This window comes from Aulonocara sp. 'chitande type north' Nkhata Bay, linkage group LG10 (genome assembly GCF_057382095.1).
Source record: "Aulonocara sp. 'chitande type north' Nkhata Bay isolate Kocher_YH1m ecotype deep benthic linkage group LG10, A_spYH_male_GT1.1, whole genome shotgun sequence".
NCBI lineage: Eukaryota > Metazoa > Chordata > Actinopteri > Cichliformes > Cichlidae > Aulonocara > Aulonocara sp. 'chitande type north' Nkhata Bay.
Genome location: NC_141353.1, coordinates 26443066 through 26515154, shown reverse-complemented (window position 1 = coordinate 26515154; position 72089 = coordinate 26443066). Strand labels below are relative to the sequence as shown.

Below are 72089 nucleotides of genomic sequence, written 5' to 3'. Positions count from 1 at the left end.
CCCCCGTGAGACCAGCATTAGCAAGGGAGCCTGAGCCTGTCAATTACCCCCAGGAGTCACTAAACCCAAGCACATCGATGCTCTAACACAGACCTGCGCGCAGCCTTTCTTTCATGTTAGGTAGAGGAGAGGTGGCATCATGGATATGTATGACATGTACATACACACAATCACACACCCAGACAGCTGTGATTTCCCCAGGTAGCCTATCTAAGCCTGCAGAGAAAGGACTTGTCAGAGGCCTTGTTTAACAAAGATGTCAAAATGAGTGCAGTGCGGTGCAGCTGACGGGGGGTGAATTTGATTTTGACAGAGATGTTTCATCCTGTACTGCTTTGATTGACAAGCAGACAAGCTCCCAGTTTAACCCAGCACACTGACAGAGCACCTCCTGAATGATCAAGTGGTAACACAACTCAATTTAAGCAGCTGTTCACATTCAAGAGGTTTTGTGGGGTCAAAAAGGGTTTTGCATTTGAATCGACCGCAATTTTTGGTGTGTGCGTGTGCGAGAAAGACCGGTACATATGCTGGGCAATTTCAACTAAGCTAGCAAATGAAAGAATGGACATATCGGCCAGTCTAACAGTTTGGTTAAGACTAGAATATCTCAGAGCAACTAGATAAATTTGCTTTAAATTTTGCACATATATTCAAAGTCTTAAGAGCGTGAACATGCTGACTTTTCTCTATTGCCAAGAGCAGTAGATCAAATGGCTCACTTATCCTAAGAAATAAATCCAAATCTCTGGATCCATCTATTCTGCATCATTTGCCAAACAGCAGCAGGGTTGGCATTATCTTTTCATATGGTGCAGGCTGTGTACAGACACCCTTCCTGACTGAAAACGTATTGCCTCGCAGTCTTGGGCTGACGAGTTTGTGAAACCTTCTATTAAGCAGCTATGCTGTAATTTAAATCAAAAGAGCAGAACTTATTGGCTTCAATGATTCACTATATATAAAAAATGGTCATAGTCACCATGACTTCTGCTGTCTGCATTTTAAAAACCTCTATGTTAGCATTTTTGTCACTAAGTAACGAAATAAAAGAAATCCTACAATTGAACTAACAATAAGCACTAAGAATACTGAACTGATGTTTCAACCTGGAAAGGGGTTAAACCAGGGATGGGCAATCTCAGTCCACGAGGGCCGGTGTCCCTGCAGGTTTTAGATGTGTCCTCGAACCAACACAGCTGATTTAAATGGCTAAATTAGCTCCTCAACATGTCCTGAAGTTCTCCAGAGGCCTGGTAACGAACTAATCATGTGATTCAGGTGTGTTGACCCAAGGTGAGATCTAAAACCTGCAGGGACACGTGGACTGAGATTGCCCACCCCTGGGTTAAACAGCAAACATGCCTGAAATACAGATCAATAGATCAATTGCAACTTAACAATTTGCAAGCCCAGATGCCAAGCATAAACAGCCAAGAGGAAGACAAAAAGCTTCGCTATAAACACCCTGAAATAACTCGCCTGGAAATGTGATATGATGATATAAGGTAAGAGACGTTTACAGAAAATAAGAGACAAAGCAGCCAAGTGAAAAAGCGTGCGGCATCAAGTACCAGAACCAACACTGCAGAGCATTTCTTTGAGTGTCCAGTATGTGGTAAACTATATGTGTCAGACTTTGGCCCACAAGGTACACTAATGAATGGTACTAGGTTGTACTATACTGACCACAATAATCGATCATATACACCAGCGGTCCCCAACCTTTTTTGCGCCACGGACCGGTTTATGCCCGACAATATTTTCATGGACCGGCCTTTAAGGTGTCGCGGATAAATACAACAAAATAAAACTATTACCGGTACCGAAAAAAAGAAAATTTATTCATAACACACGTGAAAAGACCCAGGAAAACCGAGTAAATGATAAAAACGATAACAAAATCACACTGAAAACCGATAAAAACTCTGAAAACTATACATTTCACACCTGAGCCTCAACTCTCGCATTTTGAAACCTCAACTTTAGCGTATTGATCACGTAACAGAATAAAGAACATCAAAAGTGGAGCATCAACTTCTTAGATGGTCTGTACCTTACAGTACGCTGTGTTATTTGTCAGAAAATGCAATTAAAATGATCATAAAGCCACCAACTCTACCAACACGGTGGAAGGGTCTAGCTTGAGGTACAAGAGTTTTGTCCCAGCAGAAAGCGCCGGGCTCCTGCTTAATGTGTTTGGATACCAGTGAATCAAAGTAGCTTCCTTTTAAGCCTTAATACAGTGAGTTTAGAGAGAAATCAGTTTTTAGGAAGGAGGGGATTTGCTAAAGAGGCTGTGACCATGTTGATTTCGCTTTTTGAGTTTCACATTTTTAATCGATATAGAAATGCCTCAGTCAGTTTTTCCACTTTCATCTTGGATGAAATTAGTTTTCACATACAAGAAGTATGACTTCCATAACCTGAACTTAGATAACAAAAAGAAGTAAAAAGATTTTTGACTTTGTTAAAAAAAAAGGATGCTGCCTAAGAGAAACATTTTGACCTGTTTCCTATCAGACCCCAAGTACTGCTAAAAAGGACTCCACCTTAATGAACTCCTGTGACTGTCTGGAGCGTGGGACGCATGAGAAATATCAAAAAGATGGGAAAAAACCACTAGAGATGTAATCCCCTCTCCTGAACCTGCCTGCAGCCTTTTGGTTACACTTGCAAACAAACGGTGTGTGGAAGAAAAAACCTCGCTCCTGTGGGAGGTGAAGACAACCCAGACAATGATTGGCAGCAGCTTAACAAAGCACCTGTCTGACAGACAACACGCACACACATGCACAGATACACAAACATGCAAACAAACACTAGAACATGCGCCACTACAAATGAGGCAGAAAGAGAAATGGTCTTTAACTCACTGCTGCCCTTCCAAATTGGTGTGAGAGGAGGAAAGGCGAGAAAGTAGCATTACAGCATAACAAAATGAGTGTGGGACATTATGCAGAGGCAAACAGTGAGCGTTCCTAGAAGAGGAGGAGAAGATGTGGTGACATCAGACTTAAAGCCCAGAGATGGGGCTTGTTAGCAGGAAGCTCTATTAGGTTCGCCTCATGCCCTTTTCTCCATTCTCCTTTGTGCTCCTCACCTCTCCCAGCAGACCTAAATTGGACTCCAGGACTCCACCTGACTCCCCTCCCAACCTGCACCGCTCATGTATATGCATCTCAAATCCCCTCTAGACACGGGCAGATAGGCAGGCCAGGCATAGCACTAGCCTCACCTAACAAAAGCAATTTACTGCGATAGACCGTTTGGGTCAAGTATCCTGTGTGTTCCCCTTCAATTGTTTTAATCAGGCCAAGGTAGCAGGAGAAAAAGGGCTCGGAGGCACCTAAAGGCACCTTTCCACTTGGCCATTATCCTCTAGTGGGTGAATCGTGGATGTGGCTGTTAAGAGAAACCGATATGACAGCCCATCTGTTAGACAAGTCAATTAAAAAAGATAGGAACTTTTTTAAGGGTGAAAAATGCATATAGACATATATGTTTTCTGGAAATTAAAGGACAAGTTTGACACCAGACAGGTGGGAGCGAATGCCAAGAGGAGAAAAACACTTGTTAAATGGAGACTTTGACATTTGTTATAAGAGTTGTTAAAGCTCTCTGGAGCAGACAAATGATCACACTGCAGAGTGAAAACTTTTTACAGTTGCCCTTTGGCTCCTTTAAAGTCCCATTACAAGTTGCTTTTCTATTTAAAGCATTTTCCAGCAAAGTGGTAGATTTACCAATACTGCCAATTTATAAGTTATTATAACTTATACAAAAATAATGCAGCTATTCTTCAGTGACATTTATAGTGAAAGTTTAGTATTCGCCTGCTTGATGCAAGGATTTAAACACACTTGCAAACTGAGTTTTAAACAATTCATATATAGATATATATGTGTGTGTGTGTGTGTGTGTGTGTGTGTGTGTGTGTGTGTGTGTGTGTGTGTGTGTGTGTGTGTGTGTGTGTGTGTGTGTGTGAATAAAATATTTACAAGCCAAAGAATTTAACAGATTGCAGAGAAAAAAAACAGAACTACTATCTGAATTGTTCTTGTTGTCAAGTTTGATCCTGACTTGCATGTAGTGCTGATTAGCAGGCGTAGTGGAAGCTTCAGATCTAAGCAGCAGTTCAAAATGCTGGAAAGTGAAGTGATGCGTTGGAACTGAAGTGATGATTCTTTAGTGTGATATGTGTCATTAGCTCAGCTAAATCAGCTCTCATCCTGATTCAGGTCACAAGAGAACAAACAACAGCTGCAGAGACAAAAGACGAAAAATGCAGATAGATTCCACTGATCAAAAACAAACGTTCATATCCTCAGGCAGTCATGCCTTTACATGATCCACCTTTACAAAGACTCTAAATGTTTTAATATCTGAAAATCCACAGGTGTTGATTCTTCTTGGTGTGAGCTGTCACAGCCCAGTGTCTTTGATATCTCTTTGGCCCGAGGCAGCTTTACTTGAAATACAACCGACAGACACCCTCACGTGAATTGATTAGAATTCTGTTTGACAAGCTCAGCGTGGTTCAGTAATAACATGGCATTCACCTGACAATCAATTCAGCTTTCTGCAAAATTTCAATGTTGATAATACCTTTTTTTTGCCTAGTTATTCTAATGGAGGTCATCTAAATCTACATCAGCAATTTAGGAATTCAGGAAAATCCAACACTCCACTCCATGTATGCAGGAATCTTTTAGTATCCTTTACACCAACCTATAATTGGTATCTATAGAGCACTACTGGATCAGTGTTACTCTAGATGTCACTGTAAGGTGAGGTATTTCTAACAAAAACCACATAACCTGTCACTCACTGAAAATTGTATTATAACACTCAAGAGTTCAGACTACTTGAAACCAGCAAGTCACAACAAATACCTTGAAAATACAGTAAGAACCACATGGGATGTTGTGAACTGACCTTTACAAAGTTGGCGCTGGTTGTTAACGTGCTACAGTGTACTGACAGATGCATGACTCACAAAAGAGTTTTGACAGACTGACTTCAGCCATGCACGTCTGAATCTAACAAAGCTCACGGAACTTACACAAACCATTTGTATAAAACAGCGTGGGAGGAATTTCGTGGTAGCTATGCGCTGTACCAACTCCACACCCATATCTGAATGTGTTATATTTAACTATGACTGCAATCTGTTTATGTTTATCCCCTGATGTTTCCTCGGAGATTCACGTCTAAGCTCTTTGACGAAATCTCAATAGCCGCTGCCTTGATAACCGTGAAATTGAAATTACAATCAGTAATGCTGATTCCATGACTTGGCATCCAGTGGAAGCATAAGACAAAAATGCCACTTTGTCCCTCACAAAACTACTTGCCTGGCTGTACGCTTCTTTTTCAAATGTGACAAAAGATTGGGAAAAAACCCTGAGAGGTAGGTATGTTCCTCCAGTGAGGATGAAATATGACAAGCCCTTAGTTTCACTGTGCTTTTTTATAGTTGCAGAAAGCATGAACACTTTCCATAAACTGTCAAAATGTTTAGAGCTACACATCTCACACCTTCAAACGATGGCGTGCGTAAAATGGAGGATGATATTTGAAAGGAGTTATTACTAGAAACTCTGACTGGCAAATTCTGCTTCTTCGAATACTTGCAAGGCAATTGTCCATGTCACAGGCAGAATCAGGTTAAACCTGTAGACAAACCTACAGGAGCAAGAAGAATGTGTTGATCAAAAGCCACAAAGACTAAGGTTTCATCTTTTAATATTAGAAGTAACACAAGATGAGGCTTTCTGGAAATCATGACTTATAAAATGATGATCAAATATAAGCTATTCTGTATATATCTCCCTTAATGTTATAATGGAAAGCAGGAAAGCGCTTTGAAAACAGCTCTGCACTCCAAAACACAACATCCAAGAAGTGACAGTAATATCGCAAACCTTCAGTAGCGTTATGAAAAGGATAGCCATCACAAATGACAATAACTGCCTCTAATCTAACATGCTGAACTAAATGCAAAAATGCATCAAGACGATAATGCAAAAAATAATGAACTTTATCTGCACACAAACTATGACTCCTTAGATGAAGGCAACCAATCAAAAACATTTGGCATGTTTGTGAAACTTGAAGTGAAAAGTACTGAGAATGAGTGATTTCGATAATACGTGCACTGAATAGTTTTTTCAAAATTCTCATGCCTATCAAAAACAGGCTCTCCAAAGGTGACTTCATGCCTTTCTTTGTCTTCGAGGTACCTCATTGGTTTAAACTTTCCATGCTCTGACACACCCAAACATTGTAGTCTTCTCCCTTATTACATCATGCAATCTTGCTCATTTGTCTGATTTACATAGTACACGGGTGGAGCATGGCAGACATCCTGAAACCGTTGAACTTCAGCCCAGCCTTAGAGGCTTTCCGCTTTTTAAAAAAATTGTAACTTTCAAACACAGTTGCGATTCTGTCAGGCAGCAGCCGGCGGATAAAAGATAATTTGATCGCTCTCTCATTTTCATTTAATGTCATGATGAGTCATTTGGGAGTGTTAATCATGAGCCACAGTTTACGCATGCACATGCATGCTCTTGCAATTGTCCAGCTGACTGCGTGCATACTAAAAAAATAACAAAAAACAAAGCAGAATCAAAAACTTCTTCACATAATGTAAATCTATTTATTTGTGCACTAATGCCCGCACACTGTATGTGCATGATTATGTTTGTTTTGACTGTTCAATTCAAAGCCAGACATTAAGAGTAATAGTCTCCCAGGGTGTGCTCTAAACTAGACTTCCTGAATCTTTACTTGTTACTGCAGCTACTCACGTGTGCAGGCTCCTTTGTTTTTGTTTGTGAGCCAATTCTTTTAACAGCAGTAACTGACAGGTCACGCTTCGGGGAATTCTGTCATGCTAAGGAAAGGAAAGCAGACAGCGAGAGAGACAGTGCAAAGGACTCGAGGGAAAATCTGCACGGTGATAATTACACTCTCCTTCACCTCCTCTACTTAACCTCAAGATCATGTAGACCAAAATCGTTCTTGTCACTCTACAGGAAGCACTATCTGTGAGGTAATGATAGTCAAGCACTAAAGGGGGACTGACCTCTATAAGGAATATCAAAGATAGCCACAATAAAGTGTAAAAGTCCACTGATCTTGTTCTGCTCACTGTAAAATATGATAATGTTAATATGTACAACATATGCATGCACTTTATTAATTTAATCATCTTCATTTTAGTATCACTGCATGCTGCAGGGAGCAACTGCTTGTGATTAGGCTGTTCTTCTGAGGTAAAGATTTAAATCTGGACTTCGGGTTAATCAAGCGTGGCAAGAAATCCTCCAAAGTTCTTCAGCATCTCCCGCACACGTGCTAATTTTAATGGTGTCTTTGGACGAAGCTTTCTCAACCTTTATTCTCAACCCTTATTCTATACTCAACCATCCTTCAACCATGTAATTCACCACGTGCAGCTCTATGAAGGGATACAGATTCATAAACCAACATGCTACATTTACACGTGTTTGTTGCCTAATGTAAACACCGTTGGTGTAAAATCTCTCTCAATCTTTCAGAGTGGAAATTATGTGGGCTGTCTGTAAGGCAGATTGTTTTTCAAGGGCTTATTTTTCGTCACAGGTTAAAAATAATTTAGTCATAACTCCTCCAGGGTAAAAAAAACACCATAGCTGATTGAGGCAAACCACAAGCAAGAGTTTTAATGATGACCAGAGGCACGATTAGAAAGAGCGATGAAAAGATTAAACCTCAGACTATTTCAACAATTTCCCTTGTGTATCTATCTGAACCTTCTTGTTACTAAAAAAAATAAAATAAAATAAACTCTGCAGCAACTTTTTGAGGAATTTCAGAATTTCTGTTTCAATTCTGAATGTAAGTAGTTAATGTGGATATCTGTATAATCTGAATGCGGTCACATTCTGTGACTGTATTTTCGCACATTGTACACTTCCTGTCAAATTTTGGTCCTGGAAAGCTACTACTTGACAAAAGACAGTGGAGGCATAACTCTGATTTTACAGCATGACACTTCATCCATTAATTTGTGCACGTAAGAAGATCCTAAAGTGCTTTCTTGGGATCATCCTGCCAAAAATCTTTTATATCAGTTTCCCAAGATTGACTCAGAAAGCTAAATTTAATTATCTCTAGGCCTTAACAGATTAGTAAAAAGACTGTTGTACTCTACCATGAATTTACAAACTATAAAGACTATCTTTTCAATATTAGGTTGCAGCCTGTCCATAGTAATCCAAATCTTCTTAGGAATTGAAAATCCTTTTGTAAACTTCATTTTTTCTTCATGCTTGAAGTGGATTTAACAGGTGAAATCAATAGGAAATGAGGGCTTTCACCTGGATTCAGGGGCTCTTTTGAGTTTATGAGAACAGCATGTTGTTTTTTGTGCTCTTTATGTGTGTGAATACAACAAATAAGCATTGTGTGTAGAAGAGAGAAGCTTTCTGGCCAATGCAAAGTGTGTGAACACCTTGTTTTGACTAGAGCCGTGAGAGAATTGCCACTCTGCCATTGAAGCAGTTCGTGCGTGTTGATAGAGGCAGGTTAAGAGTGTCAGTCTTGCATCACGCGGTCGCCCTGCCTTCAATGTTGTTGCTACAGCTATTCAAATGCTCCTCTGTCACTTTGACACACCGACTGTGCCAGAACAAGAGGGAGAACGGTAAACGGGAAGAGCGTCTGTATGTTTGCGCACATGTGTATGCCAGCTTTCTTTGTAATCACATGCCTCTTTAGCTGAGTTATTGTGACGTTTCATTGCAGGATCTCTGCGCATCTGTGCATTTCAAAGCCCATCCTCACCGAAGTGACTTTGTGACAAACAGGCAAAACATTTAACTCGAGGCTGTAATGTCGCTGATTGAAGCCTCCATCGTTTTTTTGTGACTCGGATTTACCTGCTATTCAAAGCCACTGAACTTCTGCTAAATAGTTTGGGAAGTTATTACTGCCCTGAGCCAGGCTGTTGTTGTTGGAGTCCAAATGAGACAAACAAGAATCAAGAGGATTTATCTGATGCTGCCTTTACTTCATTGAAAATCTGCTTATTTTAACTGAGACTCGTTAGTTCAATCAGGTTAAGAAACATCAATCTGATTATAAAAGCCAGTCAAACAACTTAGTTTCTATCGTCCGTAAAGTAAGTGACCATGTTGAGTTTATAAATTAAGAACAGGGTGGAAAAAAGAAGAAAGAAAAGAAAAAGTTCTTTAGATCATCACCAGAAGTGATTCAATTAAATGTATAAAAACATTTACTCTTAAGGTGAGACGAATAACCATCATCCTGTTACATAGAAAGAGTCACCATCACAACGTCACTCTTTAGTTTGTGAAGCTTTAAAGACTTCGACTAACTAAAGAAGAATGCTTTTTGGTCATTTCCATCAGTTTTTTCGAGCGAGAAATGACCATTTGGACCAAGCAGACTGCGGAAGGGTAAGCTATCAGTTAATGCTAGGTTGCTTAGTTAGCAAGGTAGAACAACAGACTGTACGGGTGCATCTGAAATACATAAATGCCTGAACCGTTGATACAATTCAGGATGGATCAAGGCTTTCATGTTGCTTATGACATATTCTAAACACCGCAGCAGAAATCAAGACTCATCAGATCACAGATTTTCCACAGATTCCTGTTCTTAGCCCATCTGCTTCTCCTGCATTTGGTTGTAAAAGTGATTTTTTTGAGTTATCAGTGCAAAGCAGTCTGGCCATTCTCCTCTCACCTCTGACATCAAAAGATCATTTTTACTGACTTGGCTACTTTCTCCTTTTCTGACTGTAAACCATTGACATGATTATGATAAGTCCCCGCAGATCAGAAGTTTCTGAAATACTCAGACCAGCACACTTGGCACCAACAGCCATATCACGTTCCGATGCTCGATTGAACTTCAGCAGGCTGACACGAGCAGTAAAAGAAACTCAGTGCATTTAGACATGTAAGTAAGTAAGTAAGTAAAATTTATTTATATAGCACATTTCACAGATAAAAATCACAAAGTGCTTTACAATAAGATCAGACATACAAGTTAAAATTAATTAAAAGCCTGTTTGTATAAAAATGTCTTCAGCTGCTTTTTAAAGGAGTCAGTAGAGTCTAGACAGCGTAAAGACAACGGCAGAGAGTTCCACAGCCTAGGTGCCAGTGCCTGAAAAGCTCGATCCCCACGTGTTTTAAACCTAGTACGTGGGACCACCAGTAGCCTCTGACTTGAAGACCTAAGTGCTCGGGATGAAGCATGAGGTTTCAACAGGTCAGAGATATACTGGGGAGCATGTAGGCACATGTCTTAATGCCATGTGATTGGTTGATTAGATATTTGTGTTACCAAGCAGTTGAACATGTGTACCTAACAAAGTGCCTAGTGAGTGCATACTAGTTAGCGTTAAGTAACATAAAACAAAAATTCTAGAATTTCAACCTCCACAACTTGATCACAGACCCCTTATGCAGGTTGTTACTACAAATAATCACATAGCAATCACACAGGCCTTGATATTTGTCAAATAGCTGGATTTTAAAAAAATGCTCCACAATGCAAAAGGCGAGGTTAGTGACTCTAATTAGCCGAGGTGATGCTGAGCAGGCAGATAGCAGCAGTAGCAACAATGTACATCTACCTGTCAGTCAACATAGCCACACTTCTAATAATCTATTTTACTCTATTCCAAGACATGGTTTGTTATAGAAAAGTTTGCAATTTCTTAAATAATCTTTTAATTCACCACACCATCTCTGATGGCAGGAATCTTACAGTTTACGGTAAGACTATATAAGACACTTGACATCTGTGACTTTAATAACAGTTCTGCCATAACATATATTTTGAAAAGCTTTGAGACATGATCGGCAGGTATTACAGTGAAATACTGGCATCATTACTTAACCTTTTAAGTATGCAGATTTTGTAGAACATCATCATCTTAATGACGCTGCATGATAGAGTGAACAAAACAATTTAGGCTAAACATTTATTATTCGTTAAGCAGCTGAAATCTACACAAACAACCATAATCACAACGTAGTTTCATCCAACGATTGATCTAGAAATCCATCATCTAATTACAAACTAAAGAGCAGCTCAGTGTTGGTACAGTTGCATCTAGGAAAACAGTGTTAATATATAATCTCAGGCACTTCTAAGGGTGGGCCGTATTTACTATACTGCAATAATACCCTATCATCAATTCTCTTTGTACGGGCGGATTGTGGCGGCTCACAGGATTACAGCAGGTAGTCTGAGTGAGGCACATTTACAGGTGTAAGCTCAGACTTTTGTCTGCACTTTGTCTGTGAAGCCTGTGTGAAGACTACTAAGACAGTGAAGCACTGTGTTCTCTGCTGCTGCCTTAAGCACACAGCCAGGACCTCAAGCTGAACAGTGCAGAATCCAAAATGACCGGTTATCTCCCCAGAGGGGGTTAGAAGGATTGCGCAGGTATACAGATGTAAACTCTCTCTTCCGCATATTCTGTCACTGTCCTGTAGCAAATTGGCTGCACAGTTTTGTGATACAAATTCAAAGATGCAGTATCTCCAGGCCCGGGAGCAAATCTCAACACATGGCCTCGTCAACAGAGATCGAAACTCAAGCAGCGGAGAGACAGGATTACATCTGCGCTGCACCATATCCAGTCAATCCCTACCTTAACCTGCACATCCTGTCCTCTTCTGCGTCTGCTTCCACCTCACTTACATGTGCTGACCGGGGTGGCTCCTAACAGACTAAATGAGGGCCACTTAGGTGTCGGCATTAGGCTTAGATATCAGAGTGACACACTGAGGACTTACAGTAAGTCCACAGTAAGTCCTTACTCTCTCAGTGTCTCTTCCTCGCTCTGTCTTTCCAGCTCTTTCTTTTCTGTTTCATGACTTTTCCAGTCACGCTTACCATCTTTGTCTTTTTCTTTCTTGGCATTTTTCATGCATTCGTCTACGATTTTAGTTTTTATTGTTCTCTGTTTTCCATCTCTCCAATCACGGCTTATCAAAGGCTCACATGGGGTTTGTGTGCAATGACTTCAGTTGCCATGTTTGAATAGTTCAGGTGGGACTTCACCTTAACATGCTGTCAAAACAACAGTATCACTGTCACACCTGAATCCCCCTGGATTTTTACCACAATCATTCAGTCACAACACTCCAAAATTTGTTAATAAATAGGGAAGCAAAGAAAGTTTGTCTCGTAGAATGTCTGCATATGGACAAAACCCCCACAAACGATAAACATGAAAATAAAAATACACACAATAAAACTTTTCATTTTCATGCACTCTTTATGCAGAATGGCACTACTTTTTGGTAACTCTTAGTTCTCAACAGTAGAATTAATCTCTACAGTTCAATGTTCTTCATCATGAAGGAGAATGCACAACGGAAAAAACATTTTGTTTGTCTGCTTTCAGATTATTTCGTCACTTCGGCTGAAGAGTATTCTTCATAATTTCTGTTTTTATTAGAGAAGCTATGCAGTGCAGGGTTACAAGTTGTCGGAAAATGTTGACATTTCTCTTTAATCACATGCAATTTTCTCTTAGGAAAAGAAAAGCAACCTAAGGAGGATCAAGTCCCACACTCATGGTTTTCAACAGCTTGCGCAGAATATCTAAAAGAAAACAAGGACTCGCTGAGAAAGGCAAAGCTAGTGATACAGATATATAATCAGTTTTAATTATATGTATGGTGGGGAATACCTGGCTTCCGGCCCTCCTGAAAGCCGTAAACTGCCACTGCGGTCACGTTTTTTGACAGAGGTAATCACGTGGGCCGTAAAATCTCTTTCGCTTTTTTTGTTTGTTTCTTTTATAGCTGTGAAAAAAGCAAATGATTTGTTCTTCACACGGTTCAGTGCTGAGGTCGCTTAAAACGGTTGATGATTAAGATATCCCCCTTTGTTATATATTGATTACAAACCCAAATCTGTCACACACTACATGATGGCTCATTAGGTTAAAACACATACAGGAAATAAAGGTCTTTTCTTTTCTACTTTTGATTGTTTACACCAAATGGTTCAACAAAAATCCTGCCAAGTGTGTACAAATAGATATTAATGTTACAACCAGGCCCATGCACAAAGGGCAGAAAGATTTCACACGCACACTTCCACAATTAACTCTTTTTTTGTATGATGCAAATAAACAGCTTTCTTGTATATATTAATGATCTATCTGGTTCCACTCTGGCCTCTGCTCCTTTCAGGTTTTACTTAAAACACCACTAAACATCTAGTTTAGGGTATGGCTTATGGAAATGGGTGTTGAAACAACATGTGAAGTTGCCATGTGGTTCCAAAGCGCAGGAGGACTGCTCGACTTTGACACAAAGTTTGAAAAGTAAACCATAAGTCCAGCAAACAGACACCATCCTTTAAATAAGATAGAACGGTCCCTGTTAATGGCTCTGATGGCAAAAAAAGTACTTTAGGTGCTCCATTACAAAGTTTTGCTTTAAATATGTGTTAAACCGTAAGCTTATACTGATGTGAATGGAGCTGCTTGATGTGAAAGAGACAAGTCTCATCTCTTTAAGGTGCAGTCACAAAGATTTGCAATTCCATCCATGCAAAGTGAACAGCCATACCCAATTTAAATTTGGCTGACCTCTCCTTCAAGCTTGTGCATCTCTGGCTGCTGTTTTTAAGGTTTCTCTCTGACAGTGCGCTCTGCATCTATAGTGCATCGGACATCACATTTGCACTGAGAACAAACAGTGACTTCTGATTCAAACTGGCCTGTTGAAAATCATCACTGCTTATAAGAGTGTATATATGTAACCAAACAGCAGCCTTTAGTGGGCATGTCAAGGTGATGCATTGTATCAGGAACTAAATCAAAAGGAGGCAAAGTTATTCCCACTGAAAACGATACGTACAGGTGAACAGAATCAACTATTTGAGATGCAAAGTAGGCATTTTGTTTGTTTTTAAGGGCTCTCTTTGGTTTTCTTTTTACTTTCTTTTTCACTGGTTTGCACATTGATTCAGGATTAGACTGCCAGACTTCTACTGCAATCCATTTGGGGAAAGATTTTCTACAGAAAAAAAACTTTCCTGCCATTGTACAACTATACACAAGACACTGAAGAAGCACGAGTATTTTTGGCCACACTAACACAAACTTGGCCAATCACCAGTTCTCCTCACACAAATGGCAACCTGTGACATCTTACCCCACACAAGTCAAGTTGTAGGGCTGCAGCATGATTCATCATTCATTACAGACATGCAGTTACAAGACATCAGTTACACAAAGCAATCTAGAAATAGCAGTCAAGCTTAGATTTGGGAAGCACAGCCAAACAAAATGATCTGGAAAGACACACCAGTGAGTTCTCCCACCTTACAAACACACTACAAACCAAAGGTCTCTAGGACAGGGGTGTGCAAAAGCCTGCTTAGACCTCATACATCTATGACCCCGTACCTCTATGCATGTATGCTGAGCCATTTTACAACCATAATCTAACATCTTCAGCACAAACTGAACATATTATTCATTATATAGGAGGTGCCGAATGTGTGAAAACTGAATGTAATACAGATGCGGCTTTTCAAAAGACTTAGCGTGCACGAACACCATTTGCCTTCAGGGTCTTTTTGTTGTTGTTTTTTCTGCTGCTACAGCCTGTAACAGTGACTATTAAGGACTCAACAGCTATTTATACCACTCACAGAGTCTTCTGAGGAAATGATTATCATTGATGACACATTTGCTAAAATATATCCTCAGAATCGCTAATATTGTATCATTGTTGTGACACAATACTAGCGTTTGAAATGTATCCACTTTCATGTAAAATGACCTGCAAGCATAACAGGAAGTTTTGGCCCAGATATCTGCTGACTTCATCAGAAACTCTGAAATATTGCCCATGGTTCCCACAGTCATCAGGTCATTGCTGATGAGTTACTATGTTGGAATCACACTGAACAAGGTTTGTTTACTTCAGGGAAAAATAAAGTAACAGCATTTAAAAATGTAGGAAACACTATGTATGACTTATAGGTGAGAAGCTGCCGCTTTTTTGTTTTCCTATACGCCAGCCTCACACAAAGACAACAACAGATCATTGTGAAAAGGAAAGAAAACTGAATATTAGTAGTCTGATGTGCATTCATTCATAACTCTGAATTTAACTGTACAAGTTCATTTCTTTTATCTTATCGTGCCCCACATGTACATAGCTATTAGGCTCTACAGTTATGCAAAGTGTGTTGTGCTATATACTCTGGAAATTGGTACAAGCAAATGCTTTGCATTCACTCACTGTAACAAAACATATGCACCACCAGGCCAACGGTCTCTATCATCTCTATACACCTTCAATCTATAAGAACAAGAGCAAAAGGGGGGGTGAAATGTAAGCTTGTCTCTCCTTGATCTCCTTGCCAATTTATTCCACCTGTCTGTCAGCACTGCCATCCATCTGAAACATGAAGACAATGATGAAGCTGTCTCTCATTTGGCAGCTGTGGCTTCTTGTCAGGAGCCAACCAGTTCCTTTGCATGCAATGCAGATGCCCCAGCCTACCTTGAAGCAGGCCACTTTTCATTTTAAGCAGGTAGAGCTGGTTGGAGACAATCAGAAGAGGTGTAAATTTAGTTGTAGCGCTAGGAAAGGGCGGGGAGTGCATGAATTAATCAGACAGTGTTTCTGAATAGCCTTGACATCTGCATACAGAAAAGCAATCAGACCAGCACCGAGCAGAGGAAAGACTGCTACATGCTAGAGATCTTTAAGAAAATGCCCTGAAACCACTGGAAGTTCCAAAGGTCAGGCACGCCTCCTGAGACAAAACAAAAAACTGCATCACGGTGACGCATCCTGTGTGCTTAAAAACAGTATTTGAAAAGTTGACAAAAGGGCAGCAATTCATAGCATCAAATGCTGAAACCGCCCAAAGAAAGAAAAAGTGCACACCTACTGTAGAAATGTCCTTAAACACAATTACCACATCCGTATGTGCTTCACTCAATTAGACCACAACTCTAACAAACAGGATATTTTCTCAGTTGACATCTTCCAGCAGAAAGGTGTAACCTTTTGTTAACCTTTATGTAATCCCGCTTGAATATTTATTCACTTAAGCACACAGCTTTCACTTAAGTCTTTTGTCTTCTATTGTTCTGTGCTGATATTTTATCAATTGTCTATTTCACATCAATAAACCCACAACTGTGTGCTGCTGTCTGCTGACCAGCCGGGCAGTCAAGCTCCATTCAAAAGTACTTTACACACAGAAGTAAGAACTGTACACTTATAATATTCCTGCTATGATTCTCGAAGTTGATACAGGAATTCACGTCTCAGCTAAAACAATTCAAGTGTCCAGCTAAGTATTCTCATAGATTTGATAATGTACAATTTGCTGTCTGACAACTAATGCTTGCTTTATGGTACTGTGGTTGTGCATGTTTGTGTAGGTATTTGCCTATACAAACCCGTTCGTGGAGGCAAAGAGTGGTTTTCAACTTATGCAAACATGCCCCCGTGCAGTCCTCCAAAAACCCAATAGTTAGCAGCTCACCTACATGTCAACCAGTCAAATAGCTGACTGGTTGACAAGTGGGCAGAACAGGGAAAGGAGCAACTGAGTTCAGTAGGAACAGAAGAAGCATGAAAAAATTCTTTCTTTGTTTTTAACACTCGTTTCATTTCAGCTGTTTGCATATTATAACGTCATTGTAACATACATTAACGTTATAACGTCGCTCTTCCCCGTAACCAACTGTCGGACCAGCAACAGCACAAACAAGAGCAGCCCACAGAGCTGTTGTACCACATGCCATGGTGCCAGTGCACTGCAAAAAGAGAGAAACATGTTCAACCCATCGGGTGGTGGTAAGGTGGGCAGGAGTTTTTGTGGGACTTTTGTGGGAATGATCTCACATTTTGAGATTGTCCTACATTATGATTGGCTCTTGTTTTCCAGGTAGGAGGAAATCAGATCTGGTCATGATGTGTTTTGGTCAAGACCAACCAAAAAGAAATTACATAGATCCAGGACACCATGAAAAGGCTCAGTTACCTTGGTGTCCCCTCAGTGTGCTGTAGGCAGTAGTTAGGGGACAACTACTATGTCAAAGCCTCACATCGAGTTCTGGGTGGCTCTGAGTCTGCCGAGCAGCAGTAGTATATGGATGAATGGACAGATAGCTTTTAAAAGCTTTTAAAAGAACAAACACTTTTCTAAAGTCTGGCTATAATCCAGCAGTTGTGAAGAAAGCAAAAATAATGTTGTTGTTCAAAGGCACAAGGCAGGCATTTTAGCAGAATTTGCTGAACATCAGCAATAACAAAGCACATGAAACTGTTTCTATTTAGGGGAAAGTTGGTGGCTTTCTTCCTGAAGCTTTCTTTTTTTCTTTTTTTTCCTAATTTGTATGGAGATAATATGACACACATGTGAGCCTCACACAAAGATATTCTTTGCCCACATTTTGCTTTTTGGGATACGGTTCCCCTACGAGATGGCATTGATGGATGGAATCTCAGCAACTAAAGACAATGAGGAAGCTGCTGTTTGACATTCTTGGGGAGACATCTTCATCAACTAAATTGTATGAGGGAAGCAGACACTAGAAATGATAACTGGATGAAAGACTCTCCAGCGTGTAGCTCACAGAATCTTGAAACAAACTTACAGATGTGCACACAATTTAGAGCAAATATTTCCTAACGCACATATGCGTGCACATACACACCAAAGCACTTAGACGCATAAATCTTGTGTACAGACTCTAATCTTCTTGACTGAAGGGGGAAGTCTCTATAAGAACATGCTGACGGCCTGTCAAAGGTGTCCACTTGTTCTTCAGTTCATAACAGAACCAGCCTTAAGATCTTGAGAACAAAGACTCGTGGGAAATGACCTATTATAGGACACAATTTAGTGTAAATTAATCCAATACAAATTTTCCAACAACAGCCCGCATAATCAGGTGTTTAAACATCAGTAAACCCTTTGTATTTATCAAACAGTACACGGGAAACACAGGAAAAAGAAGTAGATACTTCTTATTTCTTTTACCCATGCTATGTTCAGAAGGATGGCAATGCTGGTCTGCTGAAATATCTCAGCAGCCACTGCATGGACAAGAAAGTCATTTTCACTCATTAAATCCAGACACTATCAGGAGGATCAGTTTTGGACAGCAACCTTAAATCAGTTCTTAACTTTGGTTGGTTTAGGCAAGCAGCAGGTGGTTGAGGAGGCAGGAAACATGACTCTCACGGCCACTCTCTGAAATCACCAGATAGTAACCTGTGCCAATCTTGCAAGGGCAAAGTCACATTACATTACAAAGACTTTGTACTAAAGAGCTGGCAGATTAAAGACTGTGTAATGTCAAATCCAACTAAATCATATATTTTCATTGTCACATACAGGTCTGCTGGATGATCTATGAAAATCAGTCCATGCCAGCAAGTAAAAAGATCACTCCAGGCTGTTTGAGATGCTTAAAATACTCAGCTTTTAATAATTCTTCATAAACATTTATCAAAAACAATGAATTTTGTACACTTGGACAACACATGTGCTTAGGTATAAAGATCAAAAGCAAACAAGAAAGTAAAACTTTATTTATACAGCACGACGTTACAGGTGGAAGCACAATGTGCGGCACAATGAATAAGTTACCACAAATACTGCAGCCACAAAACTATACAGATACAGTAAAAGTAAAACAATAAACAGGGGTTAACAAAAGAAATTGTATAATAAACAAGCATAATAAACAGCTTAACTTGCAAACCACAAGATAATATTTACAATAACTCTGAAAGACTCCTAAGATCCTAAAGAAAGGATATGTCCATATGATATACTGATAGCTCTGACTTTGAGTCCAACATCAAAGGCCAGGTTTAATAATGCTCATGTAATTGCATTCAAACCGGTCAATGTACACGTGTAAAAATCAGGTATCCAAATAGTTTTGGCCACAATGTGTAGATAGCTCCACAAAGGAGACGGAAATAAGAAAAAAATGATTTATTAATAAAAGTGTAGAGATGATGAGAGGGATCTGGCGATCAGGGGAACATTCCAGTCTGAACCAAGATGATGAAGAGACAGAGAGAGAAAAGAGACAACAGATGTGAAGAGGAGTAGCAACAAGCAACAAGGGAAATAGGAGGGATAGAGAGGAAAATCAGAGCAAACTGTAAAAAAAAAAAAAAAGTATCACAGTGACAGAAAAGGAAGAAGAACTAGCAGGAAAGAATAGTAACAAAAAGGTAAATGAAAGAGTTAAAGGGCTGCGAAGAGAGAGGTGGGTGAGAAAATTGCAAAGGGATTAGAGAAGGAAATACGAAGACGGCAAGAAAGTTGCTGAACTAAAAGACTGAGAGAAAAAGAAAGATCACGAGGGAGGCAGACGTGACACAAAATAAGACTGACACAGACGAGGGAGGGAGAGATAAGGGAAGAGAGAGGAGGTGGAGAAAATAAAAAGAGGAGAAAACAGCTTTCCTAAGCCAGCCAGGAGGAGAGTGCCAGCTGTGTTTATCTGACCTTTGACCTGAAGGCCACTCCAATCTCTACAAGACCTCAGTCTGACTAGCAGGAGTACACAGACACACTCTCATGTATCTCACAGCAGCACGGCTGCAAACAATGGATTACTGGAGCACTACTTTACCTGATTAAAACAGAGCAAAGGTTAGATCCACTGACTGAGCATGAAATGTCGTTCATGAAAAACACACCTGCAGGAAAACTACATTTTGCCTTCACAGCAGCACTAGACCATCCGGTGTATTTACATCTCTCAGATTGGACTAATTTTAAAGATATAATGCTATTATCCCAAATACATACAAACAATAAACAGTTATATTAAAGAATTATATTTATATTTTATATTTAGTTTGTTTGTTTGTTTGCTTGTTTTAATCAATTTTAAATCATGCTTTTTATTTGTTTTTGTTTCTAATGTCTCTGTAAAGCACTTTGAACCACCTTGTTGTTGAATTGTGCTATACAAATAAACTTGCCTTGCCTTGCCTTATATTATGTTTTAATAGGTTAGATCATAGGAAAGCCTGAGAAACTCTGACGTTTAATCAAACACTGCTTCCTTCACCTACATATAAAGAATCAGTGGCATCCTGATAATTCCAGACTTAAGCAGGCTTATTTTTCAGACATGACAAAACTTCCTCACAGACATAAGAGATGTTGCACAAAAGTTTCTTTCAACCTGAGTAGTATCAATCAGACTGAGTAAACTGACTTATACATGAAAATAGCTTGAGTATGAAAGAGCTGAATTGTTTTAATTATACCAAAATATTGAATTTAAATGATGTTGTAATAAATAAGATTCTTTAAGCAGTGTCTAAATAAGTGTGAAGTGGACAAAAACTGAAGGAGGGTACTTTTTGTTTTTTGCTTTTTGTGCCAGAAGACAAGAGCTGCTCCCTAATCCTGCAGCCCTGGCCTCTGGCAATAAGTTTCTCTCACACACAGACACACACCTACACACAATGCGTAGCCCAGATCAAAGCTCAAAAGCCTCCCCAGACCCCCTCCAAACTCCAAATTTGTCTCTGGGTTTCCACATCGTGCCTCTCTTTGTTGCTCTTCACAATTAATTTGTGTTTATCCCGTTTCTTGCGTATGAACCTCATCCATCCCCAAATGTCTAATGTGTTGTCTCACCATGTTCCCTCTCTTTCAGATCCACATCTTTCTCTGTCCCTGTGAAATATGTGCAGCTGGATTTAGCTTCTTCCTCCTCAGCACTCAACTCAGCGACCCAGGAGAGAGAAAGAGAAGCAGCTGGTTTGACAAAACAGGAGGAAAGGATAGATGGATGGAGAGGGGGAAGGGGTAGAATAGAGGGCTATGGATGTAGATAGGAAGAGAGATATAGGGAGTGGGAGATAGAGATATATGGCAGAGCGTGACTAAGGAAGAGTGGGAGAAGGATGAAAGCAATGACTACAGAAGGGAAGGGGAGCGATGTGAAGGTAAATTTGTTCCCAGTATCTTAAGAATTATGTCCATGTTGTACCAATCCTTAATATTTACATCCAACATTCACATCAAATGAAGGAATTTATACAGTGAGGCAGGAAGTAAGAGTTTAGATGTTAAAACATAACCAAAAATCGCATCGCACCCACAAGTGGAGCGATGTAACAGCAGCATAACTTCTAGTGTAATAACATATGTTTCAATATAAATATGGCTTTTAAAAATTTACAAACCAACACATTTAAACATGAACAAATAATATAATTAACTTGTATAGAGCAATCTACATCTATCTTTATCAATGACAAACCACCAGGATCCTCTAGTGCACTCACTTCCTATTAAAGTTCCACAGTTCTGCCATCTACTCACCAAAATCCAAATTATTTCCAAGCTCAGAGAGCAAATCACCAGGCTATAAACTCTTTACCACTCATTGCCACACTGTTATTGCCAAATTATTCCAGGTCTAAACCAACCCTGTTTCCCGCACTAAAGATCAGGGGATTAAGCATTTCTTAAATCTCTTTCAAACACAAGCTACAACTGTTAAGTTCGCCAAAATACGCATTTAACCTTCAGTTACCATTAACCACTTTTTACATATTAAAAAACAGTCTGTAACAACTGAAGAAAAAAAAAAAGTATAAAATAAAAGAAACTTGCAAAATTTAAGGCTTAATGCTGTTTGTTGTTAGGCAATATTAGTCCAATTATACATGCAGTGGCCACTTTATTAGTTATAGGTTCCTTAATGCATTAACAGTGGTTTGAAAAAGTGTTTCCCTCCTTTCTGATTCACTATTGTTTAGTCACACTGTAATGTTTCAGATCATCAAACAAATTTTAACATACATAAAACAAAAAGCAGTTTTTAAATGATGATTTCATTGATTAAGGAAGAAAGGTTCCAAATAAGTAACTGCCCCCCTTGTTAAATAATGAATGGACTGTGATTAACCACATTTTTTTGGAAAGCTGAGTTCAGCTTTACTAAACACACTCAAAAAAATTAAATCAAGAAATGATTTCATTTTGGGTCAAGGAGGCTAAAAATTCTCAAAAAGCAACACATCCAAACAAACACCTGAGAAACAAAGTGACTGACAATCTGCAAAAGTTTACAAAGCCTAATAAGGCAGTGTGGTTCATTTCTAGCGCCATTATATACAAATGGAGAAAGCTTGGAACAGTGGTGAAGCTTCACAGGAGCGACCAAAATTAGCACATCGACAACTCATCTAGGAGGTTACAAAGAACCCAGAAAGAGATATGTTGATCTTAATGAAGTTATTGTTACTTTGTCATATGTATAAGTGTTATTAAAGAAAGCATTACGCATTACAACATTCAGCCATTAATCTAACACAGCTCAGGTCATTCCAAGTGCCATTAACTGCTGGATGCTGAATGACATTTCAACTTAGATTTTCATAGAATTGATACTAGAGATAAGTTTATTTTTTTCAGAAGTCCCTCTTTGTGTACACACTGCTGAAAGAAGACATGTACAAGACACAAAGGTTTTCATTGTGCAAACAGCCCTGTGTAGTAATGTGACCAAAAACCTGAAAAACTGCCAACCGCTCTGCTCACTGTGAAAAGTAACTTGGCAAAACAAGCTCGATCATTGTATGCGTCTTTTATTGGGATTCTCCCCCTCACTAAGAAAGACACTCAACATTAAGTTCAATTCAGTTAAGCTACGCTCCATTTCATCTAAATGCCAGTATTACTGAAGATCACAAATACATAGGATTCGGCTTCTCTAATCATGGAGGGTGAAGACTGAGTGAAGCACTACAGCACAGAGCCAAAGTTCAGGAACTTTGGCTCTGGGCTTCAGTCATCCACCTGCACCAATTACACAATCATTCACATGCCACCTTCTCATTGCAAATAAAAGAACCGAACAACAAGGGGCATAAAACATGACTTTTTTCACCATTAAATTTGGCAGAATTTGCAGTAAATTGATGGTTGAAAACCTTAAACCTTAAAGTTTTATGTTTCATTACAAAATTTTGCACTCTACAAATAGGTACGCATTGCTGTTAATCGGTTGGATAACTTTTTTACCTTCAGAACTGCTTTATTTCTTTGTGCCATATATTCAAACAGATACTGGGGGGGGGGAAATATGATATTTTTGTCCCAAGATGCTCTACTGGATTGAAATCTGAGGCTTGTGGAAGCCATTTGAGTAACTCATGACAGAAAATGTTAAAGAAATGCTCAGTTTAAGATCTATTATTGATATCGATTTCAATTTCAATTCAATTCAATTCAATTTTATTCATATAGCGCCAAATCACAACAACAGTCGCCTCAAGGCGCTTTATATTGTAAGGTAGACCCTACAATAATATATTCGGAGAAAAAAAAAACAACAATCATATAACCCCCTGTGACCAATCACTTTGGCAACAGTGGGAAGGAAAAACTCCCTTTTAACAGGAAGAAGAACCAGCAGAACCAGGCTCAAGGAGTTGACCTGATTCAAACCACTGCAGCACAGTACCTGTAATACCTACTGCGTGCTCTAATTGCGCTAATAGGATATTATGGTTGACAACATCGAACGCTGCACTGAGGTCTAGCAGGACAAGCACAGAGATGAGTCCACTGTCAGAGGCCATAAGAAGATCATTTGTAACCTTCACTAAAGCTGTTTCTGTGCTGTGATGAGCTCTGAAACCTGACTGAAACTCTTCAAATAAACCATTCCTCTGCAGATGATCTGTTAGCTGTTTGACAACTACTCTTTCAAGGATGTTTGATATGAAAGGAAGGTTGGAGATTGGCCTATAATTAGCTAAGACTGCTGGGTCTAGAGATGCTTTTTGAGTAAAGGTTTAAATACAGCCAGCTTGAAGGCCTGTGGTACATAGCCGATTATTAGAGATATGCTGATCATATTCAAGATTGAAGCATTAATTAGTGTTAGAACTTCTTTGAGCAGTTTTGTAGGAATGGGGTCTAAAAGACACGTTGATGGTGTGGAGGAAGTAATTATTGAAGTTAACTCAGAAAGATCAATTGGAGAAAAAGACTACATAAATATAAATGGTACTAAGAGTAGCTGTAGATAATATTACATCTGTGAGATGATTATGGGTATTTTTTTTTCTCTTATGGTTAAAATTTATTTGTGAAGAAGTTCATGAAGTATTACTGGTTAACGTTAAAGGGATGGTTGGCTCAACAGTGCTCTGACTTTTTGTCAGCCTGGCTACAGTGCTGAAGAGAAACCTGGGGTTGTTCTTATTTTCTTCAATCAGTGACGAGTAGTAAGATGTTCTGGCTTTGCGTACGGCTTTCTTATAAAGCATCACACTATTTCTCCAGGCAAAATGATGATCTTCTAGATTTGTGACACACCATTTCCTCTCCAGCTTACGAGTTATCTGCTTTAGGCTACGTGTTTGAGAATTATACCACGGAGTCAGGTACGTCTGATTAGAGACCTTAGTTTTCACAGGAGCAACAGTATCCAGAGTCGTACGTAGTGAGGAGGTGAAATTATTAACAAGAGAATCAACCTCTGTTGGAGTAGCGTTCAGGTAGCTGCTCTGTGTTGATACAAGGCATCTAAGATGACAATAGTGGGTGGATTATATTCTTAAACTTTGTTACAGCACTTTCAGAAAGACATCTACTGTGATTAAGTCTACTCTCCACCGCTGTGTAATCAATTATTGTAAATGTAAGTGTTATCAGGAAATGATCAGACAGGAGAGGGTTTTCAGGAAACACTGCCAAATGTTCAGTTTCTATTCCATATGTTAAAACAAGATCTAGAGTGTGATTAAAGTGGTGGGTGGGTTCTTTTACATTTTGAGAGAAGCCAATTGAGTCTAATAACAGATTAAACGCTGTGTTGACACTGTCATTTTTAGCATCTTTAGCATTTTGAGATTGAGATCGATTTATTATCTTTATTCAGTTGACTTGCATTCAATGATGAAAAATAAAGTAAATAACACACCAAAAGGGTGTAGGGCGAAGCTACAGCTTATATAACACCGAGCCCAATACAACAATCATCACGTAACGTTAAAGAAATTAAATGAACTATATCTTTAAATCTGGATATAGATACCCCAGTAACCCCAGTAACAGAATGACACTTCTAATTGATGCCAACCTTGGGGTATTCAAAAATACAATTTCCTATTGATTTGCTTTCATTATGATTTTGAACAGCTTGTTGATATTAAGCGGTAACTGTCTATTATATGCTTTGTACATAATTTGAATTATGATCTACAAAATCTTTGAGTTTCAGTATATTTAACTGAATAAATAATGGATTTGTTGACTCTTGATAGGGTTTTTTGTTATCATTCTTATGGATTTTTGGCAAAACTTGATGTTTGTCTTGTGTTTCCACACACCTCAGTAAGTCCACAGTAAACAGTAAGTCATATATGGAACAATACGTGAAGTAATTTTTGACATAAGAATTTTCACTTTGTACAGTACTGGAATAGATTTAGGCATTTTAGCTTTGGCATAACTTATATGCAATTTCTGTTAGATTTGTTATCAACACTAACTCCCACAAATTCAGGTTAAAGAACTTTCGGCTTTGTTCATTTTCATTTTCATTCATTTATTTTCCCTTTTCCAAGGCAAAGGGACAATTTATTAGACTCAAGCCATTTTTAAACAATCAGTAGACCTACTGATTTCCAAGGTGTTTCAATTTTCCCAGCAACAAAACAGTTGGGTCATGAACAAATAAAATACACTTCAGAAACCTGGAAAACAAATAATGCAAACAACAATGGTCCAAATACATAACCCTGTGGCACCCCATACACTACCCTTAATGAACCAGAATCTGTGTTATTTATATATGCATATTGATAAATGTCATCTAAATGGCCAATCATACAGAAGTCCTGCTTAATTTGCTTAAAGGTTGTGATTAAAAGTATCAAATGCTTTTTGTAGAGCCAAAACACCTCAACGGTGTGTTCCTTTCTGTCTGACTGTAAAATCAAAACTCATCAAAGCGGGAAACATTTTTAAACCTTCTACTATCCAGTGGTAAGCCTGTTTGAACTGTAGCCTCAGTTTCCTATTCTGACCTGACAGGAGTGGCAACCACTGTGGTCTTCTGCAGCTGTAGATCGTTTCAAGGTTTAATGTGCTGTGTGTTAAGAGATGCTCTTCTGCACACCTTATTTGCTACAAGTGGTTATTTGAGTTAACATCAAAACAGTCTGATGCACATACTCCAGAGGATAAAGATCTCTGGCATTTTCTCCCACAGAACTGCTGCTCACTGCATATTTTTGATTTTTCTCAGTTTTTTTCAGCACTTTCTCAAATACTCAGACCAGCCTATCTGACACCAACAACAACAACAAAGTCACTTTAATCACTGTCCTTCCCCGTTCGGAAACTTGATTTGAACTTCAGCCGGTCATCTCCAACATGTCTACAAGCCTAAATACAATGAGTTGCTGCTATGTGATTGGCTGATTAGATATTAGAGTTAATGAGCTGTTTGACATGTACACCTTATGAAGTGACCAGCGAGTATATGTAATAAGGTCAGTCAGAAAAATATCTGTGCCCATATCTTTCAGTCGCAAAACTATGACTGTGCTGCTTTGCTAAAAACAAACTGTAGTTTTTTGGGTTTTTTAAATTAACATCAAAAGAGGGCCATTGCAGAACCTTTTCATTCTGGCCCAAGAGTTAATGCATCAGGACCCCCAAAGTCAATAAAGTTATTTTCAAGGAAATGAAAATGAAAAATAAATAAATAGAATTAAATATTGTCAGTCTATTTGATGATTTCAGATATAATCTAGTCTGGATCAGAGTGATAGATTAGTTGACTATCTGTATCTGAACGGCTGTTCTTGAGCCACAGCTGTGGATTAAATCAGTATTATATTTAACAACTGCTATTTGCAGATGTTGCCACATGTTCATGTTTAACACACCTAAACAAGAAGATCTGAGTCTATATGTTCACAATTGAAATAAACTAATAACCTCTGGACATGTATTTGTTACATATAGTGAAAATCCATGGCACTGTTTCTTGCGATATATGCCTGCTTGCTTGTGTACGTGGCATTTCTCACATGCACATAAGAGACTGAATAAGAGCTTGTAAAGTGCAGATATCAAAAACACTGAACCAAAAGACAGAAAGCAATGTCAGATAAGTGCCTCCAAAATTCAGATTTAAGCTCAGTGTAGACAACAGCTTTTAGAGCTGCTGCCAACAACAACTATCAATGCCGAAGAGGAAAGAATTCCAACCATTCAACAATATACATTCCATTTCAAAAAAGAGGACACACAGCATCACAGACACGGGCCTGAATGAAAGAAAAAGCAAAGATCTCTGGGATTTTAACTCATCCTCACTCACCACAGATGGGAACACTGGCTGAACATTAGCAGTCTACATTCATCTTTCACATCATTTAATCACACCTATACTTAACATATTAATTTGGCATTTGAGGATTAGTTTAGTAAATTACAGTGGCGACTGTTGATTTCTATGATAGATCGAGTGCTTTGGGTTTTAGCACACCCGCTCTAGGAATGAGTCACAGCATTATACTTCTCAGACTGAGACAAACAGAGATTACTGGGCTTACCTACTGCCACACAGGTAGACACTCTGTCAAACGCATATTCACAACACACAGACACACACACACACACAGACAGCAGCTAAAGCCTTAAGATACACACAGTTAAGCACAAGCACCGAACACATGAAAATGGATCCAACACTGTTGCAATCCCTTTGAACTGCTGCTCAATTTTGCAAGAAAACTTGTTTAATGTTCTACCTCTTAGAATTGAAAGCGCCGTTTCAGTTTAAGGGTTATTTCCCCCTTTTGAAAAGAGCCTTTACGTCACTTCAGAAGATGCATTGTGAAAATTTTGTCGTTGCCTCTTATTCATATAAAAAACATTTAGCAACTTTGTGGTTTCCATGGATCTTGGGAAAGAGGTTCGTTGAAACCACTGGATTCTGCTGAAATGAACCAGGAAAGACTCTATACACGGTAAACCCAGAAGAGTTCGACCATAAGCAAACACGGATATCATGATTTTTGTTATATAAATTGTTTTTAAGACCACAGATTATTTATTAATCACCAGAAAGTCTCTATTATTTTTAGCCCCATAGCTTTTTAATGAGCCATATACGTATGCTTAAATTTATTTTTCCAGCAAATACTTTTAGTACATTAGTCATTTTTATATTGGAATAGCTGATTTTCATATTCATAATTCTACTTAAAAAATCTTAAAAAGTTTCAACCAAATTTTGTTCTTTTAAGAAAATGACGCTGGATCCACAATCTAAGTCACATAAGGAGCTGCAAAAGTTCTTTAAAGCTTTGGGTTTTTTTTAATGTATAGCTCAAATAATAACCTTTGACAAAACTGTTGAGAACAAAATGTAACCGATTAGGGGGTTTCCGATGAGTAATGTCTTCAACATTATTTCCCCATTTAAAAGCAGTACTCAGCATCCCATTGAACCCTGCTCAGGGAACTTTTAGCGATGATGTCGTTTGAATGCTGCTGAGCCTACAGCATACGTAACGACAAAACAAAAAGTCTCTGTGGAATAATACCACTTTTTTTTACTGCAGAAATTTTGATTCGTCATAGCAGGAAAAGAACAAGTGTAAATAACTGACTTCCTTTTAAATGAAGCCGTTTTAAGGGCTAAGCTCACTGGTATTGCCGACATTAAAAAAATGTTTTTATGCCGTGGAAAACATTAAATGTCAAGAACAGGGTTTTTTTTGTTTAAACAAACATTACATTGAGCTTGTTGAAGTAGAAATATATATTTTTTTATAATAATTTAATATTCACACCAGTAATAAATGTTTAAGGTTTTATAAGGCTTGCATGTGTCATAGTGTCCAATTTTGATTTCTGGATATGACTGGATACCAGTCATATGAAAACATTTTAAAGGTTATGCATATAAGCTCACAGATATTGTCACCATTAAAAAAACATGTGGTTTCACCCTTTTTGTGCTTTTTGTGCTGTGAAAAAAGTCATATGGCAAGAACACAATAATAATTATTATTATATGTATAGATACATATAATCTTAACTCCAGTAATAAATGTTTATGTGGTTTTATAGTTTTTTTAGACTTGCATCTGGCTCTGTTGGATTATGATACCTGCTTACTTGTAATTTTCCTATTATGTTATAGGCAAAAATGCCTGCTTTAATGAGTAAATCATACTATTACATATAAGTCCTTTGAGTAAAAATATGAGTAAAATTTAAGCATTTCTGATTTATTATGTTCTGAAATTTTCTTTTCCATATGTACAAAGCTGTCACAACTCACAAACCAAATTTGAAAAGCACAGATTTATATCCAGTTCAATTTAAAAAGGTATTTCATTTAGTTACAATTAATTTTATTCCAAAAAAGAAAAGATCAACATTTTTACATTAAAAGCTGAAATGAAATAGTTTGTTCTTGTAATGTGTGTCAATTACTTGTACATGATAGATAAAATAATAAAATAAACTAATATTTTTTTAATAATTTAAAATAATTAGATTCATTTTAATCACTTTTTTGTTAAACATATTGCTGCATTTAATATAGTATCGATTTTTTTCTGTCGATACTATACTGTGTGCAAGGAGAACTTAACATTTGATCATAGCAGATGAACAGAACAAGGATTTGTTTGTTGTTTTATTGCCAAAACAATTTTTCACTTATTGATGAACTACTTTAAAAGATGGGTTTTTGATGTGAAGGCTGGATGTCTTCTTCAGTGTTTTTCCACCCAAGGACATGCTATGTGTTGCATGAGCTAAGTCTCTTAAAAGCTTTAAAAAAGAAAAAAAAATGGACCTGATGTTAATTTTGATTGATTGATTTATCCTTTTTCATGTCAAATAGTTCCCAGAAAAATGCAATTTAGATCATTATTTCCACTATGTGTTCATGTTGCTATATACCATCAGTGACAATAACTCACAGGCAGGACCTCATAATAAATGCATGTCTTAAATGACAAATTGCAACACTTACATTGCATATAGATGGAAACAAAGAAGCACAGACACACAAACACACAATGCTAACCCTAAACCCAATTCCTCAGCCCTCTACTGCGTATTTTGTCTGCTCCTCCTGAAAAACTCATTAGTCACACGTATTTACATTTGTACACAAATCCGCCCAGCAACAAACACAACAGGAGCTGTGGGCTGTCCTTGCATGTGCAATTCACATGCATTCATGTAACAGGCCATTCAAAAAAACCTTATGTGTACAATTACACGGTCAGAAACACGTGAGAAAGTATAGATGGATGGACACACTTATAGACAATAATTTCAGCATGAGCACTATCTTATAGGAAATTGTACTACACAATTGGGGAAAATGCACACACACTGGCAACACTGGTGGTCCTGCTTGCAAAGAGCTAAAGCTCCTTTTTTTTGTCTCTCGTGGGAGGCCCAGACAAAAGCAACAAACTGACAGGTAAACAAGCAGTCATGTTTGGGCAGACCTACCTGAGTAAAGCTCTCACCCTTCTCAGCCTCTCCCATCACACCCTCCTCCCACTGTCAGGAGCTCCATCCAGTGGTTTTATCTTCCCAATGCCCCTGCCTGGGTCTACGATTCATGTCTGAAACCTCATCTGCCTAGCCTTTAACTTCGTACCTTGATGCAATCCATAGCTCTGAAGGAAAACAGAGCTCTCAACTGAAACTGTTAAGGTGCTACACGTGAGATGCCTCGCAAGTGACGTAACAAAAGCAGCCATATTGAGCTCCGCAGCTCTCCAACTGATTGCATTTACAATTGCAAAACTTTTGAACAAAATATGTTCCAGCCATCCTACGTGTTAATCTGCAGACATGCAGAAAATTGTGTTAGTGGGTATAAATGCAGTGCAAAGGTTTTTATGTTTTTCATCATTTAACAGCTTCAGTGTGTAAAGAACATTACAACATTTTTACTAATAAGAACCTACCAGAAAAAATATTTGACTATATATCCCCATTGCTCAAAAAACTGCAGGCATACAGCTATGATTTGAAAAGAAGGACACTGAAATTGTAGTGGCTGCACATATTCTGATGGATGCAATATAGTATAATACACTATGATGCCCACATCTATCAGCATAACACCACTAGGCTATGGCTCTAAATGTAGGCCTGCATTTTCATAATGCATTAATTTGGTACAACATGGTTCGGAAAAGAGACGATGCTTAGCACTGCTGTGTCTGTGCACAGTACATCATAATTCAAAATATTCACTTTTATTGTAAAACTAGAAAATGAAATCGTATTATTATATCACAGATTCCTCTGAAAGTAGCGGTGTCAGCTGACTCTCTACCTAAAATCACTCAGAATCTATGTAAAGAACTGCCATGACTGCTTCACGTTTCATTTTGCAGACTTGTGTTAACAAGTTAACTTATGTGTAAATGTTTTTCTAAAATACAAAATACCTCAGGGCTTGGATTTACATACTTAACATGACTCCTAAGAGAATCAACAGTTCCAGTATCATGTTCACTGTGCAGATTGGGGCAAAGATGTTTAATCTTACAAGCTACAACAAAACAAAAAAATGAAGACATTTTTAACAAGACAGAACAACAGCTGAGGCATTAACCATTTTTCTGGGCAGCATGAGTCGCTCTGAATGGTCTTGTTTAGTCAAAGCTGGTAATAAAAGTCAAATGTCAAAAAATAGCTTAAAATCCATATTGAAATCAGAGAATTTGTAACAGATATAATATATAGATATATAAAGCACTTTTAGATGCTATAATATGAATTTGGCATGGCACATTGTCGATTCAATGTCTTTCCTACCCAACAATAAGGTTTTAATTGCAATGCTGAATTGTGTAAAAATCTTTTCCGATAAATTCAAACCAAAAATAACATATCACCAATCTTCATCGTTTGCATTGCAACATGTTTAAAAATGCCACGAAACCCTGTATGTTTGTCAGTTTCGACATGGAAACTGAACATGCGTCACACTAATTGACAAATATTGATCAAACCAAGTAACCAGGCCATTAGGACAGTGACATTTTGTTTGATAAGTGTATTATACACTGCTATTTTAAGTGCACAGAGATGAACACACATACACACATGCAGACACACACACACTCAGGCAGCAAATCCCTGTCAACTTCAGCCTTTCCAAACAATTCAAAACATTTGGGAATAAAGTCGAGCAGCGTAAGACAAGAGTCTAACAAAAGCCACCCACACCTGTTTTATCACTGGAGTGTGTTTCCCTCCAACTAAACATTGGAAACGGGTTTGCTCTTTTTGCACAGCAGATGTTAGACAAGGGGAAAACCACGACCACAAGGACAGAGAGGGAGGAAGAGGCTAATAGTTCTGAACTGAACTATTGAATAATGAACTGAATGAATAATGTATTTAGAAATTTTGTACAAAGACCCTGCTAAAAGATAAATGATCAGCGAGAAAAGGTTTTCTCACCTAATTATTTAACACTTTTTTAGCTAGATAAGAATGGACAAGTTGCTTTAAAATGATTAGAATAGATTTCATTTTAAAAAGTAAATCCTTTTAAATTTTAAAAAGGATTAAAACACACACACACACACACACAACACAATCTTTTACTGCCACAAATGTAGCCAGTCTGATATCAGCTGGCATTTATGGTGGCTAATGTTAGCCATTTTCATATCCCATAACTGAATTGGTTTGCTAAGTTTTATACTCTTATCCATTTCTCCCTCTGTTATGTTATGACATCTAAACATCTAAACACTCTTATTTCCTGCTCAGTTAGTACCAAAACCAAATTAAAATCGCCAAGGATATGTCATAAAAATATTTTAACTTTTTTTTAAGTGGGACTTCATTTACTTAAGCTACTTAATTTTATGTTCAAATTGTCACCAAACTGTACAGAGGAGTCTGGAGAGTTACATCAGTGAGTGCCTACAGCCATCTGTAAATCATCCGTAAGGCTCTGTCATGGTTTGTGGCTACATTTCAACCAGTGGTGGATCTTGTTGAAAAAGGGTAAAATTATAAACACAGACAAGCACCATCGGATTGCAGCCAACATCCAAAGCAGAGCTTTGGATTTCCTTCAAGAAACTGGCCTTTTGCCTTTCCACGTTTCAATAAATCACAGATTATGCATTGATTGATCGATTGACGGATAGATTAATGGACGGACGGACCATCCTTTATCGAAAGTGCTACCATAAGCATTTAGAAAAGACTATGTTGGGGAAATTTCTTCAAATTTAACAAGAATGTTCACTTTGATTTAAAGATGACGATGGGTTTAATGTCAAAGAACACAACGATCTCACAAAACACATTTTTGCCTGTTGCATAAGGATTCATAATCTAACTGACAAGCTTTCATAGAAAAAAGTCTAGCGCAAGGATAAAATGATGATGATGCAAAAAGTCAAAGGTCAAGGGTCATATTTCAAATTATATTGTCACAGAATGGCATAGATATAAGCTGTAAGTGGACACAAGCATACAACAGAGACATGATAAGTCTAGTTTAGTGGTAACTCTTTTAAAAGAAACAAAAATATGTTTATATATATATATAATGGAGACATTAAATTGGAAGAAGTCAACATAAAAGTGTGTCTCTCTGAGAAAGTGAAAAATGGCCCATTTTGTTATTTTGTTAGAGACATTTTTGCATTTCAACATATTAAAATCTGCTCATCTGCTCAGCTTGGTGTCTGCACATGCTTGGTTTATTTAAATATATAGTATGCACGGTGCAGCACAGGGGTCATAGGTTATTTTTTATTGGAATCTTCATGATCAGATAAAACTAACAGAGCGAAAGAAGAGATGAACTCTGCGTCACACAGGCAGCCATGTGAATCTGCTGTTGCGTGTGCTGCTCTGGGAAAATGCATTTTACCGACTGAAGATAACCAGAGTCCCAGCAGTTCATCCTCCTACTCCTCCTCCCTATTTAACCTGGGCTGCTGGGTCAGGCTACTGTGTGTATGTGCTGGTATTAGCGCATGTATATACCTGTGTTGATCTATACCTGTGTTTGTGCATCTGGCTCGGCGGTGAGCATGGGAAAGAACGAGGGCAAAATACAGAGAAACCCATTAAAGGATGAATGCTTTACACAACATTTGCACCTAAAAATCAAGAAGTACAGCAAATTTTAATCACCAAAGAAGTGATTGTGGTGCTGTTTCATACGCCTTAATATTTATAAAGGATTGGTTTTATCCCTCATAATCAAAACACTTTACAAAGAGAACAACCAGACGTACAGTGCTTTCACAGAGTAAAGGCTCAGCATTTGAGTCTTTGATTGATGAACTAAGAAAGGTTTTTATTTCTCCGCAAATATGTTGCTGCTTTAAGTAGAAGTCTTCTAAGGAATCTCCAGCCTCCCTGCACCTTTCTTGGCCTTTTTAATGACAGTGTTTTCGTGATTTTTATCAGAAACCAGAACGTGAGAAGGAGCTAAAGTGCTTCTTGCTAAAGACTCTCGTGTAGGACTTTAAAACACCAGATACTGTTTTATCTGGCAATCAAGATAAAACTGCCAGAGTGAGTTCACTGCTCCAGCTATTCCCACTCTCCATTCCCATACCTGGATCATGTAGAATTCCCAGAGAAGGGCAGTAAATTGTCCAGCGGGGAGACGTTGTCCTCTCCCTCCTGAATACCTTTCACCCTGAGAAAACGAGACAAGAATGGAGGCATGTTGAGTTTCACCCATGTGTCCTTTCTGAAAAACACATACATCACTTTTCGTTTTTTTTCTTCTTTTTTTTTCCATGGGAGGCCTGAGGTGGAGTAGCGTCTGCGTGTGTTCATGTAAATATCTGCTTGAATGCATTCAGTCCATGACTTTCTCAGGTCCACCACCTACTATATAGAGATGAATGGGGAGTGCAGTACTTTCAGAGAAATTAAATATGTGGTTGACCTTTTGTTGATGGACAAACATTACTGAGGCTCCAGAGCAAATATGAAGGAGGCGGATTCAACCTCTTGTTCAGTTTGCAACGTTTACTCGCTGCAGAGAAGTTCAAACCTCGCCAAGAACATGTCAGCACCTCTGGCTAATGTGCAGGATGTGATATTTATGTATTGGCATCTCAGAAAGAAATTAAATCCGCAAGGCGATGCTGTGGTCAATTCAGGGTTTGTTATCAGCTCTCTAAAGGCTGAGGTGTAAGTCAGTGCACCATATGGATGACTGGCAGACTCATTTTTACTGGTGCAGGAGGAGTCATTTGCACTATTTACCGCTTAACCAAGTAAATGTCGGCACCTTTAATGTGACAGTGCCGTAGCAGGTAATGCTATTATCATATTTCAAGTACAAAACAGACCAAACCCATAAAAAGCGGGATATCTAACAAATGGAAGGCTATTCTTTAAAGTTAAACTTCAAAGATTTTGTCCATTAATCAGAAGGGAAATATTCCTAAACATATCATCAATATTTTCACATTAAAGAAATTCTTTAAAGATGAAAAATCTTGGTTACTTGACATAACAAGAACACAGGAAGTCACTGCAGCCACCTGAGAATGATAATGTCCTGTGAATTACTCAGCGTGACAAAGGTGCAAAGAAACTGAATTAGCAGAAAAGCTCTAAAGTGGTTTGTGATCAGGTTTTTTTACACATTCACTTCATTTGATCCCAACTATTAATCACTGAGATCTCTCCTCACACCATCTCAGTGAAAAAAATTTCAGAATTAGCATCACGCGGTCTGGCAGAACTCTGAGCCTAGTTCTGCCAGAGGTTTCTTCCTTCCCACTGTCGCCAAGTGTTTAGTCATCTGATTGCTGGAGTTTTTTCTATATTATTTGACGGTCTTTACTTGATAATATAAAGTGCTTTGAGGTGACTTGTTGTGATCTGGCACATCATGAATAAAACTGAATCAAATACCTATCTTCACCATGAAACTGAAATAACACAAGATTATAAGACACCCAATCTGATCTGGGAGCATCATGGGACATAAGGACACCTGGGCTACCTTAATTAACCCCCTGCAATGTTTTGACATGTAGTTGTAAAGAGACATCTCTCTCATAGGGTGAGGTCCATATGTGGTCCACAATGGCCAAAGCTATTCTAGTAGCATATGATAGTTTACATAGTTCTCTGTCCAAAGAACTATGCAAAGATTTGCAGTGAGTCATGACATGATGCCGAACATCCCGTGAGAACTGTGTTTACTTATATGATGCTTTGGCCAGTTTGTCTTTTCTATTCTGCCGTAGCTGGACAAACTTGTCTTTGAAAAATGTTCCTCGCCCTACTGGCAGAGCGAGTACAGGAACATTTGGATTCAGATGTATAAATTAGCATACAGCCTAGTCAGTAAATGAGCTCAAAGCTGCAGTTATCCATATATCTGTGGGTCCATGCACTTAAACCTTTACCCCTTGGAGCTCAACTAGGAGTAAGCCTTGAAGCACTTTTCCGAACTGAGCTGTTTCAGGCCTGCTTATACAACAAAATTACTAGGTTTGCATAGTGAACATGGTCCCTGCCTGTGCAGCTACCTGTGGAAAAAACCCAGAAACTACCATCTTTATTGATATATATTGAAGAGGCAAAACTCATCACACAGGCGAGGTCATCAGATGCCATCTTTATGGGGGAAAGAGTTAACGTGCAGCTGTGCGAGTATCTCAGTTTGCATGTGTGTGTGTCAGTCTGTGCACATGCACACAGAAGTGTGTTTATAACTGTTTACACTCTCCGGCTTTGCTCAGCCTGGTTCCTCTGAGCAAGCAGGTACACCAACAGGCAGGGAGTCCATGGCAGCCTCTCAATCATGTCTCCCTCCTTTTTGTTTCTCTTTTTGTTTCTCTCCTTCGCTCTTGTGTGACGGCCCACAACGTCGCCCCGGCCTGCATACCTTTTCAGCGCTCGTGAAGCGAGACTACTAATGCACTTGCTGCTCTCTTTGCCGCCTCATCGGCCCACACTGAGCTGCAAACTCCCGTGACAGCACAGGAGGCTCACTTTGTTTCATGTTTGCCCAAAAATTGTTTCAATATGTATTTTTGGGACCGGTGATGTTTGCATAATAAATCTTTGTGTCAGTGGAATACAAAGAGAGCTATAGGTCAAAACCTGGGTGGGTCACACTCTCTCTCTTTTTCCTCATTAACTCTCCTCTACTTTCTATTCTCTTTCTTAGCCAAGTTGTTTTTCCAGCCTGCTGTCAGTAGGTTTATATAGGCATGGTGCAGAGGCTGGAACTGTCTCTTTTAACAGTTCTCATTCTCCATGTATCGTTATTACACGTGGCCAGGTACAGTAAGCTGGAGGAGTATTTGCAGAGATGCACAACATGAAACAGCGAATCATGCTATGAACATTTTTCTGCCGTATGACTCAAATACAAAGCAAGACTGAACATTAGCTGTTTCAGTGTTCCAGAAAAATCCATCATCAACCTGAGTAAGCTTCGGGCTCTTTGACTAAAGCCAAAAACAACTTATTTAGAAATTACCCGTCAATTACACTTCCATTATGTTTAAACTGAATTTTTTTGAGATGGCCAAAAGAATTTTTCCTAATATTGTGCATGATGCGGTGAAGTTGAGTGGACCAGCAAAGAGTGAAGTCACGGTAATGTGCCTTAAATGGTGGGAAACCAAAGAAAAAATGAGGAAGTGGAGAAGCACTGACTGACATGCACTGTAGAGATAGAGATCAGCCCAACACCTGGCTAAAGCTGTATTTTTTTTTAAGTAGCAGAGTACCAGAGTTCATTCTCTTTAAAACAAATTCTTTCAGTGTGTTAGTGGTTTAAAAACTGTTTGTGAGGTTTCTATATAAAAATACTTCATTAAAATAGAACTCAAGTTTAAGAAATATGCTTCTATATAAAAGCTATGATTTTTTTTTTTAATGCATTGGCCTTGTTGCACAATGCCAGGCTCAGATTATGAGAGTTTTGGATTTAACATTTAGCAACAATCCACCCCTAATTAGATTTCCGACACTGGCCTTTGCACTCTCATGAGTCACTGGACTCCAAGGAGGCTGTGTATATTTTTAAGCAGTAAAAGGTACTAACACAATTTTTCCTTTAATGTTCAATATGAGGAATAAGTACAAAATTATGTAAAATTTAATTTAACGAAGTTTGAATGTTTCCTTGTTTATGTTTTAACATTCTGGCATATATGTGGTACAGTGGTGCAGAAGTTGACACTTTCACCACACACTGAGGTTAGAACCTTGCCCTCCTGGACTCGTGGTCACTAAAAGTAGAAAAATGACATGTATGCCAGTCCATTTCAACCAGTAAACTAAAACTTTTTTGAAAAACACAGTTGCACAAATAACTAACCTCTGATATGGGTATGACCACAGTGTGCACCACCCCACTGGGAAGCCTTTATACCACAATAAGGCTACATTAAAGTAGGCTAATTTCTATTTTGAGAGTGCCAGTGGTCATCCCAGATTATCTGGTAACCTCCCAAACTGCTTGCTTGCATGCTGATAGTATCAGCTGCGACAAAGACAAATCTGAGACCCATAATATCAAAGGGAATATAAGTGACCATACTGTTGGCAGTCAAAGTCTTACCTTGAATAGACAACTTGTGCTGACAGTGTCTATCCAACCACTTTGTTGTCAGTTTAACCTTGTGTTTTTCCACCTCACTGCAAAGTAATGCTGCTACAACCACAGCCTCCATCTTTGTTTACATCTACGCCCCCATGACATCACGTGAGGTCGTGCGTGTTGTCCTCTGACAAGATGACGATTATAATTTCCTGCAGTGTGGATGTTATGCTATTATTGCCAAAGTCACTTTGAGTGAGAGTAGAATATCTGTCAAGTTTCTCCTTACATGTGTGACCTGGCCCGATTTCCAAATAATTTAGTGTTTTAAAACTTCTGTTATCTGATCCTGGCATTACTGATAACTGGAACATCGAGCAGCTGACAGTACACAAAGGTATGAAATACTATACTGTTTGTAATCTTGTATTTGTTGTCATTTTCTGTGCAAAAACTGAGCGGTTAAAGGCGCTATCACATAAACTGTATATAAAAGATGGCCAAAGTCACGCACTGGTTTGCAAACTCCTTTTAAGGGGTTTTCCTAATTTTATTTTCTTTATTTATTAGTTATTTATGTTTTTGATTTGTTTGGGGGAGGGGGGGGGGGGGGGTTTGCACCTGAGGTGACCATATATGGACAACAGAGTGGACTGCTGTTATGGAGTTATCAGCTAATGCTAAGTGCCATAGAAAGTTGGCATTGACTGTGTGAATTCATGGCAAACAGAAGGATGTCTGCTAAAAAGTCTTAATATACAGGCTCCTTAGAGTACCGCATGGTCAGCCACATTGTTCCTGAAATAATTACATAAAAAGTGATGTAAAAGGGCTTGAAGCTCAGCAGACATCTACCAGCTATACTCACCTGTCCTGGTATCCAACTGTCAATCAAAGCGGCCACAGCCCTTGAATTGGATTAACACATTTCAAATGGAGAGGTCATAAAAACACTGTTGCTTCCATACTACTGTGGTTTCAAAGGGATGAAGTAGCTATTAAAACAAAAATCTGTTTTTCTACCAGGTTAAAAAAAATGTTTAATGTGTCGTGCTGCAAATGTTTTAGCACGGGAGCCAGCCTCAAGTGGCCATTCCACAAACTGTGATTTTGGCACTTCTCATTGTACTCACTGTTCAACAACTTCTTGGCAACTTCACCCAAGCAAAGCCTCACAGAAGCAGCATTTTTCAGAATAAGAGCTCTAAAAGCCCCGCTGTATACTCAAATGAGGCACATAACAGATGAATGTGGAGTTTTTAGCAGCTAAAGATATATATTTCAACGCTGACTGAAATGAAAACATGGATGAGGATTCTGGGTTTGAAAAGTGAAACCAATACACAATTGGCTTAAATCTGCATTCTTTCCAATTTGTCAGCAGGCAGCAACTCCTGTGGTTGCAAAAAGAAGCCAGATTATACAGATATTTATAAAAATAAAAAGATTGCACCCTCCCTCGATTTAGTTGAACACATGATGGTATTCATTTCTAAATTGTGGTTTCCATTTGAGTCAAAAAGGAGGATAAAGTAGAGTATGCTTTACAAGTCACTACCATCCAAGTGTGCAGTGCTTTCAGTCAGATCAGCCTGTCACTCGTCACAGCCGGTTTTAAAAACCAAGATGGTGATGGCTATGCTTCCTACATAAGTTGGTAGTGAGAGAATGAATATCAGACTGCCCAAATGCAGGGCTCTAAATGAGCAATCGTGGTTTTCTCTAATAGTTTATTTTGTAAAGTAGTTCATCATATCAGTTTTAGAGGCGATGATAAGTTGGCACTGTGTTCAACTTATTTCTGCTACACACAAGTGGATAAGTAAATTAAATACTTGAGGTTTATTCTGTCAAGCAAATAAACTGCCATGGTGAGAAAACCCATCAAAAATCAGTTAAATCATCTGAATGTGAAGCACCAAAGTTCAGCCACTTTCCTGCAAATCCGACAGTCAAAACCCTGTAACCAGAGCAGCCACATGACCTCGAGGTTTTTATTGTCCCTCGCTGGTGACAGAAGCAGACTGAGAGGGGGAAAAGTGGGCGGACAGTTTTCCTCGACGAGCCAGAGCCTGGAGTGAAAGCGGGTGAGAGTACAGCGAACTTAGTGGGACGAAGCAGGACAACGCTATCCCATACACAGCAGAGTGCTATAAGCCACCACCATAAATCTCAGATCTCGTCCACAGCTAAGCTTTTTCAGTGCTGTGTGCTGCTCCAGAGGCCAGAATCCAGATGTTGGAGAAAGAGATAGTAAATAAAACAATCTATCAAAACTGAAAACGGGGGAAAAATAGGATTTTTTTCATGTAGCTGATATTAAAAAGCACAAATTCTCTACCTGTTTTAAATCATTATCAAATTAAATAGCATACACAGCAACAGGCAGACATAGAGAAACTCCCTCAGTGAGTGAAATCAGTATGTTAATCCCATTTGGGATAACAGATATTATAGCACCACTGGTCCATTGTAGCTCAAGGTGTTCCTGAATAAAAAACAGGCCTGCTCCTCTGGATTAGTTTTTATCATTTATGGTGCACGTGGATTGGAGGGATAAACAGATATGGAAGCCTCATTGTGGAACAAATATCTGAGGCTTAACATCTTATCGTCCAGAACATGGCGATGGCTTATTGTTTAAGACTCTTTGCCTCTGGACATGAACTCCTGCTGGATGCTGGTGATCTCTTGTGTCAATGCTGCTACTGCACGTTTCTCAACTTTCAGCTGGCTTGATGAATAAAATGTAATAAGAGAGCACCGAGAGATGTGCAGCTACTGCGTGAAGTTTTTTGTTTTGTTTTGTATTTGAGCAGCTGGAATCGAATGCCAACTTAGACCTATAAACTGGAAATGAAGGATGGACTATAATGGCTTCCATTGGTTAGTGAAGCCTTACATCGAATGTTTACAGAGGGATAATACACGCTTATATTGTGGTGACTTGTCAGTAATAATGTACATAATCAGTACACCCTGAATTCTCCGTGGCTCCGCTTGACTTTGCTTTTCAGACCTGGAAGCTCTTTCTGTCTTTTATATATTTTATAATTTAACAATTTATGCATAGAACACACAGAATTACTCAGTTTCATAGCTGAAATTATGGTGTCAGGTCAGTTGAAGGAAATTAGGTCAGTGTGGTCGGCTGCTACAGATATTACTCCAAATACTGGAAAATGGGGTTCACGCAGCTAACCTGTTGCAGCTATGTCATCCAATCAACATGCACAATAACTCAATTCAGCTTTGATTTTGTCCTGTCTTCCTCCCCTCGGCAGATGGCTGCTCCTCCCTGAGCCCGGTTCCTTCGGGGTTAACCTTCAAGATCAATAAAGTTTTATTGAATTGAATTCTATCGAAGGTTTCTTCCTGTTAAAAGGGAGTTTTTCCTTGTCACTGTCATCAAGTGCTTGCTCAAGAAGGTCGTCTGATTGTTGGGGCTTTCTCTGTATCATTATAGGATTTCTACCTTACAATATAAAGTACCTTAAGGCAACTGCTGTTGTGATTTGGTGCAATAGAAATTAAATGTCCTTTTATTATTGTAGCTAAAAAACAATCATACGTATTCAGCTGATCGTTTTCAGATTTTTGTTTTACAGTACTAATTTGTTATTAAAGTCAGTCTGTCAGATATAAAAAGCATGAATGAAATAAGATGAGTAAATCTTATTGCTTTATCTAATAAAGAAGTGAAACTCTGTCACTCTGGTGCTGAGTAAGGCTCTCCAGGTCAGCCGGTTTTAGTTTAGCCAGTGAAACATTACAACAAAAGGAAATATCACTTAGTCAGCATTAAGTTTATGCTCAGATGAAAAACTGGAAGCTGGACGTCCGATTCTCATCAGCACTAAGCCCGAGAGAGCTGCCGAGTTTGGACAGAGTGGAAAAAGGGAATGATGCCTCCTCTTGAAAAGATGATCTATGCACCAGACCTGTTTATGTTAGTAATCTCCAAGCCCAGTGTAATCAAAACATCACTAATTTCACTGCCGATTGGAAACTGTGACATCTGTGTTTTCAACACACTTCAAGGGGGACTTCTTCAAAGGGGGGGGGGGCAACTGGGAAGCATCCATTCCTTATAATAACCCTAGTGATGAGAGGATGACTTCATCCTTGTCCACTTAAATGTTTTGAAGAGGATATATCCACAGTAGTGGAAACTTTATGCAGTAAATACCTCGGCATTGCTTGCTGAGAGTGTGTATAACAGGCTGTCGTGTGTCCGTCTGAGCATCTGGGCAGGCTGGCTGGTTGGGTGTTTAGCTTGTTGGCATGCCGGCAGATTCTCCAGCTCTGCTCTGAGTTAGAAGGTCGGCTGTGATGTTACAAAAGGTTTTCCATCCCGTCGAGCAGCCTGGTGTCAAGCTTGCAAGACCTTCCTGATTGATTCTACAGAGTCTGGATTGCACGTGGTGCAAAAGCACTTCTATAAGCCTCGCTCAGCGGAAATGGGCCTTAATGCAACCAGCACTGCTTTACTATGATCATCAGGGATGTGGCCATTGTTGAGCGTCACTGCTGAAAAGGCCACAGTGAAGAGAAAAACACAAAAATGAGAGCCTTTTCTTTTCTTTCCGTTTTTTTGTGGGCTTGGCGAGAGCAAAAAAAGACAATAAATATAAAATGTGCAATGCTTGGTGTGTGTGTGTGTGTGTGTGTGTGTGTGTGTGTGTGTGTGTGTGTGTGTGTGTGTGTGTGTGTGTGTGTGTGTGTGTGTGTGTGTGTGTGTGTGTGTGTGTTAAATGTATCCCAAACACACAAATTCACCCTTCCGACTTCTCCAAAAAGCAATCTGGCATTTTGTGCACTCTGGGCTTGTTTTTTTCCACCTCTCAAACTTGGATTAGCCCTTGTGTTATTTAGGAATAACTATTTATGCTGCAGAGGTGACCATCAGACAGCTCCTGGCCACAGATACACACCTCCTCCACCTTCGCACATACACTCTTAACAGCCCTAACAATCCCTCCACCTATTTGCACAGGAGAGAAGAGGCCACTGCCTCACCTTCAGGGTACTACTTAACTCTTCGAGTAACTCGTGGAGTAATCACAGCATTCTCCTGCCAGCCTACTGCCTAATTAGAGTGTGAGCATGTGTGTGTGTGTGTGTGTGTGTGTGTGTGTGTGTGTGTGTGTGTGTGTGTGTGTGTGTGTGTGTGTGTGTGTGTGTGTGTGCGCGCGAGACAGAGAGTAAAAGACTCATTATTTAGCATCCCAGGTTTCACAGGTTGACAATTACACATGCTTATAGAGTATTATTACTATTTTTTGGATACAATTTCATACGAAGTAGCTGGAGTCAGTATTGGAGTCTAAAGGAGCCATAACACATTTACTTTGTTGCTCCAGCCAAGCAGAGGCACATGTCTGAGGCATAAAGTTGGTTTAACTGCAAACTTTTAATTTACATTAAAAGTAAATTAATTGTAAGTTATTATTGTCTTTTACCATAATAAACTTGGTTGTGACAGTAATATCCAGCAAAAAGTGGCTCCTGATTCTAAGCACAAGCACCTCCTGGCAGTAAATGATTATGGTACAAATTGTCTGGCTTTTCTGCAGTTTCGGGTCTGTGGATTCCTTAGTATCTCCTGCATGCACAGGATAAATATTAACATGACCAGATACAGCCTTCCCTGTCTCCAAGAGGCACCTTGGGAAGCAGGTCTCTCCGAGTCCTAAAGGGAGGCCTGCAGCTCGCCTTTAATCCCTCCGGGATCCCTCTCTCAGAGCTGGGCTTTGCTTTGTGCGCAGCTCTTGGCCGAGTTAAAAAGGAAAGTGTAAGGGTGGGACAAATTTCGCACTTTCTCCCATGTCTCAGGCCAAAAGAAGGAGCTTGAAAATTGAGTATGTGAAGCTGGAAATACTCCCTGCCACACGAACTCTGCGGTGGTTCAGTGGTGGGGCCGGCTGTGTGCGTGGGCTGCACAATCTTGGCTGCGGACGCTTGAAATCCGGCCTGAAAGTGTGTTTTGTCCCAAGGATCAACTATCTAGCAAAGACAATTAGGACTTGTAATAACTTTTCAGTCACTCATTTTTCTTTTAAAATACATTTCTTTTAGGTTTTTTTATTATATTTTCTTTGTTTTATTTTCATTCGTGGCCTAATCGGTGATGCAGTCCTTCCACGGCTACGGTGGAACAACTCTAATCTCTGTCTGTGTTTCTTGTGGCCTTCGCTGTTACTTTGCGTCTCTCTTCATGCTTTTTGTCCGTTGATACAGCAACGCTGCAGAGTTTACCCGACCTAAATCTTCCGTTTATTTGCTTTTGCAAGAGTTGTTTTGTTGGCATGGCGTTTTTACTCTATTTCTCGCTCTCTCTGCAACCGCTCACGGACACACAAAGGCCTGAATGGCTTCGTCTTCCTTTTACAGAAAACATTAGCCTAATTATTTCCCCTTTTTAGGGCGCAAACGCTTGTTCACAACTCGGTCATATTTCCTCCATTTAAAACCTCAGACCATTTTTAATGGGATACAGATCGAATGTTTTACTTTGAAGGACAAAACAAATCTGGACCCTGCGTGCAAAAATGAACAATTAGTCGTTAAATAATCATCTGCTAACAGAGAGGTTCACAATGGTCAGACGGCTTATTGTTTGCCGACCCGGTTCATTATCGAAGAGGAAAATACGGCCAGTGCGCAACCACGCAAAAGCCTGATGCCAACTTATAGAAATAAAATGCTGTCGCCTGTGTCAGCAAAATATTGGGATCTTTTCGTGCTTGAAAAACAACTTAAGTCATTACATTAAAATAAATAAATTAATTAAAATTAACCTATGTGTTACACAAAACTTTAAGATGTGTGGTTGTGTGTGATTTACAGTTTTTGGTTTTTTAAATTTATTTAAACTGTGATAAATAAATAAACAAATAAACATTTATCTTTATCTTTATATGTATACACACACACACACATATATATATGTCTACATATAACAGGATGTGCGTCTTCTTTTATGTGAATTCTTCAAAATAGATTTTTTTCTTTCCTCAAGCTGATGGTCATCGGTGTGAGGACAAACACCCTCTGATGAAAATCAAGAAAACTCTTCTCACCTTTTTTTTACGCCGAAACTGTCCTTCGTCAACGCCACACACACACACACACACACACACACACACACACACACACACACACACACACACACACACACACCAAATAGGTTTATTATTATTACATCACTTGTTGCTTTCCTATGTTAAAGTAAAAGTCAGAAAAAAGCGTTTGAGAACATATTTTGCGGAGAAGAAAATCGTGAATTAAGATGGGGAGGAAGAAGAAGGTGACGTCAGGTGATGATGGCAGCACAGGTGAGGAATTCAGTGATGTCTTTTTTTTTTCTTTTTTTTAAGAAAAGTTCAAATGAAGATGCGATGGGATGAAAAGGAGACCAGTGATTGGGGGGTGACAGCGGGGGAGGTGTTGGTGGTGGTGGCGGCGGCAGCGGGGGGTTGCGGTGTGATGACGTCAACGCTAGGCGTGCAGCAGAGCAGTGAAGAAAACCAAGGTATCGTCACAGAGACGACCAAAGTGCTGATTACCGCGGACGCAGCATTTACGCGCAGCTGACGCTAAAGTGGATTTACTGAACACCTGCATGGGGAAACCGTGAGGGTTTATTCCGTTTTTCTGTCTTCTGCTGGGAACCAACTGGTGAGTAAGGCACGCACGGTGTCGTGTCAGGTCAGTGGATTTTAGCTGTGGGAATTGGTCAGAAGGTGTCGGCGGGCAGGTCGCTCTGTGCCTTTTAACACTTCAAGATATTGGGAATGTGAATCAGAGGGGAAGATGTGTCCAGCGTGAAGAAGAAAATAAAATATTTAAAAGCGCCGACTCCTTTAGGAAGAGCATGCTGTTGGCCATTTGGTTTTCAAAAACCTGGAGTAGAGACTGAGCGAATAGAGCTTTGCGCACAGCAACGATTTCTGGCATAGAACTGCAGCAGCGAGTGTGACAATAGTTTGTCTGAGCATTAGAGTCAGCCAGCTGCACCTTACAACATTATTCCCACTGTAGCCCAGAAAAACACTACATTAGATACTTAGAGTAACTAATATAGAGTACAAGCGTGTGCGCGCACTGAAGCGCGAAGGACGAAAGTACGAAGGGTACTGAGTAAAGATTTACTGAGGACATAAAAGCAGCAAAGGGATTCCTCTAGATAAGAGGGTCAATCTTTCGCTCTGTGTGTGTGTGTGTGTGTGTGTGTGTGTGTGTGTGTGTGTGTGTGTGTGTGTGTGTGTGTGTGTGTGAGAGAGAGGGGGGGGGGGGGGGAATTGAGGGTCTGTGATGGGCAAGGGAGAGGGTGTTTCTCATTCTGCGAGCCGAAAACATGAAAATCCTTTCTTTAAAAACGAATAAATATTACCACAAAATTCGCGTTATTTTTTTTTAGTTGTATTAATCAGTTTATTAATTTTGCTATTGTCCTTAATTGTCTTGCATGTTTCTTCTCACAATCAATTTTAATACAAATGTATTAGCCAAGGGTCCAGAAAGAATTTAACTTGCTGTTGTAGGATTGTGACACAGCCTGCTCTGACTTGTTTTTTAAACAAACTTTCATTTATTCAATATTAAAAAAACAACAACATTGTAATGGTAACTATAATATGATGTGGTTTAATGAGAATAGGTGTGTTTAGCCTCTTTGATTTTTTTTTTTTTTTTTTTTTGGAGGAGAAAGTTTGATTTAATTGGGGTTTTTTGTGTTTTTCAGGCAACTGGAATGGAACTGAATCTGTCGAAGAATGTGATTTCTTGTGGGGAATCTGGTATGACATTTTTCTGTGCTCAGTTTAACATGTTGATTATGTTTGACTTTTCAAAATATCCATATATATATTCAGATCCACGGTGGTGTGGTGGTGGTTAGGACTGGGTTAGAATCCGGCTGAGGCGATTTTGTGTCGAGTTTGCATGTTCGCTCCGTGTCTCTGTGGGTCTCGGATTCCTCCCACAGTCCAAACGCAAGGATGTTAGGATGACTGCTGATTGTGAAGTACAAGTCTAGAGTGAGTGGTTGTCTGTATCTCTGTGTTACCCTTGCGATAAACTGGAGACGTGTCCAGGGTGTACCCCGCCTCTCGCTCTATGACAGCTGGTATAGGCTCCAGCCCGACCGCGACCCCCAATTGCATAACCGGAAGAGAGTGGATATTGTGATTCATTAGCTGCAAAATGATTATGGAGCTCTGTGAAATTGGCATCGGCAATAGATAAATAAGTACATATACAAACAATGAACTTTTTTCATCTTTCTGGTGATAAATCCCAACCATTTATCTTTTAAACACTAAAAACAAAAGGAAAAACGAAGCAACATCAAGCCAGATGCTACAAACGACACATAAACATGCCAATCTGTTCAGTGGAAAATATTTCATTTAATTTTTTTCTTCAGATCCAGCAGTCGTAGCTCACATAAAAATAAACCAATCAGTCTTTTCTGGATTTAATCACAACAAAAAACCAAGAATCCCCCATTCGTTAAAAAGATACGTAAAAAAGTTGGAATAATTTCGAGGTTTGGGGGAAATTTAAATGAAACATCGTGTGCAACCTTTCACAAAACGTTCCCCGAGGAAATAATAATATGCAGTAGCAATCAAGTTTCACCCTAAAAGGCAGTATATGTATATTTTTATGTTTTCACATATTAAGAACCACTCTCTTTTCAAATATCAACACCGCGTGTATGTAAAACTAAAAGAAACGACCGAACGTGTGGCGGACTGGCTCTGGTTTAACAACGAATGAAGGGGTTTAAAAGGAAATTTTACATATTCTTGCAGTTTAGTGGATTTGTCCTATGGGTGTTTCCCTGTGCTGGCTATTAGACGTTGTTTTATTTACACCTGCATTCCCTGCACAGGCTGTTTATTGGTTGTCAGACCTCAGGTCAAACAGGCCTTGGACCAAGCAGGGAAACCAATCACCAAGGCAATAATCAGCTCTGTCCTTCTCCAGTTACGCACCGTGTCCAGTTACATCTCCGCTGCTGTACTGCTCTTGAATCAGCTCGCCAGCTTTAATTTTCTATATGTTTTGTTTTTTCGGTCCTGTGGTTAGCTTTACTGTGCTCGCTTTCCCTGGAGAGAAAAATAAACCAAGACTGTATTTTTGTGTGTGATTCACGGCGTTCGCCGAGTTTATTTTCACTTCTTGGGGGGAAAAATATGAGTGTTTGCTTAGCCACTGGCCTTTAACCTGTCCTGCCGGATGGAAAGGCTTTTTAACTCATCCATCACACGCAAGTGCCCTCCAGAGTGCTGGAGGAGCGGGACGCGGGCATAGATGGAGGCTGAGGAGGCTGGGTATTTAGATTACCCCCATCTATCAGCCAGGAACATGTGGACAGAACAAAGTAGAATTCATAAGAGCTCCGCCATGGCGAATCTCTTTGTGCTGTAAATCCCATAATATTGACCTCAAGAGTCACTGGGTTTATTGTTATTTTTTACCGCTGCTTTTGCTTTTGCTAATACTTTATGGCACATAAGACTTTTTTCTAGGCTGATTTTAGTTTTTCAGGAGTCCGCTGCAATCTTGAAACAAGCTAGAGCTTTAAGCACTTCATTGATAGACTATCTCCCACTAAACCCTACCAGCTACCAACAGGTAGTCTCTTTCACTCAACCTTCGCAACCTGAATAGTAAAGACCACCTGCTGGTCACGAGGTCCTCGAGTTCACCTCATCAACGCCTTTTCTGCTTTCTTACTCCAGAGTTTAGATGCAGATGAACTTTTGTTGTTTTCAAATATTGTGTCCAAACCATTTAACCATCTTGGAATATGAGTAAGCAGGTAGGCGATGCTGGTGTCGTGCCCAAAAGCACTTCGGTAAGCTGCGGCGGTAAACTTGTTGACTGCGATCCTCAGTAGGTTAAGGTGACGCATTCATATTAGCTAGTCAAATACTTATGCCATAGTAATACAACAGTTACACACTGTGCACTAAAAATTTAAAAAGTTCGTTGATGAGTTTCGCTGTATTCAAATTTCTTGAGTGCATTCAGTGTAGATGTCTATGAAAACACGTGCCACTCTCTCTGTGCAGAAAGGCTGAGCAAATATTGATGAACACGGCAGGTGATTTCTGAGAGCTAACACAATTCTTTGCCAAAAAAAAAAAAAAACCCTTCGGGGGCGTTTTGAACAAAACGAGGATCTCGTGTCAAAAGTCATACGCTCATACAATGGCCGAAAGTCTTCGACCCTGGCGCCTGTGACAGTCTGACTGTCTGTCAGCCTGAGACTCTGAGGCCTGATGTGCGACTCTACCTGAAGGAGGTAGCAGACTGGCCGAGCAAGCCAGCAGGTCAGCTGGTCTCATATCGAAGATGTGGCCAAATTATACTGATCTTTAATCAGCTTAGAAAGAGAAATCTGGAACTCTTTACATTCAGTAAACCTGTGATTTCTGGTCACTCAGAGGTGATTTAACTCAATAAATTATTATTGCCCGTAAGTGTTTGTCATATTATAACAAAACACCTACAGGCACATCACATTTAAATAGAAAATATATTTATCTCAAATACAAACTCAAACTTTCAAATAAGAAATGTGATTTATACACTCTGTGCGTCTAATGACTCAAACCCTAATGCTAAATGGAGACTTTTGCCCACAGATTCCAGTTACACGAGTAAAGGCCTTTACATTTTGCTTTAATGTAAAGGGTTACTCATAGTGGTCTGAAACAAACGCTTTTTACGCTGGCCTTCTTTTCTTTTACATTATTTTCAGCTTTCATGCGCAATTTGGTTAGGCAACGAAATACTTGGTTTGGTGGATGAAAAGCTCATGGTTTGGGTTAAAACAGAGACTTCTTGGCGAGTCTGTGGCAGAATGCCTGCAGAGCTTTTCTCATGCAAAAGTTACATGGAATCTATTTCTGCCATCCTATAAAAGAGCCCCGCGCTTGGGTAAAACTTTAAATATTATCTAACCTGCATCTGTGCATTCAAGAAAGACAAGAAAATAGCCAGTGCGACACAGACTACGATCAGCAACTCAGCTCTTAAGTTTTGCACACGGACACATTACAGTTCACTTAGCTCTAAAGCACCACGAGTACTGCGCATACCTGAATGTCAGATTATAATCCCTGTAGCATCTAATTTAATCTTACTTGTTTTCCATCTTTAGCGGGATGAGGTTGGTTTGAATTAGCACTGCTAATGGATACAAAGACGTTATGTTCTGGTGATGTTGGGGCTCCTTTATCAAGCCACTGCTTGCTGCTGTTTGCGCGTCATAGCCAACAAAACGCACAAAAGTCAAATGTGTCATCATTCGCAGCGGTCCATTTGTCATATTGCGGTTGTCACTGAAAGGCTGGGATCTATAGCGGTTGGATTCTGAGTGCATGTTGTTGGAGTTTAAATATATTATATCAGTAATGTCTGAAGTGGTGAGGTGGTGGCTGTTTAGGCAAAGTGCAGGGCAGACCGATCTGCTGCTGCTGATAGATTACTTATTCTTTGACTGATGTGGTTCAAACGATGTGGTGCACAAAAAACAGCACGGACAAACACATCCTGTTAAATAATGAGAGTTGTAATGTTCCGTGTATTACTCCCGATTGTCTCTTTGTGAATGAGCGAGCTGACAGAGCGACTCTTGTCAGGTTACAGCGCTCGTATTCACGCACACAACGAGCCTGATATCATCGAGCACTTTTCATACTGGAGACACAGTAACTGGGCAGGACCGTGTTGGATGGCAAATGTTTATTCAGCTCGGTACATATCCGAGATATACATTGTGTGGCCGAGCGTGTGTGTATAAGCGCGCCCAGCTGCATTGCTTTGGACACATTTCAAACATGCCTGCGCGAATAAAAGGCCCCTTTTTTACTCCTGAAAGCAAAGCTTCGCTTTGTGCGCTCTCGATAATTGACAAAGCGTACACTGCAAAAAATAATAAAATGAAATAAAATACAAAGTAATAACAATAACTAGCCTTAAGACTAACAAATGAGCAGACAGCCACCGTGGCAGGTTTTTTGTTAGGAGTGTTTAGCAGATGAGTCACCTCTTATAGTTTCGCTCCACTCACACTGGAAGAAATTTCCTGATCTAAATGCGACATATACGTCTAATAAATCTAAAATTAATTAAATGCACCTTTTCACTTTGTTAAGCGCGACGTCAGACTTTGTCTTGTCTGGGTGGGTATTTTCTTGCAGCGGTCACGTTTAGTGGGTGGGACTTGTTTTGGGGAGGTTTAACGCAGCTAATGGGTGGGTCTGATGTGAGGGTTGGAGAGCCGGAGCTTGTTCTCAGTCACAGCGGGTGGAAGCTTTTCCTTGCTGCGGATAGAAGGAGAGCGCACAGGGCTGTCACTGCTTCAGAGGAGGGGAACGGGGCCGTGTGATTTTTTTTGTCCTTTCTTTCTTCTATTCTCTCGAAGCACGTTTTGCGTGGAAGAACAAACGAACCTGCATGGTTAAATATCCCATGTCGTGGTGTGTGTCTGAGAGCGGGTGGATGTTTTGTAGCGTAGCTCTGAAAGAAAGCCTCGCGATCCACAGGATTCACCCCGTTTCCTCTTTTTACGCACCCTTCTCTTCAAGGTGGGATGAATTTGGACAGAATTGCAGAGGCAGTGAGAGCACCGCCGCCCCGCGACGTGGCCCCCGCGTTTCATTTACAGAGAACTTCAAACAGCAGTCGAGAAACTGTAGAGAACTCAAGCAGCGAGTCTTCAGACACAGAGTTGGCAGGTACACAGTCAGAGTGCTTTTAGCCTCTCCATTCTTTTTCCCACTGAGTGCTGTAACAGTTTATTTTACGTGTCCGTAAGCATTTTTACGGCGAACTGTCAGAGAGGCATCTCCAGCACTTAAAAGCTACAGAACAAAGAGAAAGAATATTTAACTTTTATATCCCTTGTGTTTGCTTGATTTATTTCCGTGTGTCACCGGGCAGCGTGCACGAAAACGACAAACTCTAAAATGTGTTTCCATCAAATCTTAGTATTTGAGTGTGTTTGTGTTTGTGAGCGCTTTTTGTGCAGTTACTCCCCATTTTTTGTTTACTGTGCTCCCAGAACCAAACATTTGGCAGGAACCCGAGATGTGTCAGGGAAAAATGTGCAGAGCAGCCTGGCCTGCTGTCAGTGAATGCATTAGAGCAAACTATAAATATTGGAGCTATCCACAAATCTAAACTAAAAACCAAGCGGTCTGTGTTGACAGTTCCCGGAGACACTTTTTATTATTCAGCTTTTCCAAAATTTTAGGGGAAAAAAACAGAGGCCTTTCTGGCCTTTCTTCGCGTACGAGAAGCAAATAGAAAATACACCAAGGTCAGTTAGTTCTATTTTTTTAGCTATCAGTCACGACAGTAAATCGTTTTAAATAACAATCTTGAGTCGTGATTTTAAGCTTTTTTGGTTTTTAGGAAACTCTCAAAATCCTAGCTCCCTTTCTGTGTGTGCGAGTGTGTGTGTGTGTGTGTGTGACTGACCTTTGCGCGTGTGGCCTCTTAAGTTTAACGAGGCAATTGTTAGGACACAAAATACAAGACAGTTGGGAGATAAGAGTGGGCAGACCTCATCGTAAAGATATTGATCTCTAAGCGAAAACCGGAGCGATCCGATGGCTAACTCTGACACACGTTTGTGAATGTGTGACTAATTTGTTTCTGTTCTTTTGAGGTTTATTTTTTATGAATGACTTCGTAAATAAATTAGCCAAAATGGTTGGTTTCATCGCGGTGGGTCTTTTTCAATTGCTTTACTTTAAAAAAAAAAATCCACGTCGTTGTACTCAATCCTCGTGGGAAATATTGAACTGTCGACGTACACACACTAACTTCTTCATTGTTTAAACGTCCCTTATTTGCATGCCATTCAAAATATGTTATAGGAGTACTGCTGTTTCACACCGGTTTGTCACCTACAGAAAAGGAAAGAAACGCTGAACACAGGAGCGATGACGGAAACGCGGACGACCCCAAGAAGAAAAAACAGCGGCGGCAGCGGACTCACTTCACCAGCCAGCAGCTGCAAGAGCTGGAAGCCACGTTCCAGAGGAATCGCTACCCTGACATGAGCACCAGGGAGGAGATCGCGGTATGGACCAACCTGACCGAGGCGAGAGTCCGGGTAAGATAGCGGCCGTGCGTAAACCATACGAAAAGTTTGAATAAAGACAAGCTGGCCAAGTAGACGCTCATCAAAAACAGCAATTATTAAACTTCCAAAACCAACAAAAAATTATAAGAAAATGAAGAAGATATTTTTTAATAACTTAAAATTATATATTTTTTAAATTGTCAAAATATGTAACTTTTGAACTTGGTTCCACAAGACTTTTTACCCAATTTCAAGTATTAAAAAAACAAAAACAAAAAGAAAAACAGAACTTTGTAGAAATTTTCAAATAAGGATGTCACAGACTCATTTATGCTGTTTGTCAGTACAGCGAGAAATCAGATGTATATTAAAGTCAGTACATTTCCCTGAAGGTTCTGAATTCACTATTCACTATTCACTATTCCTATTTTTAACAGAGTCCATGTCACATACAGACTTTGGTGACTTTAAACGGATCAGAAGTAATAAACTAAATCTGTGATACATTTCAAATACACGCTTACGAAAATCCGTCTCCAAAGACCTCGGAGGTTTTCAGCAGAATATTGTTAACATATTAAGTTGCAGTCATCCCTGACTGTCAGCTGTCAGCTACGGTGCATCCAAAAGTAAATCTACCGTTATTACAGCACGTGCACAATTCCCAATACTGGCACAGAGGACGTTACAGGCCTTAATGGCACGCAGTCATGTTAACACGTCTCGTGCTGAAAACTCAGAAGAAAGATAAGCTTTAAAAAAGAAAGTAAGGAGAAAAAAAAGTAGTTGAATCTGTTGGAAATTGCAGGTCCTTTCAAAGGGTGTATCTGCTAATGTAGCCAATGGATGATTCGCATTTTGATGACATCATCGAAAATCTGGACCCTTGTTTTTTTTTTCTCCACGGAGAGCGTTCACGTCTCTCCTCATATATATATATATATATATATATATATATATATATATATATATATATATATATATATATATATATATATATATATATATATATATATATATATATATATATATATATATATATATGGCTTTTTAAAGAATATGACTTACATGTATTATATTTATTCTAGCTACATTTTTAAACTGTTTTGAGTAAAAATGAATCATAACAATAATAATATAATATTTGAATCAGCACAGTTCTTATAATATCTTCAGTTTGAGGTGTAAAATGAAAATAAGTTGCTTTTTATGCATTTTGAGCCAAGAAACTCACTGCTGTCACGAGCAGGTTCAGATTTAAACAGCGACTATTTTTTTTTTCTTTCGTTCCCCTTTTTCATTAGGAATAAAAAAATAATAATATTAGGATTAAAAAAAGGGGGTGATGGTACGCTGAATGTTTGAGATTCAGTGAAATTTGAAATAATTGGAAATATTTTAAAGATCAATTTACATTAAATAAGATGCAATTATGATTTTAAATATAATTTCATAATATTTACAAGCACACTTTGACACGTCAGTCATTATACTCATATTCTTAACGTGGTTTTCGTCGTGCAAATGTCATTAAAATCCAAAGCATGCATTTTATAGCTGGGTGCAGGAAACTCGAGGCTGGGCTCTGCAGTCTTGAGTGTTTCCTCCACAGCTCTCTGTCACATCGCTCAAGTCTTTGTGGACAATTTGTCGGCCGCACAGTGTTCCCGCACCACTATAAATAGCTTCCGCGAGGCCGTCTGGTGATACCAGTTGTAAATTGTTTCTACTATGAATTAACAATGAATTGGAGAGTAGCGACTAGTATTTTGTTAGGTTTTGATAAGGTGTGAGGATATCCAGAAGCGCTTTTCTGTTTCATTTCGAGTCATCCGCGGAGCCGTTCGAGTTTCTCTGTGAACCTGGTTTTACGTCTGACTTACACAGACACACACGCCTTTTATTTACACTGATTTATCTTTAGAAATACTTCTTATTTCATTGTAAGAAATGAGGCCAAAAAAATCTACATTAATGCACCTCCATCTTAGATCTGGTGTAAACACACATTCTCGTTGTGATGTACAAGTGTGTGGTAGTCTTATACTAATATGTATAATATCAAAACACCTGGAAACAGTTTTCATAAACGATTTAATGTATTTGCTAGTTTATTTGTAAAGGGCAAAATAGTCTACAGGAAGGAAAAATTACATTTGTAAAGAGAGTGTCGAATATATTGTATAGTCTATATGAATATAACCAAAACGAATTTCTAACATCAGTCCACTGATTAGGATTAATACATCCCGCAGTCGTCGTCCACATGAACTTAAAGGATGTCCACTCATTCAGTCTCGCTGATTTTGTATTTATTTTACCGGGTTGTAGCTCGTCAGCAGAAACTGCTCCCCCTGACTCCAAGGCTAGTTTGTCGACTCGGGTATGGAAACTCTGAATATGCATTTCACTCAAAAAAGGATCCTTTCTTTTTAATGTCCGGATTCATCTTAATAAGCAAAAGTAAGTAACTGTTTTGGTATTTTTAAAAAACAAAAACAAAAGAAGTGCGTGTTTCGTAACTAATCATAAATTAAAAAGCAGTTGTTGATATTTGACATCTGAGAACATTGAAAATGGGACCGCAGCTGAAACTGCTGAATATGCAGTGGGCCTATAAAAGATTTTAACTCATCAACAATTAACCGCTATAAAATTCAAAGATAATTTAGTTAAAAATGCCTTTATTCTGTAATGGGTTTTTTTGTTTGTTTGTTTTTTTTAATTTGTTGTTGTTTGTTTCCTTTTAATGAAACGTTTTAAGGCACCCTAGACACTAACTCACCTTAAAGGCAACAATTCAAGGGCACCAAAGCGGGGTCTGAAGCTTGTTGCCACAATATATGTGGAAATAAATGATTCAGACATCAATAAATGATCATTAGTGTCGTTTTAAGAAAAAAAAATTACACTTATGCTTCATGAACTGAATATCACACGAGCTTGAAATGCTGCTTCGGATGTGGACTCGAGTCATTCCTGTATCATCTGTAGCAACGTTGCAGGTTTATTTTATGACAAGAAAATTAATTTTACATTTTACAGCGTTCTGCTGTGGTTAATGCTCACGGTTCTGTGTGTCCCTTCCAGGTGTGGTTCAAAAACCGCCGGGCTAAGTGGAGGAAGCGGGAGCGGAACCAGCAGATGGACCTTTGCAAGAACAGCTACCTGCCCCAGTTCAGCGGTCTCATGCAGCCTTACGACGACATGTACCCGGCTTATACCTACAACAACTGGACCAACAAGGGCCTCACTCCGGCACCGCTGTCCACCAAGAACTTCACCTTCTTCAACTCCATGAGTCCCCTCACCTCGCAGTCCATGTTCTCGGCCCCCAACTCCATCTCCTCCATGACCATGGCCTCCGGGATGGGCCACTCCGCGGTGCCCGGCATGCCCACGCCAGGTCTTAACAACATCAGCAACCTGAATGGGATCGGGACATCCGGCATCAACTCAGCTATGTCATCATCGGCTTGTCCTTACGGGCCTCCCGGCTCACCGTACAGCGTTTACCGGGACACTTGCAACTCCAGCCTGGCCTCTCTCAGACTTAAATCCAAACAGCATCCAACATTTGGATACAGCGGCCTGCAGAGCCCGGGCTCCAGCCTGAACGCCTGTCAATACAACAGCTGACGGGCCAAAAGGGGGGCCTTAAAAATACAAATATATATATATATATATATAAATATGTGATAAGCGGACACGGTGTCATAGCTTATGGGCTACCTGCGGATCAGGGGAGGGGGGGTATCAAAGACGACTAAACTGGATTAGTTGCAATCATTTTTTTTTTTGTTCGAAAAAGAAAATGAAAAAGAAAACGTGGATAATGCGGGTTACATGTGTTTACCAGTGAACTTGCACAGCAGTTTAAATGTCCAGGTTTTTTGGATTTTTTTTTTTTAATGATGAAGACGTGTTACATGGCTGCACTGTACATATCTAAATGTAAATATATACAGGTCTAACATGTGAAACAGACGGTGGGATTTTTTTTTCTTTTTTGTGCTTGCTTACTCTTGAAGACTGACTCGACCAAAGCGAGGATTTGCATCAAAATAATAATAATAACAAACAAAAAAAATCGAGCATGTAACGAATCAATGAGAAAACAGAAGAAAATCCGGCCTTTACTGTACATACTTTATACTGCTTCTGTGTGCTTTCTATTTACCGCATATGCAGGGTGACTCCACGACGCCTCCCGTTTGAAATGCTTTTCATTTTGTTTGCTCCAATAGAAAAAAAGAGAGAGAGAGTGAGAGAGAGACCCTGCATGTTTAACTTGAGTGCAACGTGTTTTGTACAATAATGTAAGACTTTGCAGAAGTACGTTCATTAGCCTAAACTGTATACAAAAGGTGATTCAAAGTCCTCATGTGTTTATGGTAACATGTTTGTTTGAATAAACTCCAGGAAAAGAGAGGTTTATTTCAAGTACATGTCTTAGAGAGGTCTTTGTTTAAGGAGACAAGCACTCGGGCTCCGGGTTTCCTCCCTCAAAACATGAGAAAATTAAATAGGTTGGCTAAATATCCCCAGCGTAGTGGTCCACTTAGTTTAAGGGAAGGGGAATTACCTTAGAAAGATGAAGAATCCTTTGCGGTTATTTCGACAAAGTGGAATCAGTCCGAGCTTTAACTATAATATTTGATTTTATGTGTTTGTTTGTTTGTTTTTTGTTTGTTTTTTTGTTTTTTGAAGCTCCTTTAATATCATTTTTATTTCAGAGGAGGGTGGGTAGATAAATCCACCTGACCCAACTTTGGGACCTCAGCAGCTACATTTCTATGAACTGCTCTCATTATTAATTGGTCATCGTGTTAATGAACACATCTCAGCGCTCACTGGATTTTCCAGTAATAGATTTATGGTTAATTTTACTCGACTTTTGTTCCCTTCACTCCCTATACAGAAGATTAGATTGGGGGCTCATTCAAACCTGGCTATTCTGCTGCAACACAGAGCTATTTCTGTCTGCGTACTAAAGGACGGAGATTATGTCCCACTAAAAGGATGATTTCAGATCACCTGAAACCTGAGCTGCTTATTAAGAGTTCCACCAGCGTGTGTGGAAACCTGGAGTGCGCATTCAGGAACATTAAGGACTGACAAACACGGCAGTTAAACTTTCTGGAAGGGGGCGAAAAATGCTGAATACACTGAGCAGATTTCACAAAATAAATAAGTAAAAACATCTTCAAACACACCTGGAGGGAACATTTTATCTAATTACATCTACATGGATATTTTGTGGGCTAGAATCTTTTATTTGCACCTCCGGGGGGAGGAAAAAATGCAACTGGCGACAAGCCCGTGCACACAAAATGATTTCAGTCAATACCCTATCTTGTTTTCTGACACCTGCAGAAATCCCCATATCTATATTACTCACCATTAGACTGATATTAGTGCGCTGCTGGAGCAGCCACCAGTGTGTGCTTTAACTGATAGCGCTGGGTCTTAGAGGATATTGGATTAGAGGCAACACTTTAATAAACAACTGGATAGTGAAAAGAAATGATTTATATATACATATCTCAATAAGACAGCAAACTCCAATGTAAACTGAAAATAATTTTTAACTAATACTAATACTTTTTATACTTTTTAGTTACACGGTCCACACAGCAATTTCCTTAAGGTAATACTCACCTTCTGACATTTTGTATCAAATTCTCTGTTTCCCATGCTCAACTGTAAGTTTACCTTGATTCTGTGGTTATTATTCTCGATACTTCATGTAAAATGAAGGTGTCTATGTAATTTAATAAGCATAAAATGCAGTGTGACTCAAGCTCGTGTAAAGTAAGTGTGAATGAATTATGTCTTCTAAGGGGGCTTCATATTATTCTTCCACAACTTCGTCATAATTGTATCTTGACATAATCTTACCTCCACTCTCAGCACATGACCCTTTGTGGAGATCTTCCCTCTTTTTAAAGTCGTTTTATTCATTTAAAATGAAATATCAACATGGGGTGAGTTTGTGGCTCTTGGATGGCTCTCCAGATCCGATTAGATATGAGGTTATGCTCCTTTAAAGGACTATTGCACATTTTTATTACAGTTTTTATTTCTCTAACCTTCTGCTGTGGCCTTGCTGACGCTCTTTTGTCATTGAGATTTCACTATTCACAACAAGTCACAACAGTCATATCAACCGCGTGCCCGGCTGCAAATTCTTTCCTAGGGCGCGCCTGAGCGCACGGACGCACGGAACATTTACTTAAGACGGGCATGCGCACCGGGTGTAATTGCAGCCATCCGCTTTGATTTAGAAATGTTTGACGAGAGGACAACGCGCAGCCAAAGACTCACGGTGATTCGTAACAAAAACAAAGCGCGCAGGCGGTCGTAAACCTTTCCCATAATACCCGTTTCCAGTCGAAAATAAAGACGTGAATGCGCCCGAACCTGGAGGGCAAAGTTCAACACGCTGCATTATAGCCGGTAAATATTTGAACTAAAGTATCTCTGTTGAGGAAATCCCCACTGCTCCTGAATTGTTGGAGATACAAGAATATAATAAAATAGAATATAATAGAATAAAAAGTAAACCAGGTGTATGTTCACTGTATCACTTTCTGCTTGTTTGGGTCTACAGGTTCCACGGAGGTGTGCCCCACTTGGGAAAAACTCCAACACATTCACAGCACATAACCAACACTTATTTTCACTTCTCCAAATTCTGCAACTAAATCTAGCCAACATTTCATGACCAGACATCCATCCAGATACAAACAAACTACACCTGGTGCGGGATTAATAAAATAATAGGTCATCATTTATGAGATAAAGCATTTAAAATCGTCTTTCCTTATATACAATGACCACATATTTTTTTGAATATCCTGTTAATTGCATACTATTTCTCCCCCAGTGCTCGAAATATACTTGAGTGAGTTCTGCTAAATTCCCACATTGCATTCTGCAGACTACACAAACAGGGAAATGTGACACACAAGAAAGCAAGTGTGACTACTGCAACCGAGCCAGCAATAAATAATGATAATGGTGTTTTATCCCATTTTGAGCCCCTTCTTTTACCCACATTACAGAGTTAAAACACAGACCAGATGTAATAAAAGAAAAGAAAAGACAGAAAATGTTAGACAAGACATTAATTGATCAACTATATTGATAATAATTGTGAAGAATTACAAAAAAACAATCCAACTGACTGCTGTTCCTCATTTGTGAAGATTAAGTGCATCTCTCTGGTTGCTGAAGAAAACAAGACATTTAAAGGCATCCTTTGAACCCCACAAAAAAGAAAAAGAAATGCTAGCAGTTTTTAATGGTTTTCTGCAAATCAGATGGAGGGGGTGGGGTGGAAAATACCTAAATAAAACCTTAGTGGAAGCCCAGCAACTTGAGACCACCGCAGAATATAGCAAAAGGACTCCAGTATCACAAAGAAATTCTGCTGGATTTCAAAACGATTTCAAGGACTGTTTCTGAACAGTGGCATGATAACTCGTAGCTAAGCTTTTAAAATGGCTAAAGCCTTAAAGCCGATGCTAACATGGAAACAAATAAACACAAGAAAATCTAAGTTTAATTTGTAAGCAAAGCTTTATTAGTAGTTTTATTATACAATCTACAGTGATATTAAATAAAAAATACTAGTTGTTTATGAAAAAGCTTTAAAATACACCCAATCCCCACCTCACATACACACACTAGTCGACATCATTACAAAGAAGCAGATTATCAGTCATAGTTGTGAATTTTTTCCACTGCAGTGCATTATCCTTTATGAGATGGTGCTCATTCTTTTATAAAGCTGTATTTAATTAGTCAAATTCTACTGAAAATGTTGCAGGTGATGTTCCACAGTAGCACAGGTCCATCCCAGTGTCTCTGATCACATGATAAAGCTACCCAAACAGCATTCTGCGTTGGGGGCCCGACAACATAATTTCTACCCTTGGGCCCTGTAAGAGGTTAATGTGGCCGTGGCTGAAGTTTCACCATAGTGGGCTATGGAGGAAATCTTTTCAAGCAACAAGAAGACCAGACTGAAACGGTATTTGCTGACACAACTGCATAAAGGAGGAAGCAACATTAACAAATGTAAACAAAGGCTTCATGAGTGTGGCGCAGTTATTAGTATTTGACAAGTCGAATATACAGCACTATGGTGAAGGAGTCCAAAACTTGCATTTAAAGCTGTTACAGGGATATTCTACCCATTGTGTGACTGACATTTGCAATCCAGCCCATCTAGAAACAAAACAATCTCTGCTAAACCAAGGCCTCCCCCTCAACTTACACTAATGCTGCTCAGCTTCTGTTTGTTTTCTCCTTCTGCTGCCACCAGGTCCCTGCAGCAGTTCACATGATCCTGAAATCTGTACTACAGCTGCTGCATCCTGTAAACATGCCAAGTCTCCGTTTAGATCCAAAACTTTAATTTAAATAAAAAAGCCGCTTTGGTCTAATATGACCCCATAGACTTTTTCTCACAAGGAGATCAACATTTATTTCTGGGTGTAAGGATACTACTATAAAACCCCAAATGAAACATAACTAATGATGGCTTTCCATGGCATTATGTTGATTTTGAGCAATAGTAGACATATTTCAGTGTATTAGGAAGCCATTAAAATCCAATTTCAAACACCTCAAAGACCTGAGTAGGGTGCCATCCATCCTAATCAATGTCTCATCTGCATCTATTATCAGCATATCAGCAAATTGTTGACAATAACGGGCTTCAAATCAATCAATAAAAGCAGATATTGACAGTGACAGATAACATTTTTATAGCCCCATTCCAACTGTGTTTAAATCCCTGCACACTGATTTTGAAACCACACTCAAATTAATCTAAAGCAAGGACTGTCTGGAAAGTAGGAAAAGGTTTACAATGAAGTATTTATTCTCATTCTTCTCTAAGACATGTAGTTTTTTTTACATTTCAAATAACTATGAGAACAATAACCGACATTCATAGCAAAGTAAACCAACAGGCTGAATCCTGAATTGCTGCTCACATCAGATTGCTTCTGGATTACTGTTGCCATGAAACATGTATCACAAATAGTAGCTCAAGATGCTGCATGTTTTGTGCTTTGGCTCATTTCAAACACTTTGGGTTTGAGATTTCAGTGAAGAGGAACCTCCACAGCGCACACACAATTTAAGCCACTGTTTAGTTTTCTGTTCTGTGTTCTGTGTCATTATTGAGCGAGCTAACCGCAGCTCAGCCAAACTGTCATGAATGATAAACTTGCAGCAGCTGCCCCTGTTGCTGCCATTGTCCCGGTTTCAAATATTCAAATGCAAGCAGTTTGTAAGTCACATTTTCAGGTTTCGCATTTTTGTTTCTTTCCTTATGGAAGCGGCCTTGAAGTGCGTTCTAAAACACCTTTTAAGAAATCCGAACCATCAGTTACTTTTTTGGTTCACACTTATTTTAAAACATAAAATCTAGTTTATATTTGCCAAATGTTCAGATTTGACATCTTTTTGCATAATATATAGTTAAAAGGGAAGACCACTGTTGTTGTAGACTCACAATCTGTCCTGGATGTACCTTGCCTCTCTCCCCATAACAGCTAGGCCTCGAACTGGATAACTGCGGATGGATGGATCAGTAACCTCCTATCCCATTAACTTGAGCAACCAAACTTGACACATAGGCATATTTAATGCTCCTGAAGGTTCCTTTCTATATAAAATATTATGACAAGATCAAATTGCCTAGCAACCACCTAACAAAAGGCTGAAATGACCTGTTTTCAGCTTTATGCACCTACAAGACCTTATTAAAGCATATCATTTTTATTTCACGAACATAACATCTAATTCATGCTTCATAGGTTGCATGAAAGGTTGACTGAATTCCTAAATAAACAACAACTTTTGCATGAACAGTACAGTTACAGGGGAAAAAATGGATGCCACAGAACTGGTTAACCAGTTATTTAGAAGATCGGTACCAGTATGTCAGTGTAAATAACACAAGCCCATAATTATAAAGAGTTACATGTGGTGTTCCACAAGGCTTGGTACTTGGTCCTTTATTTTTATATATAAATGATTTATGTAAGGTATTTGTGAATTTATAATGCATATTGTTTGCTGATGATTCAACTTTGTTTGGTTGTGAAGAAAATCTGGATCAACTGCTTGATACTGTCAACAAATAATTCGATACAGTCGAGCAATGGTTTGCTATAAATAGGCTGTCACTAAATCGAAGTAACACAAAATTCTGAATATTTGGAAATCAACTAATAATACTAATAATAATAACAATAACAATCAACAAATTTACATTGTGAAACTGAAAGTATATCCAAAGCTAAATTCATCATATAACATTAGATCAGCGCTGATCTTTCACTATTTCTAGCTCTATATTTATTTACTATGATATTTGTCTTGTTTTCCATGTCTTCATTTTGCATTATTATTATTATTATTATTATTATTTGTATTCATTTTGTTTTATTTTTTATTTTACTTTTGCTTTGCATTCTATTGAGCACTTTATAACTTTTTGCTTGCTCGCCATTACATGAAAGACATTCGCAAGCTTCCAGTATGGAATAGTGAAACAAAGCTCTCTTTCCTGTCTCCATAAAGACATTTTAAAGACTAGAATGCTGACTGTGACCCGCAACACTATTACTAATGGCTTAAGTGGAGAAAAAGAAGCAAATATCCAAAACAAAAGAATGATGATTTTAACATTCAGTAATGTTCAAGTGTTATTTGTATTTTAATGTAAAATGATCTTATGACAGAAGATCCACAAATTTTATATCTGCCTTAAAATCAAGTGATGTCATGATACTGACAAACGGACAAAGCCTCCAATGCTGCCAGTGACATTTACCACGAGAGAACATAAAGCACAAGCTCCCTGCCTTGTCAGCATCGGGAACAGGACTTTCCATTTTCAGATCTTATCATCATCATCAGAGGTGCAGCCTGATGTTGAGTGGCATGTATCTGATTCATGTGTGGTTCATGTGCACACGATCAACGTAAGGAGGTATTTTTAAATTCAGCAAAACGGCTCCAATGTCAAAAAGACTGATGTTTCAGAGGTAACAAACAAAGCACATCATGCGATGAGTTGTGTACAGCCTGCATGACATATGAGGGCAAAACAGCTTCGCCCTTAGTACAACTTCCCTTGAACAGAAACCTGCATGCCGTTGCAAAAAGGAAGTTTTCATAAACTGTTCATTCACAGATTTCATTGTCACTTGATATCAGAGGGTGAACACGCGTTTTTCAGGTATCAGGTTTATGAATGTGAGCGTACTGCTATAATAAAACAATTGGCCAAAAAATAAACCACAACTTGAAATGTTCTCAACATGTCAAATGCATTTATAAAAACCTTTGCTTGCTGGACGAGGAAGCCTATGATTGCTTTATTGCAGACAATGAATGATGGTGGTTTTTATCTACAGAGGGGAAATTTCATGCCATGTATCCATTAGTGTTTGAATAAGATCGTCAGATTCATGAGTCTACAGTTTGTGACAGTTATGGAAGAAAACGAGAACTGCACAAAGGATGAAAATAAAAAAACCTAAACGCTGATAACTGTAGGGACCTGTCTTTATAGTTTGGGGTTTTTGTTTGTTTGTTTTTTAATCAAATATGCTTCTTTAACATTGATGATTTCGATGCTATTTGGTGCTATCATTACTTTGGGAAGTTGAGAACAAAATTGTTTTTGTTGTTATTTATGTTTTGGGATATTTATGTGTTTGTGTGCTTACCCTGCAGGTCACTAAGAGGTAGATTAATGCTCCACAGTCCAAATCTTTAATCAGAAAACAGGCTGAGGTCATTAACAGGTGATCACTCAGTGGACCAAACATATCCAGCAAGGCATAGTCAACAGGCAAATCCAAGAATAGTCCAAAAAGTCACACACAGGGTGAGAAATAACAACAAAATGGGGGACAAAACCAAGGGATGTCAGAACACTTGATTGCAAGGGGTACAAGTCAAAGAAGTATATGTACACACACACACACACACACACACACACACACACACACACAGGAGTAATTAGCTCAATGAACAGGTGAGGCAGACTGTACACAGGTAACATTAATGAGGCTAGGACAAGCGATCACAAAGGAGGGAAATTGACAACTGTCTAAAATGACTATGATTAACAAAATATAACAGAAAGTGGATAAACAAACACTCAACATCACGACACTAGGAGTTTGATACTTGACTCCAATTAAGAGATGCTTAGAGTAATATACTAGGGTTTGTTGTGTGCCATAGTAGCGGAGTCTGAGTCCTGTGACAAGCTTTAAAATGGGTATATCCTACTTAAATATGGTACTGGGTCCTGGAGTTTTGTTGTTGATGTGAGTCGGGCTGTGCGCTGCGGAGCTGCAGCTGACTGAGTTGAGTGTAGCCAGCTGCCGTGTGAATATTGTAAGAATAAAGTGTGTGAGATGCTGCAAAGCATGAAGGTGCACCCGGGTCTGCTGTGGGTTTATTACAGTGATATACATTCAGGTGCTGAAAGACATTCAGTGCATATCACCTTCAGACAGTTGTTAGACTTTTTCAACTGTATCAAGTGATTTAAATCTTTAGTTGGAACTTACACTCGCCAGCCTATTCATTATGTAAGGCATACTAGTATTAGGTTGGACCCCATTTGGTTTTTCTTTAATTTTAATGCCAACAAGGTGCTGGAAACACTCCTCAGAGATTTTGGTTTATATTGACATGATATCATACAGATGCTGCAGATTCAGAGACAACAATACTCAGGTATCATGTGGGGTTTAAACACTGCTCAGTTGGTACTAAGGTGTCAGAGTTTGCCAAGAAAATATCCTCCACACCATTACACCACCAGCAGCCTGAACTGTTGATGCATGGCAAGATGGAGTTATGCTTTCGTGTTGTTTACGTCATATGCTGATCCAGATTCTCTTATCTTGTATTATCTCATTTTGGTGAGCCAGTACAAACTGTAGCCTTAGTTTTGCATTCTACGCTAACATGAGGGCCAATTGGGGTGGTCCTCTGCTGCTGTTGCTCATCTGCTTCAAGGTTTAACATGCTTCATATTCAGAGATGCTGTTCAGGATAACTTGGCTGTAGCAAGCAGTTATTTTGTTACTGTTTATTTCCTTTTAACTTGAAGCTAACTGGTCATTCTCCCCTGACCTCTGACATCTATAACACATTTGGCTCGGGAAGTGTCACTCTTTTGTACAGTCTTTTGCAGCTTGAAAAAAGAAAGCAACTGGACTTCTTTAGGTTTGTGAAGCTGTTTCCCTCTCATGCAAGAGGCTTCTTTAGTTCTAAAAACAAATAGTTTCTAACCAAGTCTGCAGATTGCAGATCATTCTCTCTAAACCTTAGAGATGGTTGTGCAGGAAAAACTCAATATATCAACAGCTAAACAACTAGAATCAACCTTTTATTCCCCAATCTGATGCTCAGTTTGAACTTCTGCAGGTCATGTTGGCCATGTCTACATTCTTAAATGAATGGATTTGCTGCCATGTGATTGGCTGATTAGATATTTGCATTAGCAAGCAGCTGAACCTGAACTAGTTGTACTTAATGAAGTGTATCTACTTCACTAAACCGACTGTGGCTGAAATTCACAACCAGAGTAGGAAAGCTTGAAAGCAGCAGAGAAATGTTGCTTTTTTTTAATGTGACCCAAGGTATATATTTTGGAGAGAACTTTCTTATGTTGAATATTTCGAGACTAAAGTCATGGTTAAAGAAAACACTTTTTTTTAAAAGCTGCTATGTGGACATGCTGGCTGAAAAAGTATGGAAAAGTTGATGGTATATGTAGAGGCTCACTGAGGTGGCAACAAAACTTCTTGACTCAGACACCAGCACACGAGTATTTCCTTGTGTTTCCCATGTTAACGACATAACCAGCACCTGAAGAGCTCGATGTATATTCAGGATACACTCAAAGCCCAATACGTTATCTTAATTAATGAGTTTATTTTAATCAAGCCAAAGTCAACATGCTGCTTGTAATATTAAGTGATATAACAAGCCCAAATTCAAGCTGCGCTGCAAATTACACTTTGATTTATGGAGCTGAAGATTTATTACAAAATATTGGCTCACACAATCAAAAAGAGCATTTGGCCAATACGAGAATATGGTTGCAAGCCCAAGTACAACAGCATGAATTACTATAATTATATGTGTCCTGAGAAAATTATGTTATTACCTCCAAGACTCTGTCTCTGTACCGCAATAATTCTAACAAAACTGACACATGACTGTCATTTTGGGATTAGTGACTATGCTGAGTCGAGCTGCTAGGACTTCACAGCCTAGTCAAAGAAAGCTGTGGGTGGCTGAGCAAAGAATGAAGCACATTATATGAAAGATATCAACATTATTTATTTTAAAAGACCACCAGTTATCTGACTTCTTGACCTATATACCTCCATCAAAGCAGTGTGTGCAAAGTTACACTGAGAGAGATGGATCAAAATGGAAGAAAATGAGCAAAACTGCTGCTTTCTCTTTGTTGGGTTTTGATGATAATTTCATGGAGAAGTAGCAAGTCACTACTTAAAATGCACTTTTTATTTGTTTTTTATGAGCCAAAGTTACACATAATGACAAATGAGCCAGCCCGCTCAGGTTTAGCTCACTCCAAACTCTCAGTTTCTAACATTTTTTTCTACTCTGGGGTCTTGTTGATGTCACTGAGAGGTGATTTCCTTACAGAGTCACAGGAAGATCCGTTCTCCAAGCACAGCATCAGTTATGAGGAAAGTTAAACTTGTTTGGCTTTCTAGAGAGAAAAGTTTGTTTCACGTCAGTACAGAGCACTCTTTCATCAACAGAGTCCATTATGTACCTGGATTTCCAGCTATGCTAACACCAATTATAAAAGGTATGTACTATAGAGGGAATGATGAGGAGTTACTGAAATATTTATATGCTAAAAATGATAGATCTCTCCTATTTTCCATACAATGTGGCATTGTGACAAGGCTTCAAAAAATGTGTTTGTATTGGTTCATACAAAGTTACATTTTTGTAGAAGCTTTAACAGTACAGTGACACTGGTAACAGATGTGAGTTTATTTAGGACCTTCTGTTGCTGATCCTTTTCGTCTCTCTGGAATCGGCATGATATCCATTTCTGCAGTCTGTAAAAAGGATTTTCCTTTTTACAGACGGTTTGTCTTTTAAATCGAAGAAGACAGCGTGAAACTGCCATTTATCAGTAAAATAGACAGCAATATGTTTCTGTTCACACAGATAAGAACAGCCAGTGGTTGTTCAGTAGTTACTGCTGCACCACATGGGAAATGTACAACCGGGGGTGCATTTGATCAAAAAACAACTGCCATACAAATGTGTGTGCAAATGTTAGGCTGCTGGTTGTTTTTGGCATTGAGCGCACACTGTGATTACTATCACACTGTGTCTGCAATGAGTCCCACTACAGACAAGCCCACATGCTGAACGCTGGCCTGTTCACTCCCCCTGGAGGCTCCAAAAGCAGACTTAAGTCAAGACTGACTTTCAATGACCTCTTTATCTTTTTTTGTCGGGATCCGATTGCCACTACCAGTCCCCCTCGCCTCAAACCACCCCTCCACGGCCAGGGAGTGAAAATGCAGTTCACACACGAGAGGAAAAATATGGGCCGCTATCACGCACTGCAGCTACTTGGAAAAATCCCAGAAAGCCTCCCTCCTGCTTGTGGTTTCTTTTCTCACTTGCTGCCCCACCCCTCCCCCCCCCCAACTCCATGTCTCTCTTCTCCTCTCAGGGGCAGGAGACATTTATGCAAGGGAGAATTATTATTTTTCCATTTCAAGGTCTTCACAAAACATAGGCCTGCCCCACCTGCCCGTCCTACTCATCCATTCTCGACTCTGTCCCTTTCTACCCGCTCTCTCTGTTTGTCATTTACTCCCCTCCACCTCTGCAATCTCCCATTAACTGCCCTCCCCGCTTTCTCTGCTTCTCTTTTCTTCCTCGTTCCCTCTCCTGTTTGTCTGTCTGTCTTCCTCTGGCAGGACTGCTGGCAGCACAGAATTAGTAGGTGAAATGGATTAAGGAGCCAGAATCCAGGGACTTCACTAATGGGAGGTCTGCCTCGGTTGTCTGCTGCTGCTGCTGCTGCTTCTGGCCATCAGCTGAGGTCAATTATCTGAAGGAGCCACATCTGGCCTGGCCTGGTCCAGCTTGGCCTTGTAGCAAGGTCCGTCCGGTCACTTAGAAAGTGGCCCTCCTCCTTCTCCTCAGACAAAATAGAGTGTTGAAGTGATAAAATATACTGATTAATCCAAAGGGGGATAAAGAGAAATGAATGAATGAGTGGATTTTTAACCAGTTAAGAGATTTATCATGGAAAAGCAAGAAGCATTTGCTAGATCAAGTTCTGAGACACGAGGCTCCAAGACATGGTCCATAAAGGGTTATTAAGTTTTTAATTAACTGTTTTTGTGATTGGGTTACAGTTGGAAACTCTTAATTAAACCACAGTTACTGATTTCACAGTATGTGGTCAGCTTGTTTGCTGTCTTCTCAGCACTTTTCTGGAGTATTGATTGCAGGTTGGTCTCTGCAGTCAGTGCAGAAAGAGCCAGCGAGTTAGTGGAGCAGAGGCAGGAGTTGCAAGGAGGCATAAATCCAACAGGGGAGGAAGATCCCTCCTCTGTTGGGTTATTTAAAAATAGAAAAATATAATTCTGAGGGAGAAAAAGAGCTTTGCTTTTTAATCCTCTGTCTTCTATTATTGTTTTCAACCTCAGTTTTCTAACCACAGAACAATGCACACCTCCACAGAAATTTGTTAAAAAGGAGCTAGTGCATTCACCTTGAGACAATACAGATGACACACACGTTAGAGTGCAAACAGAGGCAATGTGGTCTCTATTAGCAACACTGAAAACACTTGAATTCACTGCTATTGTTTCCAGCCTCAAAGTTGTCCTCCTGCACAAAAAGCAGTTTGAAGGGTGGCTGCCTGGGTCAGTGTTGTACAATGTAACACACAACAGATGCAACCGTCGTCTTATTTTGGTGAGAACTTCCCCGTTCAGATGAATAAACTGGGGCTACTTTAGTGCTCACAAATCATCTTTGTAATATGATATATATATATATCTGACTTTCAGCATGTGCTTTAACCTCACCAGCGTGTGTGGGCTTAGATGGCCTTGGCAATACAATGTGAAAATTTGACAAATTATACAATATGTATATTCAAGTTACCCTGTAAGTGGAGGCCTAGCAGCAATGAGAAAACTGAATTTAGCAGCAGCATCCCGCGATCCAGCAATGCCATCTGAAAAAAGCATTACACAGTACAGAACTATGTTATATGTTATGGGGGTCATTTTGCTGGCGGGGTTTAGGGGGTGAATTTTCTGATCCTGATGGGAATGGACTCTTCCAACATGAGAAGGTTCCATTCAAACAGGACAAAGGGATTATGGATAGCTTGATGAGTATTAAAATTATATGAATTATATGGTATGGGCTTCCCAGTCACTAAATTCCAATCCAATTGACTTCTGGGAGATTTCAGGCTGACAAGTTAGCGCTCTCCTCCGTCATTTAAATACCAAATGAAAGAATAACATAGGAGAGTCCCTCCAGCTTAGGTTTCGAGACATGTAGAGTCAGTGTCAAAGTACACTGAAGCTGTTCTGACAGACAATTCATATTTTGCTTTGGGTTTTTTTATGTCACTCGTTTGTGACCAGAAAAACCTCATCAAAGTCGCTAAAAGCCTTTCTAATGGCTAATATAGTCACCCAGGCTTGTCAGCATGTAATTAATTACCACTAATTGTGAGAAGAAGCACACCCAGTCCATCACCCCACATTTTAACCTTACTCTTTAACTAGAACAATTACTGATAGTTACTTAAAATCCAGTCCAAGCATCAGTACAACTGCAATTAGCTTCTGTTTGGCTTATTACAATCACATACCACATGGTCAGCGATGATTGAAAATCCAGCTGCATTCAAGTTGATGCAATAAATAAACTATTTGACATTTAGAAATACGATTAAATGAGAAAATTGATATTACAGAACCTGCCCTGTCTCTGATTATTCCATTCATTCAGTGTTTCCTTTGTTTCCCATAGCATGAATCCCTCAATCCAGAACTGTGATCAAGATTTAGTTTTTTTAGGTATTGCACATATAACTGATTGTGATCAGATTTAAGTAATAGAAAATGAAAATGTGAGCAGGGCAGGAGACCTCCAATGTTTTCACTGTCCTGAGGATGTGTCAAACTCCAACATCTCACCCATTTTGTAGAAATT

General features: G+C 39.3%; 1 protein-coding gene across 3 annotated transcripts; it reads left to right on the top strand.

The window, feature by feature from the left end:
- The first annotated feature begins 46211 nt into the window (after positions 1 to 46211).
- Positions 46212 to 58217, top strand: pitx1 (paired-like homeodomain 1). 3 transcript variants are annotated; one of them, XM_086309306.1, is made up of 5 exons: positions 46212 to 46345; positions 47412 to 47466; positions 52276 to 52425; positions 53608 to 53810; positions 56871 to 58217. In XM_086309306.1, exons 2-5 carry the CDS (start codon positions 47421 to 47423, stop codon positions 57417 to 57419), a joined length of 948 nt encoding a protein of 315 aa, XP_086165432.1. In that variant the 5' UTR covers positions 46212 to 46345; positions 47412 to 47420; the 3' UTR covers positions 57420 to 58217. The 3 variants fall into 3 exon arrangements, with proteins under 3 accessions (XP_086165432.1, XP_086165434.1, XP_086165433.1); XM_086309308.1 differs by lacking the exon at positions 52276 to 52425; XM_086309307.1 differs by lacking the exons at positions 46212 to 46345; positions 47412 to 47466 and adding an exon at positions 51998 to 52167.
- The last annotated feature ends 13872 nt before the right edge of the window (positions 58218 to 72089 follow it).

What these genes read in the sequence shown, in the direction of transcription:
- pitx1 (XM_086309306.1), top strand. Translation starts at nt 47,421, where the DNA reads ATGGAACTGAATCTGTCGAAGAATGTGATTTCTTGTGGGGAATCTG. An exon ending in GATTTCTTGTGGGGAATCTG is followed by an intron (nt 47,467 to 52,275) that starts GTATGACATTTT and finishes CTTCTCTTCAAG; the next exon opens with GTGGGATGAATTTGGACAGA. An exon ending in TTCAGACACAGAGTTGGCAG is followed by an intron (nt 52,426 to 53,607) that starts GTACACAGTCAG and finishes TGTCACCTACAG; the next exon opens with AAAAGGAAAGAAACGCTGAA.